The sequence below is a fragment of the Homalodisca vitripennis genome, chromosome 4, assembly GCF_021130785.1.
Source record: "Homalodisca vitripennis isolate AUS2020 chromosome 4, UT_GWSS_2.1, whole genome shotgun sequence".
Lineage (NCBI taxonomy): Eukaryota > Metazoa > Arthropoda > Insecta > Hemiptera > Cicadellidae > Homalodisca > Homalodisca vitripennis.
Window position 1 is genome coordinate 141,536,517 of NC_060210.1, and position 72,089 is coordinate 141,608,605.

Consider the following 72,089-nt stretch of genomic DNA (forward strand, 5'->3'; position numbering starts at 1 on the left):
TGGGTTTGTAATGCATTGCACGTGTTACGTTATCAGGAGTGACAATAATACCTAGTGGAACGGTTTATCAGGAATCAATATCACTCTAGAGACAGGGGTGTGGCATCTCATACCATTATCCCACATTATATATTACTGAACACCAACCAAACACATGACCTAATATTGTAGTTCTGTTTTTATCTCCAAAGTTATAAAGAGGAAAACGACATTTTACAGGGAAAAGTTCCAAAACCTTCTAACACATATGATATTTTAATTTTCTGTTACGGATATTGGCTCTTTTGCATTGGTCTTTTAAATTACTGATAATCGGAATGTGAAATTAACAAAATTCCTAGCTCTCTGTTAATTTTCACAATTTTAAAGTAGCATATTCTCCTTTTAAAAACATTCTGAATACTGTAGGTCTTGAAATATAGGATTTCATTTTTTATACTAATTGTAATGAATGATAAAAAACTGAAAACTAATAGTTAAGCAAAATAAAATCAATAATAAATTAATTTCGATTTGACGAAAAAGACATAGGAATCTATAGAATACTTTAAAAAGAATAATAAAACATATTTGAGAATTAATTAAAGATTTATATAAATATCTGCACTTGATTTGACAGTGGATATCAATTTGGGTGATTTTGATGCAAGAAATTCGGCTTCAATAACTTACTGGAATGTTCCAATGATTCTGAATTTTATCTAAAACTGCACAACTAATAATAACGACTCAAATTTGTATATCACTGAAATTACTAGTACATTATACTAAGAAAGATTCTTGATATATATATATATATATTGGTAAGTAATGTATACTAGTTCATCAACATGATTTCCCTTATTTTGATACTTTATATATACATATAATTATTTAATGTTTAGTGTCTGGTCCTGCAACTAAGTTAAAGAATAAGATAGAGATAAAGATAAGAGAATTTCAATACGTAAAATGAAGTTTGAGAGAAGGCCTGCTCTGTAGAGCCACACAGCACTAATTGTACATTTCGTTGGAAGAGAAAACCAACTGCTTTAAAAAATGTCGCTCTATCTCTGTTCGGATCATTCTGCCAAACTCCAGCTTGAATGTGCCTTGGCTATAACGTCAAGGTTTATCTGATATAACTAGCTGTATGTGATGTATCTGAGACACTTGTTAAGTACTTGAAGGAGAGAAACTGCAGTGGAGAGTTCATCATAGAAGGAGATGGCATTATTAGTATAATTCTACTTATGTAGTCCCACCAATCTAAATGGTCTGTAATATAACACCCAAGAAGATCTTCTGGCCATTCAAAGAGTGAAAGTTCATCTGCGGGAAGATTGTAATAGTACAGGAGGACAATTTCGTTATATCAAAGCCTCTAGAGCATCACCTGATAACCTAAAGTTGCTACAAAGAGTCACAAAGCTAAAGCTACTAAACAATATCTGTGGTTACATTACTGTTGGTATTGATGTGTGTTGTTTTGCAGCAAACAGCTCATGTTGTTGAAAGATCGAGAAAGGACACGAAAATCATCCATTCTCTGTAAAAAGTATTCTTTTTTCTCTACATCCATTATATCCAAAGTAATGGGGTAGCATAAGGGCAAAATCACCGACAGACCGTGTCGTTTTCCAGGCCATTTGCTTCGTATTGTCGTCCCATGATATGCCAGAAAATCCAATATATCAGTAGCGAAATATTATAGGAGTGACATAAACAATGGTTTTCAGTATAGTTAGTCAGAGAAGAAAAATAAAATATGTTTCAGAACCAAGAATAACACTCCTAGACCATGCATGTTAATTAGTGAAAATGTTCATCTCCATACTCTAGCATGCCTAAAAGTTACGTGACCATTTTTTTATACTACCTTCGTCAGAACGTTAATTGAAACATTATAATGAAAAGTCGAGTTTCGATATTTTAAAACTAAAAATAGACGTATAAAAAAGCCCCATTTCTGCAACTTGTGTCTTGTTACTTTCATACAGATTCCAACACTTCCAAGACAGTCAACTTGGAGCATTTTCGATTGCATCTCAATACAAATATTGATCATTAGGGGAAAACGGTAATTTCACATTTAACCTCGTCTTTAATCTCCACAATATTTAATACAGCCTCCAACATGAACGTAAATATCAATTACAAGGTTAACAGCAAACAACAAAGTCCTAATTATGCACTGCTTTTCCTGGTCGAATTTCACACAGTTTGAAAAATAGTTGTTACTTTTAATCCTAACATAAATATTTTGTTTAGCAGTACCAAAATCATGCTCTTTGTATAACACACACACACATTCTCAAGCTGTCCTGTGCATTATTTATTTACTACGACTGACGAATATTATTTCCAATGAAATAATTTGCTTACAACAATTAACTAACTACTCTTCTAAAACAGATTTTTGCGTTTTGGTTTCTAGAATACGGGTCATCTACAAAAGCCTCACGAATATCACCATGTCCCTAATGATCACTGAATTTAGTACTGATATATCCTTAATCCCAACATTTTCTTCTCGCTTGATTAGGATAGACATATATTTTAGTTACCATGCCATTCAGAATTATTATTATGGTAACCATGAATAGGTGGCATTTTATACTAATGCAACGTATAGTAAAAGTAGGAGAACATTAATATTTTTGAGACAAGTTCAGTTTTTCTGATTATTTTTCCAGTTTTAAGTTTTTACAGTACTTTCTTTAGATATGGCTGTGTCATATAACGTACTAATAAAAACAATACAGTATAAACTGACGATAAGAAAAATCCGTGTGTTTTAAGTCTGCTTGGTAAACAGAACCGAAGGTAGATTTTGTGAAAGTGTTATACTAAGTGTATCACATCCCTTAAAACATTACATGAAACTTCATTTATACACAGACTGAATGAGTTCTAGGAGTGTATGTTTATCCATAGGATTTGACAGAGTCAATGAAGGCCATAACTCAATAGGCTCACTATTACCTACCACTTAGGTACTTTGTTTTTACCATAGATAAGAAAAAAATTGTGTAACTGTTCTGTCCATATGACGTCTTGAGAATGAAATGAGCTATAATCTTGACATTTGACATGCAACTTCAGTGAGCATGTTACGCGGCACAAGTTACTTTTACCATTGAGTGTCTCTGAGTATGTGTATATATTAATATACATATATTTGTTTATTTATATGTAAATTATTCCTGCAGTTTTTCACCAATACAGCACGCAGTTCCCTTCAGTATTTTTATACTTTAAACAAAGGCACTAATTGTATTTGTTGTGATCAAACTATAATTTAATACAAATTGTTATGGGTGTTTGTTTTTTACTTTGCTATTTTTCATACTGTCCAAAGAAAGTATAGCGTGTGATGAGCTACCACAGTGTTAGTATAATTCCTTCTGTATAAAGGGATTATAACGTTGACCATGCGACATACAGAGTTGACGAGGGCAGTGCTAATGGCGGCAGAACATAAAAAACTGAAACAATAACCGACACTAAGCCGAGCTCAAGTAAATTATATGCTGGGGCTTTATGTGCTCCCCTTCAATTTAGAAGACTTATTGTCTTCTACCAAACTTTTAATTTTCTTTGCTTTGAAACTTCCGTATTAATGTAAACGTACCGTGATTGTTTACTGCTACCAGAACGGTTTCCTATTGTTTAAAATATTGTTTTGTGTATTAAGCCACTTAGTTATGTCAACTAACCGAGCGCTACAATTAATAGCCATTGTATTTTAATTACTAAGTTACACCGTGAATATAATTTACACTACGTAAACTGCCCTTGGGCATTTGTATTTAATAACATATAGCAAAAAATTCAAATTCCAAGCCTATTTCCTACAGTTGGGTGTAAAAAATGAAAACGTTTTTTATTGTAACTTTAAATTTTGATTAGATAATTGTAAGGTGCTTATATAATAATCAAACCAACCACTTTTATACAGAGGATAATCAGCTGGGTAATTATGTTCCTTTCGATATAGGTTAGATCATTTCCATTACTGAACGTACAAAGACTTTAATAAATTATATTCAGCAAGAAAACTATGATTGTGATATTTATGCCTCTTGGGAGAGCCAATAGCCGAACGTGGGATCTTGATCAGAACCTGTCTGTAACAGTAGCACTTTTTCATCTGTACCATCGACCTCGTACTGTATCGACTTTCTACTTATTATAAGTTTTATAAGATCTTCACAGGCGAGTGGCTCACAAGGTGGACAGTGCAGTGCTTGAATGGACTTCGACCTCTCCTTAAATAAATTTTGTTAGTGTAATAAGGCAGAAAAAATAATAAATAAACAATTTAATTTAATGTAACCAGGCAGTGATTATAAATTTCATAGCACTTTTGATTTAGCACAAATCATCCAGATTTAACGCACTCTATAAACTATACAAACAACCACTTTTATAGTAACTAGAAAAAATCACTTTCACTAACTTATGTCCAAACACAGTAGAGTAATTCTTCTTTATGCAGCGTAAATCTTTTGAAGAAGGCTTTTATGACCCTTATAAAAGTTATTTAATATCTTAAACGCCTTTTCTGAAGTAGCTCCCATTCCCCCATATTTGTATTTTCTCTGGATTTCAATTGTTTTTGAAATTATGAAACCATTTTTACTAAAACCAAATGAATGTTTTGCTTATGAACTATACGACCGTCTCTATAAAGAACACATAATTAAGTTTTATTTTAATATCGAAGTCTATAAACTCATATTGACGTATATTATATTCTTTCTCAAAACAATTATTGATCACTTCATTATGTATTTAATTTTGTATTTTTGTAAATTGTTATTCTTTTCTTTTGAAAAAAACGATTTTAAGGCAATATGATTTATTCAGTTTTTTATGTACCTGCAAGGTATGAGTTTGTAATAATTAATTGGATCTAATGATATATTAATAAAGTAAAGTAGGGTGACATTCATTAATAAATACAAAATTTTCCTAATTATATTATATTACTGTAACTGACAAAATTCAGTTTAAGATTATATATGAGTATATGTTTGGTTTACAATTTTAAACACTAATTACAGAAAATATTTATGTAATACAGATGATGAAAATAATTTAGTCCTACTGATCTCTAATGCTTAGAATATACAGATTTATGATACAATTACAATTACACTAATTTATACAATTTATTGAAGTAAAACATTGCGAGTAAATATTCAAGCAAAAACATTATTTATAGAAATATGACACAATCATTGACAACTACCTGACTTAAATACCTAACATAGCACGTGGCATCATTAATAAATACAATATTTTAATAACCTCAAATTATTACGATCAAGTTTTAACTTATAGCAATAGCTCTCTGTCTGTTTGTTTGGATATATCGAGAATAAAAAAATAAGCTATAGACATGAAATTGTGCATGCCAACTTCGACCAAGCCTGATATGTGTCATGTGTTGTCTGGCCGTACGCAATTATAATGCTGACCTGATCTAAAGCACATGGCAATTATCGAATAATTTCTAACTAAATAGTAATGTAACCTACAAATTATATTTATTTGATTAAGGCGGTTGGAAAATGCAATGAACCAAATATAATGTTACAAAACAATTTTATTGGTTTACATTTTAACACAAAAAAGATGCAATTAAAAAAACTCAACTTAATTGTTGATTTTGTATTTTGGAGACCCTGAAGACCATTATTTAACTACTATGCTAAGAAACACAAGTCTCGAATCTTTTGAAAAGTTTTAATGTTTGAAAGCCATGAATGCTTAAATCACATTTGAGTGACTAAGAAAATTAAAAAAAGTACAATTAAATTGAGATTTCACTTGTAAACAAACAAATTTCTAAATTTTGCGAGTAGGGCTCTTTTTTAATCCTCCTGGATGTTTAATCCACCCTCGAATGTTTTATAGCTACGCCACTGAATGTAACGTGGTTCCTTTTTTACATTAGACTTCCTTACGTCTTTTTGGGTCTTTCGATACTCCGTTGTATTGGTTTATTTGTATGTAGACAAGATTAATTGCCTGTCATTAATTACGTTGTAAAATCAAGGTTTAATGAAATAAATTTAATTGCGCCTGCATCCTGCAGCATCCAGCTTTGAAAATGTTAATATATATGTATGTTGTACCAAATTACTGAAAGGTGTTTAATTCAGAGTAGAAGCTAATAAACACAGTGGTACATTTTAAGAGGTTTGTCAGATTAATTGCCTGCAATTTAATTGTGCTGCATCCTGCAACATCCAGCTATTGAAAATGTAATTTAAATATACGTATGCTGTACTAAACTACGGAAAGGGGTTTTTGAAAATACAGTGATACATTTTAACAGGTTTGCCAGGTACTGAAACTAAATTAAAATTCAGAGGAGTACAGAGCGAGAACGCGCGGACTGCTTCATTCCACTATTCTAATACACGGGCTATCTGTAGTTGGCAGGAGGGGCCCCTCCATCCCCACTCTTTCTCTCCGCCGGGCCCCATGATCACTCCATTCTTCCACTGCATAAGGAGCTCGTGGGAGTTTCAGGTCAGGATTGCTTAGAGGTTATTCGAAACCAGCTACGATGTAAATTGACTGTTATTTTTGCTAATACCTAAAACACCTTCACCAATACTTGAAATGAATCTACGTTCGTAAATAATAATTTCATCGTCATAGAATAAATTCGTTTAAAACCTTGTTAATAATTTATATTACCAGTGATTGGACATTATCTAACTTGCCAAAATTAACTAAATGGAATTAAAATTTACAAAATGTCCGAAAATAAGATTACAATTGTACCGAAATTATGATGTTAAAACTACTTTTGCTACAGGTGAGATTTTCTTGACTTGATTCACACTATACGATTAAATATCTTATTCCCAAGACTTTTTTTGTGTACCTAAAAGAAATATAGAACAAAAATAATAAAAATATACATAAAACTCAATTGCAATTTTGTAATAGTATATAGAACATGAAAAACGAATATTCCTTATTTTACCTTTTTTATAGTCATATGATCACCCTATGATCTTTTCCCAAATATAATTGGATGTTTGACTTCTGACTTCTAGCCTACAGCAATTTAGGAGCTTCTTATCCTCTGAAAAACTTTAATCTAGCCTATTTGCAAAGGTTTCTGGCCTCTTAGAACTCATCCCTTTGCAAGCAGTTACTCACTGACAAAGACAGAATCTATGAGGTCATGGACTCTTGAATTTTCGTATCTGGATTTACGGCCACTAGAGCTAGAGTCTTACACAATTCAACAACTTTTAATTCTTGAATCTACAAGGTTGCTTCATGTTGAAACTCTCTGTCTGTGTAAGGTTTGTTATTGTTATTTATTCTTTCTCCCTCTTCCATTTTTTGTTATGACGGATTAGTCAGTGAGCATGTAAAGACTGGCCACACTGAAAATGGAAACAAAAAACATATGGGTGAAGTATATTAAGATAAAACATAAGGTTTCAATATTAAGTATCTTTATATTTTTTATCCGCGACACACTAGTTAATTTATAAATTTTAAATTAGGTTAGTAAAAAATAATAAGATTACATATATACATGTGTCAATGGATATTTATAAACAATATATAAGTCCATACCCCCCCCCCCCCCCACCCCCCCCCCCCCCCACCCCCCCCCCCCCCCACCCCCCCCCCCCCCCACCCCCCCCCCCCCCCCCCCCCCCCCCCCCCGACCCGACACTTAATATTGGTGGTAATCGGATTATTTCTAAAATTATCACAGGTTATTAGATGGACATCATTTTACGTTCCAACTCTAGATGGACATCATTTTATGACGTTCCTCGAGGAAAAAGTTGTGTATGGGTGTTTGAAGACAAGTCATTCCCACCATTATCAAAATACAATGATCGGTGAGGAAAAACACACGAGAGATCCTGTACGCTATTTTTTCTATTTCAGGAGTACAGCATTGATGAAGGCTATTAAGCTGGAAGAACAGAGGAGTATCATAGCAAGTTGGTACACTGAACAATGCTTGCCAAAAGTTTTTCAGGACTTGAATACAAAAGGGTTTAATTATGCACCATGACAAGTGTCTCTTCTCACACTGTTGCAAAAACTTTGGTGATTTCGGGTGAAAATGCGTCAAAACTGTGGGGCGCCTTCTCTTATTTACCTTATGTGTGACTTCTAAGCATTAAAAGCATCTTAAAAAACATTTTTTTGTTCAATTGAAAGTAAAAGTGTTAACAAATTTAAAATGTTTTTATGTAGTCATTTTTGGAATCTTTATATATTTTCCATATTTGTACTGCTTCTTTATATCATAGGCTCTAACTTAGCAATATTATTCTATTTGTTCATTGTTTTTGGGAGAAAAGAAATGTAAATGTACTTGCACACTGTTGTTGACTTTTCTCAGTTGTAAAAATTCCGTTACATTCATAATGAACTAAATAATAGCTCCTTTGGATACTGGGTTAGACTTTCATATTTGTCTAAATTCAAACGTTTCTATCTAACAATAAAATTATCCTTTTAGTAAAATACTAAATTTGTCCTACATCAAATTAAGCTGTCTGCAGAAAGAAACACTTTAGAAGAATGGAATCAGTCAATTCATTGGGACACACTGCATTGAAAGCTACCATCAGGTTTAAGTTTTTCTTAAAATATTAAAATGTGTATTTTTTCAGACCTGTTGACTTATCAACGATTAAGAAGAGGATAGAGACAGGCGAGCTACGTACTACAGTTGACTTCCAAAGAGATCTTCTTCTAATGTTCCAAAATGCAATCATGTATAATAACTGCAGGACACATGTTTATGAGATGGCCAGTATTATGCAAAATGAATGCATGCAGCATATAGAGGTAAATGAGACAACATGTAACACATTATATTGTAGAAACACTGTTGTGTAATGTAGGGTATACTGGTCATTGTGGCTCTAATCTTTATTCTCAATTCTTGATCCTTTTCATTTTTAACTTCATGCCTAAACATATAAAATCATTGTAAAAAATAAAATAATGAAAACAACTTACGATTTGTCAAACTAGTCTTTGTACTTCTTCTCCGAATTTATTTCAAATTCACCTAAAATAATTGAATTGTATCTTTTTCTTCTTTGTAAACTTTTTAAAATAATTATGACATTGTCAAGCTTACACAAACATATTAAGCAAAATAAAACGGGTGATGTTGAAGATAATGATAGATGGCAGTTTGTGAAACATAGTGTTCATATTTTTGTAACATATAACAATGGTACCTTTTTAAATCATCCATTGGCAATAATAACACACCACATTGTTACTAGACACAATGCTAGTGCAATTCCAAGATGTGCAGACAAAGTGAAATAATAAATCAGCCTAATGACAATGCATTTCTTTATAATGAAATAAATATTTTCAGTCAGCTTTACATATCTAGTAAAACATTATATTTGAAAAAAGTAATAAATATATGAACAGCAGTCGTGTTTTATGCAGTGATTATTTATAAGGATTGAAATTATTGGTGATGTTAAACCATGACTTTGTTAACAGAAAGGTTATTGTCCAATCAGTGATATACCCATTGTATTTTGTAGTGAGAATTTTTTGTATGTTTTAGTTAATGGTGGAAGCTATGGGTGAGGGTGTTCCGTGGCGAAGGGATCCTGTGAATGTTGACAAACTCCACACAAGAGGACGAGGAGAAGCCCCAAAACGAAAGAGAGGATCTATGGAAGATTCCAAATCTGTCGGTCAGAAACGGAGGAAGGAAGCATCCAATTAATGCAAGTATGTCACATGTTAGTGTTAGTACGTGTTGTTAAATTATCATAATCACCGTATTACCAATTTTATATTTAAAAAGTAATATTATTTTCATTTCGTAACCTTTTCGCTCCCCAAAAGTATTTATTTTAATACAGGTATCTCCCATGATCCCAGGGTCATATTCAATGAGTGTTTCAGTTAAAAATGTATATTTAATTTATTTTGATCGACACTTCTTTTTGCCAACTTGTTATAGATGATGAGATCTAGTTACATTTAACCATTATTCTTTGCTCCTTTTGGTTGAATTGCGTACATGGATCAAGAATATCCACAGTTAGATGACTACTACTTTTGTCACTCATTGTAGAAAGTATAAGGTGATTTTTTTATTGGTGCGGTTTTTTTAAAAACTAAATAAAAAAATGAAAAACAACCTGCATTGACATAAAAATGCATTTTATTTGAACTACAGTGTCATGACATTAACGTTTAAAAATGATTTCTGGCATATGGGCTCCATTTCGTTCGCGTAGAAAGCCCAATCGAGAAGTCCAATTTTCGAATACTCTTTCCAGCAGCTGTGGTTGAATTCCGCCAATAACTCGACGAATGTTAGCTTCCAAGTTATTTAAAGTTTGTGGCTTGTCAGCGTATACTTGAGACTTAACATATCCCTACAGAAAGTAGTCTGTTGGCGTGATATCACACGACCGTGGGGGGCCAGTTGACACTACCTCTAAATGAGATGATACGTTCACCAAATGTTTCTGCCAAGAGGCCAATTGTGTCGTTTGCCGTGTGGCACGTCGCACCGGCTTGTTGGAACCAGACATTTTCTAAATCCACTTCAAGTTCGTTTAGCTGAGGAAAGAAAAAGTCCCGTAACATTGCCCGATAGCGTTGACCATTTACCGTAACAGTCTGGCCAGCATTGTCTTTAAAAAAATAAGGGCCAATAACACCACCTGCCCAAATGGCGCACCAAACGGTATGTTTTTAGTGGATGAAGGGGCATACCAACAAATTCTTTTGGGTTTTCATCACTCCAAATCCGACAATTCTGTTTATTTACAAAGCCGCATAACCAGAAATGAGCCTTATCACTGAAAAAAATCTTGCCTGCGAAAGCTGGGTCATGTGTTATCTTATGTTGAGCCCATTCAACGAAATCAAGACGCTTGCGATAGTCTAATCGTTTCAGTTCTTGCACCAACTGAATCTTTTATGGATATAGGCGTAGATCCTTCCGTAAAATATTCCATAGAGTTGAGTAGCAGATCGCTAATTGCTGCGCACGATGACGAATCGACACACTTGGATCCTCTTCAACACTATGAGCAACAGCATCAACAGCCTCTTCGGTCCTTACTGTGCGGCGTCTCTGCCGACGCTTGTCAACAAGAGTGTGGGTATTACGAAACCAAAGCTCGAATACCTGACTCTGATGGACGATTATGAGGTCCGTAAATCGGACGAAGAGCTCAGTAAGTTGCCCGAACTGAACTGCGGTTTTTATTTTCATCTTTTATTTAAATTAAATAAATTTGCACTATTCGCAAACGCTCTTCTTTTGTAAGTCTGTTCATAGTTACTATACAATAATACGAACTAGACAATACAAATATCGAAATGACATAAGATGATAAACAAAGATCAGCTGTTTAATTCAAATTTAATTGTTGTGTTTAATAGTGGTGCCAACTTAAAAACCACACCAATAAAAAAATCACCCTATACTTTGATCTCTTCAGGTAGGCATAGACTTCAGATTTCAGAGGTAATCCTACGACAGCTTCAGTTTTCAACTTTGTTGGAAGAAGCACATAAGCGGAAGGTAAATTGAGCAGCAATTTCAAATTTTCACTGAAATGCTCTTCCCACCAATGCTTGGATATTCCATCCTTTTGGTATACTACTGTCGTACCAAAATTTAGATGCCAGGAACGAAAGGGTTAGTGACCCATTGCATCTTCTGTTTGCATCTTTTGTCCCACACCCATATAACATTGTAGATTACAATTCAAAACCCATTATTGATATATAAAATTCTGTGGAATTCAGACTTACAAAAATTGTGACATTATAATACAGAACTTTATAACCAGTTTAGACATACTACTTGGGTATTTCTTATTACATCTTATTAGGGCACTTTCAAATAAGAATAAAATTCCAACACCTGTTGTTATGGAAATTCAATGAAACCTAATCTATAAATTTTATTGAAGATTTACAGTCACCTTTAATCCAAAGCAGTGAAATTTTCTTATTTACACCTCCCTCTAAAAGTATTAAACAACACCTTTTGTTATTCTTAAACTAAATATCATGAAACTTGATTTTCGTAAGAAGTTTACAGGCTTAAAGAATTATCTTTTTCTTATAATCTTGTTGTTATTGTAAAAAGGATGTTACTATAGAGTGGTGTGAGGAGATGAGTTAAAAAAAATTAATTTCTCTCCTCAAGTGAGGATCTTAAATAATCAAGTTTGTTTTATGGCCAAAATAATTTCTGCAAATTAAACAACACTTCGATCTTAACCCTTAGAGCTTTGAAGAAAATATTTGTCTTTGGTTCAATTAGCGTGCATTTAAAGATTAAAAGTTTTGTTTTTACCAAAGTTAAATTTATTTTCTATTTCTTAGAAGAAAAAACACAACAAAAAACTGCTGAGTATGTGGTTTTTTTGCATAACACTCAATCCAATTTGCTTCCTGACAGTCATAAATCAATACATTTACCCATTTTCTTGAATTATAATGTACACAATAAACTAAAATAAGACAATATGGATGGACCGCGTTTAGTGCAATTGCGAGGGTGGGGACATATACATATTTCGCGATCTTGATTTTATTCACAGAGATATGGAAGTGTCTAATTTGAAAGATATCTAAATGCTTTTTAGATAATTTTTGGTTATCAAGAAAAAACCTCAATAATTTAAATACTTTGTATCTCAAGTACTAAAAAAATTATTAACTGTACGGGAAAAACTAAAAAAAGCAAATTAATGTGTACTAATCATATCTTGAAAGGAGACATCTTCCATAACTCTTAACCCTTTGGCTGCTTCACAACAATATATCTTTGTAGATAGTTTTACAGAAAACTGTTTCACAACAATATATCGTTGTTGGTAGTTTTTCTGAAAACTGTTTCAGAACGATATATCGTTGTTCTGCAATCAATTTGTTTTAATGTAATTTTTTTAAATAAATTAGCGTAACTATATATCAATCAGTAGAGGAATACATGCTATACAAGAAAATAAATGTTTATGCTCTTTTTACATATATCCGCTGTAATGAATCGAAGACCATTGCCGTGATTCAAGTGGCTTGGCGGGCGGGCTTGCACTGGCAGTGCCAACACGAGATCACTCGCTTGGCGCCTTTTATTGTTTTCTCGGCTGCCTGTCTGTTCTTTTGAGTGTATTGTGCGCTGTTTGCATTATCTCTGTGAAGTGTTATAATAATGGGTGGAAAACGTTCAAAATCTCCCATTAGTGAGAACACTCTGATGAACATTGTTCAAACTGCTGGTTTGAATTTCCGAAGTGACAGTGACTCCGAACATTCTTCTAATGTAGATAGCAGTGATTCTGATCAACAATCTAGCAATGATTTCATAGATGACACAGACGAGGATCCTAGTTATGATCCTTATCAACCATCAACCTCAACAGGACTTCAACGAGGTAACATACAATTACCAATTAGCAGCCGTAACCAGCCTGATGTGTCATCATCTGACTCTGAGGTAGATGAAACTCCGCCTAGAGCTAGACCAAATCTATCAGTTCCAAAGCGTCGTAGGCATTGTACAGTTAGTTTGGAAAGAACTGGGGCTAGTCAAAATGTCCCACAAAACGATACAACTGATAATCAAAATGTCCCACAAAATGATCCAGCTGACGATGATGATAGTAGTTGGGACGAAGTAGAGGAAGGCAATGATCCACCTTACAATCACCAATTTACATTTTCTGAAGTAAGTGGACCTAAACACTGCCCTCCATAAAACTCGAAACCTATAGAGTACATAAAACTGTTTTTTACAACTGCAATTTTGAATGTTTTTGTTACCGAGACAAACAGGTATGCTAGGAACTACATTGCTGACAATGAGCAGACCTTATCGCCTTTCAGTTGAGTCAAAAAGTGGGTAGATGTTACCCTAGCTGAGATGAAAGCTTTTTTTTTAAAAAAAAAAACACCACAAGTGGGGTATTAACCCATTGCGGATTGTATTGTTTTGGCGCGCAGGCACCAGCGGGCACGAATTAATTTACGGTCAGTGGCCGAACGAACAGCAATGGTGCGCCACATCGTATCGCTCGCTATTGTATACTAGAAAATTCAGCTGTGAAGGTATTCGTTCAGATGGAACATGGGCCTGCTGGGGTATCCGTAATGTAGGAACGATAACACGCGAGCAAGGTTCCGGGGTGGCAGGGATGATGTCTGAATCATAGTCTAAATAAAGCGGCTCGGGCGAAGCAATTACAACATCTGGGCCATTGTCTAGACTAAACCCGCCAACATGTACGTCTGCGTCGTTTAGTTCTTTGTCACTAACCTCAAAAGTATTATAATAACAACTTTGGAAAACCCCCAATCAGAAGCGCTAAAAAGCAGGTAGTAAACTCATATGAATGATTTTTCAACTTCGACATACAACTGCGATCTGTAGGATATTTATGAAACTTTTGAAAACTCTAAACGTAGACCGTTGTTAAACACTCTTAGTTGACAAGTGAAGACGATTGCCCGATCTATCAGACATTACTAGAACTATTTGGAGGGAAACTTAAAAACAGACCGCTTTTGCGACCTGAGCTCGTCATCGTGCCGTTAGGCCCGGCCGCTGCGTAACGAGCCCAGCTCGTCAGTGATCCGCAATGGGTTAAATTGTGGGTCCTTTGCGATTCAATAACACGCAACTGTGGCAACTGTGTATCTTTTTACTGTTATAAAGGAGCTCAAAGATCAGAAGAAAATGAAAGAGTTGTTGAGACGGGTTTGGGAGGCACAGTTGTAATGACCTTGCTAAGAATGGCAAATTGTTTGGGAAAAGGGCACCATATAATTCTTGACAACTTTTTTACTTCAATTGCACTTGCTAGAACTTTGTACAGTCACCAAACTTTTGTTATTGGAACTATTAGGAAAGACAGGAAAGGTATACCTAAACTGTTATTGGGAAAGTATGCTGTTGGTCAAAAGACCTATGTAAGGAAAGGCCCAATGCTCATTATGGCGCATAGGGAAGAAAAGAGCAACTCCTCTCAATTTTTAATCCTATCAACTGACTGCCAGGCTGCTTCTGAGGTATACTCTATTAGAAGAAGTGGTCGTCTCCTTATAAAGACTAAAACTAAAATTGCCCATCAATACAACCGTGGTATGGGTGGTATCGATTCCACTGACCAAATGTTGTATGTATATATGGATGAACGTAGAACTATGAAGCACGCAAAATAGGTTATATTTAATGTTTTTGGCCGCATGGTGCTAAACATATTGATTCTATACAAATTGAATACCACCAAACGGCGGCTACATAGAGCTGATTTCATGAAGGAAATTGTGGGAGAACTTGCCTCAGAATGGATGGCTGTCAAATCTGTACCCCATAATCTTCAAGGCGGTGGAGATGACCCTTCAGCCAATTTTGGACTTAGGAAGCTCCCAGAGAAGGAAAAACTCTGTATAATGTGTTCAGGTGACAACCATCCTGAAGGAAAAATCGTAGATCGCGCACAGTGTTCACGCAAAATGCCTCGTTAAAGCACGTGTGTCGGTAAAAAGTAAAAACGTGTAGATAATGTAAATAGTGTGAAACATTTGTTTGTCCTTTTAAAAATTTGCTTTCTATAAATATAATGAGCTTTTGTACACTTGCAGTAATGTACTTTATTTATTATTGACAAAGAGACTTCATAAGTAGTTGGTGAAAATTGCATCAAACTCACGTAAGTAACTACAGGGTGAGGCAAAATAACCTCCCTATTTTCATTGCTTTTTTGTGAGTAGAAGGAGGCGCTCAGAATGGTGGGGATAGCCGCAATCGCAATCGACGCAGGAGAGGGGGAAGTTTAAGTGATGCTCCGCCCGTAGGCACTAGTCGTCAGTCGCCATCATGGTGTGGACGAGTGCACAGAGAGCTTTTGCGGTCGAAGCGTTCATTCGTAACAATGAATCAGTTATGGCTCAACGCAAATTCCGAACGCGGTTTCAAATTCCTCCTCGTGATTCAGTACCGAACCGCAAGTCTATTGTGCTGTGGGTGAAAAACTTCAGAGAAATTGGTTCTGTTGTGAAAAAACGAGGTGGAAGACCTCGTAGTGCTCGTACACCAGAAAACATTAATGCGGTTAGGCAATCAGTTTTGCAGTCTCCTCAACGATCAGCTCGCAAACATGCAGCCGCCCTTTGAATGTCTGACCGTAGTGTTCGTCGAATTCTACACATGGATCTTAATTTCCATCCTTACAAGATGGTTGTTGTCCAAGAGCTGTCTCAACGTGATTGGCAGAGTCGTATGGAAGCGTGTCAAATAATCTTGGAAGGTCTCCCACCAGACGCTGTTGTTTTTTTCAGTGATGAAGCGCATTTCCATCTGTCTGGAAGAGTGAATAAACAGAATTTTCGCTATTGGAGTGAAAACAACCCGAAGGAAATCCATGAGAGGCCTCTTCATAGTGAACGTGTGACTGTTTGGTGCGCGTTATCACGATGTGGAATCATTGGCCCTCATTTTTTTGAAGAGGATGGCAATGTTGTTACTGTGAACTCAAACAGGTATGCCAACATGCTAGCAGAATTTTTTGAACCTGCCCTACAACAGAGGGCTTTCGAGAATGTGTGGTTCCAGCAGGACGGTGCCACAGCACATACTGCCCGAATAGCAATGAACATTTTGGCCAATTGATTTCTCGGGGAGGGGACATTGTGTGGCCAGAGCGATCACCCGATTTAACCCCATGTGACTTTTTTCTGTGGGGTTACTTAAAGGCTGAGGTGTTCAAACATCGCCCCAGAAACCTGCAAGATCTGAAGCAAGCTATATGGGAGGAAGTTCTGCACATACCTCAAGCCATGCTCGAGAGAGTCCACGACAGTTTCAGAATTCGCTTGCAACAATGTATTGATAACCACGGCCACCACTTATCTGATATTCTTTTTAAACGAAAGTAGAAAAAACCTCCCATGTCATAGAATAAGTTAAAGTGAATAAATTTGTTTTTTGGAAAAAACTGTGGTTTTTATTAGCATTTAAAAATAGGGAGGTTTTTTTCCGCACCCTGTATTTACTTATTTTTACGACAACTTGAACATTTTTTTCCAAATTACTTAACATTTTCATGGTCTATTCATAATTAAATGTACTTTTAGGATATTATACTGTCAATTCACCCTCCTTAAAACAAATATATGTTTTATAGTTCAAAACTAAAAAAATAAAATAAAATAACAAAATAATACATATTTAAAAAAATCTATTGAATTTAATTGACATGGAGTATTTTTTCTAAAGCACGGCCTTATGTTCTACAAAACTCAACAAGTTTCAAGCAAATATCTTGATTTTTAAAGAAGTTACACAATTTTAAGAAAATCCCTGCAAAATGTCCATTTTGAGCTGATCAGTTCTGGGTATGACCCATGCTAAAAACCTAACAGTTTTATGTCAAGATTTAAAAAAATGGCAAACAGCCAAAGGGTTAAGACCAAAACCACGGGAGTAAATATGCGAAGTTTAATATTGTTCATATGGGGTAAAACCCAAGGTAATTTCACTACAGACAAAAAAAGTTGTAATATGCGAGATCAATCAGTATGAATCAATATTTATAAAATATTTCACTCTAAGTGTAAAAAATAAATTTGAGTTCTAATAAAGGTGATACAAATTTGTTTGTTATAAACTAGATTTAACGTTATTAAATTAAGTTGAGAAACGATTTAGTATTTTGCATTTGTATGTGAATAGTGACTGAGCCTGCAAGCCAATATCATGGTGAGCCTAAGTTAGTTGTGTAAGCTCTAGTCTCCTGTTTTCTATGTAAATAGGTTTTGTATTGAAAGGTATACATTAAAATATTCCAAAAAAGTGCACTCTATTATCATTACAAATTTCCAGTTTAAGCTTTGAAATAGTAATAATGTATATTTATATTAATATTGTAATGTGATTTGTTGCAGTGTTTCAAGCAAGAAGAGGTTATGTACATATTTGTTATAATTTTTATAGATATTATTTATAAAAGTAAATTCTTATTTTACTTTGAAAGAATATTTCAAACTTTGAAGAATGTAGACAAAATAATTCTATGTACTTATCATAAGGATAAAATAAAATTTGCTCTTCTAATTTATATTTTTTAAGATTGATTTTTATATCACTCATATATTTATAAGATACTTATGCAAATACAGAATAATAAAAGAAAAAGCTTTGTTTTTCATGAATATTAACCTCCATTATTATGTCAGAAATTGCAGCTCAAACCAAATCAATACACTACTACTAATATTAAATTAACCTTATTTGTTTAAAGTTTTTTGACAATAGAAAGATTATAAAAATTTGTTTGTACATATGCCAATGTTCAGTTATACAAAAGTCAGTAACACTTTGTTCCGAGATCTGCAGTCTGACCTTTATCTCAGGTATCATAAATCATAAATTACAACTGTTGCATCTGAAATGAATGAAAGTGACAGTAAGCAGTATTTGTTTGAAGTTTGTTTTTGACAATGGGTGGATTGTGAAGGAAACAAGATTTTTCCGGACATTTGCCATCGTTCAGTGATCCAATGTCCGGAAAAATTCTGTTTCCTTCAGTAAACAGAGTCTACACATTCTGTAGCATTTGCAGCAGCTGAGACTGTAGGCATGGTATAAAAAAAAACTGAGAGCACAATAACCCAACTATTTCTTAAGTAAAAGGGATTTAGGTGCAAAAGAAACGACTACTGCAGTTTAAAAATGAATACGTTTGTTTACAGCTCAACATTATGTAATATATTTGTTAGCACCATTTTTACTTGTGCACTCAGATGTTTTTTATTGAAACAATGCTACAAGTTATTTCATGCTCTTTATAAATGACTCATCATTAACCCTCCATCTGATAAGATCGCATAGTGCGACTCAATTAGGACCCGCCTGTACTGATAGAGTCGCACTGTGCGATCGTTAGTTATCGTCTCAAAATACAACTATAACGAGATATGTGATAGTGTCGTACTTTATATAGTACGAAAGAGGAAGAAATTTCCTTCCTACCAGCATATCTGGAATCGATGTTTGGAAGTCTTTGGAAATGTAGAGGGGATGTTAACAATCAGCTGATCTGGACTGCGCCGCGCGCCGCACCGCTACTGCACTACGCCGCGCCGCCGCCCGCCACAGTTACTGTGCCGTTCAGCTGTAGTCGTTTTGGTTTGTTGTTATTGTTGTCGGTACATGTTTGTTTATTGTCTTGGCTGTTATTATCGTTTGTTATATTTAGTGTGTGTTTTATTATGAGTGAACTTAGCCGTTCTAGTGCGATTAGGCACTGTTTAGATGAAGAGATTAGTGACGCGAGTGATGGTGATGTAAGTAACGCATCAGGTGGGACATTGGAACAGACTTAGATGTCTGTCCCAGTGATAATTCTGTTCATGACTATTCTTCTGGAAGTGGAGAGGAATACAATCCTAATTTGGACACTAATGTTTATACAGATTCAGATGACAACACCACTATTCTGGTAAGACCTTCATGTTCTAATGTTTCATCTCCAGCTCAACATAGGCCCAAGCCTACTCATCCTCAGTCTGATGATTCTGATGATGAACCTAATAATGATCAATTACAGCCACCACAGCAATCTAGAAATTGGTTGCATATCTATCCACCTGAACCCCCAATGGACATTGAATCTAATTTTCAACAAAGACATACTGGACCGAGAAATTTACCACAAAGAAATAGCTTACCTCTCACTTATTTTTTTTTTATTTTTCACAGATACCATTTGGAATTTACTTGTAAAGGAAACAAACAATTATGCTCAGTTACAGTTGACTAACAAAAGAAATTCTGGTACCCTAACCCCACAAAGTAGATTTAGAAAATGGATTGATGTAACAAAAATTGAAATGAAGCGATACATCGCGTTGCTTATAAACATGGGTCTGTCTTTCAGAAATAACTATGCACATTACTGGTCAACCTCAAAATCCCAAAAAATGTCCTTTTTTTTCAGAAGTAATGCCTATCAATAGATTTGAATCCATCCGATCATGTTTTCATGTCAGTTCTATAATTTCCATACCTAAAGGACAGCCAGGCCACGATCCGTGGTATAAAAATTAGGCCATTGTACAATGCGATGAATGACAGCTTCAAAAGATACTTTATACCTTCTCAAAACATATGTTTTGGATGAGTCAATGGTCGGTATGGAAGAACCGTTGTTCATATATACAATATCTTCCCAATATAAACGCCACGCTAGATTTGGAATCAAGAAATTTGAACTCTGTGATAGCCGTTACAAACTATGTCTTGCACTCTGAGCTATACAGTGGTAAAGAGTTTTTGCAAGATGATTCTAATTCTGCCTTTTCTGAGAAAGTAGTACTACATATTATGAACAAATGTAACCTACTGGATAAAATACTACCACCTATACACCGACAGCTACTATACTAAAATACCTTTGGCTGAAAAAACTTTTGGAAAGACAAACTTACATAACTGGCACCATAAATAAAAGATCCAAAGACATATCCAAAAAACCTTATTCAAACTAAATTAGCACCTACAGAAACAATTTATTACAGACGGGACAAAACACTACTAGTTGGATACAAACAAAAAAAAGACAAGAAAGCCTGTATACTTGCTGTCAAACTGCACTTGTCGCAGAGAATGTATTGATCAAAAGCAAAAAAAGTGCTATTGAAGCAATCAAACCTAAACTCATAGGAGAATATAATTTGAATATGGGGGGAGTTGATGCAAAGGACAAGTCTATCTACCATTTATCTAGCTCAAGAACTACAAAAAAAATACTGGAAAAAGTTGTTTGATAATTTTCTTGACATGGCACTTTTGAACGCTTACATACTTTACAAGGAACAATACTGACAGACCTTTGACTCGACACAACTTCACGGTGAACATAATAGAATCACTTGTAGATGAGGAATTGCCACAACAACAAAATAATCCTCTTCCAATTGATATACTGCCTGGTCCAGCTGGTGATGTAGGGCACAATCTGGTGAGACTTACTGGGGTAAAACTCAGGAAATGTATTGTCTGTTCAACTCCTCAAAAATCATCCAGAAGTAGATACTGGTGTCCAGGATGTCAATGTGTGGAGTGCACCCAACATGTTATAGCGGCTTAGAACACCGTGTAAGACCTACAAGAAGTGGAAGGAAGAGGATGAGAAGAGCAGAGGAGTCAGGATCTGAGTCGGACTAAATGTATTTTGAGGTAATGTAGATATGTATATAAAGAGTTATATTTTTTTCTCATGGTTTAATTTTGTTATACATTAGATATTTTTATGCTTCTATTTCAACCAAAATAATAACAGTTATGAGTGGTTTATTGAGGAAAAACAATGAAAATTTGAAGTATTACAATAATAGTCCAAATTTCCCCATGTACTATTTTTTCAATTTTCAAGTTCTCAGTGTTAGTGTTTTTACTTTTATAGAAGTTATGTGATGTGTTTTCAACTCAGAATTAAATTAGGAACATTTTGTATATTTTGGAATTTAGATTGCAACAAGTTAGTGTACATATATATCACCTCAATGTTGAAGGTTTTTTTTTTTTAATCAATCTGCCCAGCTGAAAAGAAAAAATCTTTTTTTGAAAAATAAGGTAAGTTTTTGTTTTTGTTACTAGCTTGTAGAACATATTATTACAAACAATTTGATGTATAACACTTGGTATTTTCTCACTGTTTTATATTTTTTTATAATTTTTTTAGCAAACCATGTAAATGGCTTGAAAAACGCCCTATCATTTTAGAGTGAAATAGTCATCAGATGGAGGGTTAAGTACAATTCTGTGCTAAAATATTATTTTCCATAATAAAACAAATTAAGATTAGACTATATCAATAGCTTCATACACTCCACTTCCTATTAACCATTAGGAATGAATTACGGCTGATTTAAGAGAGGGTTTTATATTGAACATGTCTACGAGTATTTTATGATTTCATTTCAAAAATTTGAAATATCGACGGTCTACTTCAAAGAATTAAACAACAAGTGGAAAAATGTTTTATTGCTTTATGGTTGTATGCATCTGTAAAAAATTCATAAAATGGAGACTTATGTGATTTGTCAATACTCAGTGCTATTTTTTAGACTCAATGAAGCCAAAATGCCAGTTATTATGGCAATAATGTTTGTTCGTGCAGAGCTAAACCTTAGTAAAGTCACAAAATATCAATATGGAAAGCATATAATAACACTCATTTGATTGAAAATATATGTTTTACGGTATTATGAGCTTGAATAAGTTCAACGGCCCTTACTCCTGTTTCTTCATTTATTTGTGTTCCTACAAAATAGTTGTCGAGATACACAGTACAACTTGGAATGTTGAATTTGTTCTTGTTTTCAATTGTATGTGCTATAGAATGTTTTACTATCACTGAATCAAATACTAATGAAATAATTACAAACTATACATTCAGCTTCAGTGTCATTGTGTCCTCTTTTAATAAAGTTCCACTCTTTGAACAGTTAAAATTGTAACTTACACTCATGCATAGGGTTGTTACAAAATTATGATAGCCTATGTTGAATAGATAAAATAAGAGTTTAAATGCAGATTGAGAGATTGGGTTAAAGATTAAGATTAAAAACTAAAGTACAGATTGGGTACAGAGAAGTCAGCGACAACACTAGGAGAGGGAATAGTCAGTACTGCCAGTGAAGTTGTTCTAATTGTCCTGGTTTCATAAAATATCTTCAGAACAATGTGCAAGAGTGGTATTAGTGATATGTACAAGGGTGAGAACGACAGCCCAAAACAAAAAACTGTGATATTAAAAAATTTAAAAAGAATTTTTCGGGACACTTGATGGTGAATAAACAGGAAACTTCCATTTTTGGTTCCCATAATTATTGCTGATGTTAATGCAATCAAGATAGTAGCATCAGTGTACAGAATGGTTTTTAAATGTGTTGTAATAATAGATAATTTATAGAAAACAGGAATAGAAGAGGACCTAAGAAAGAGTCCTGTGTGATTCATTCTAATTTTACTTTTGACCATTTATTAAAATACATACAGTTAAATTATGGCGTTTAGATGTGCATTTAATGTTTTTTTTTATTTTATGGTGCACAGAAACCATAGTATTTTAATTTTACTAACAGAAATAAAAAGGTAAAGCCTTAGGTAAAAAAATTTGGCCTGAGGATAAGCTTTGCTTCAAAAGATGAATGAATCTGTTGAAATAGATTATATAAAGCATTAAACATTTATGTTTTTTAACTAAAGTCAAATTGTGATGGATTCAAGATGTTGTTACTTCCTAAAAATGTGGAAATTTTGCTCATATACTGATTATTCCATACATTTTCCAAGAACAGGAATTATTGTTTATTATTATTATTATTGATGGGTCTGTTGATATTATTTTGGTTTATTTTTTACTGGACAAATGCGAGAAATGGTGAGTTCACAGGTAAGATGCCATTATTAAGAACAGTAAGAAGATGACACACATACTGCTAGAGGTTTAGTTAAATCAGTACTGTTATGTATTTCTTTGTTTCTCCGTTCGTCGAATAGCCAACCATCACAGATCAAATTAACCCTTCAAGTGCCAAGTTTCATGTCAGGTCGTGGTTGATAAATTAAGTCTGTATTCCAATGGCCATAATTCTCAAAAAGTTACATTGCTGAATGCTTAACTCATAACAATGCATCTGAAAAATATAAAAGTGTACAACACTTATAACACATATAACACTTTGTTATTTTTATTACTAATTCCTGTCATACTGACTGACTAACTCAAAAAAAGTTCGGTTTTTAACGTCCAGGTAAAACTTCACCATGTACTAGTTCCTTAGTTGACACCAATCAGAGTGTAGTAGCAGTTAAGCAGTACTACTGTGGATTTTTAGTAGTTCAAATAAACACTAGTAGAGGCTAATGTGTATTATTTTACAGCTGTCAGGCATCGTGTAGCGAAGCAGTGGTTTGGAACGTGTTAACACGGGCGTGTTAGTCAAGGGATTAAAACAGATTATTGTTGCATGACGAATTAACTCACCAGTGACCGTTTTTAGGCATAAGTTAGCATAAATTATCCTGGCAAAAGCCAGTAAGAGGTTAAGGAATATAAAATTTGCAAGTATAAAATAAAAATTTGTTGTAAAATATATCCAAATGTGTCATTTTCAAGTTATGCTGGAAAATACTTCAAAAATTTGGACAAGATTTTGGCGATGAGATGGAAGGGAGAAGTCAGTGGCATGCCGGGTGCTGTAGGAATGGATGTTTTCACCTCTTGTATGTAAGTCCCGATCTCTTGTTTGAAGTATGACAGTTTGAATGTAGAGAGCCATAACTGTTAGTATTTCAAGAGATTTGAAAGCATTCCTGCAGCTGTCTAGTGGTTGCAAGTTCGACAAAACTCGAACGGCTTTTTTCTGCAATACTAAAATACTATTAAGATTGCTCTCAGAAGTCCCTCCCCAAACAGTTATACCATAGCAAATGTGTGATTCTATCATGGCATAGTAAGCAGTCTTTGCTGCATCCAGTCCTGCCGCCCAATATATTCTTCTGACCACATATACTCCAGTGCTGATTTTTTACAAAGGCTATTAATGTGGCTAGTCCAACTGAGGCCACTGTATCAAGGTTATCCAAATATATTGAATATTATGGCAATTATCGTGTTTACAAGCTCACATTATATGGCATAAGCCTACACATACATACATTTTGGATTGTGCTGGTTTAGGGTTCTAGGGCTCACGATTGGAGAGAATGTATAAAATCTCCTGAAAATTTGGCTGTTAGTGTAATTGCAAAGACCGATTTCTAAAAATTTCAAGAAATGCAATACTAAGGTTAAAAGTCAGCATGTTACTGATGTTGAATTCTGGTGGCATTCTGCTTTACGTTCATATTTCAAAATGCAGAAAGATAACTATTAACATGGAACTGGTGACAGAAAAGGATCTCAGCAACTGAGAAGATAAGTCAATATGTTGGGTAGGAAAGTGTTTGACTGTATGAGGGAGAGAATGTTACAAAGGGGTCATATTGAATTACAATATTATACTAATATAAATCTTGTATCATTGTTTTTGTACATTAGTAAGAATGAAGACTAGTTTTATTTTAATTTCAAATCAAATTTATCATTTTACAAGTTTTGTTATTTTCTATTTCCTACAGCTGCATTTCAAACTTCTATCGAAGAGTCAATTAAAGTTATTTTTAACATTTCAGAAAATATTTAGTTTTTATTCCAAAATATTTTGTACGGATAAAAACAGGTTTTTTGAAGTATGGGAATCAATCTTTTTCATCCTTATTGTGATTTCTAATATCAATTTACATTTAAAACTAAGTTTTGCTTTGTTATAAAATATACTATGCAAACATACTAACATATTATGGTATTCAATATTATTATACACATTTTATAAACTCTGTTAATACATGTAAGAATAAAGTAAGAAAGATGTTGTATAATTTTAATTCTTAAGTAAAACAGTTATTTTGAGATTATAAATAAGTGTTTTAGTGTTTGATAATCAATATGTTTCTATATAAGTTAAACTAAGAATGTTTACAATCAGTATAATTTTTTTTAAAGATTAGTTAATGATGAAAAAAGCAAAACAAAATCATGGTGATAATTTGTCACTGTTTCACAAATTTAAGCATTAATAATTTCTTGATAAAAGTACATTTACATGCTATGTATTACACTAAATTTAAATTTTAGCAGTTTACTCGTAAATAAATAAATATCTTCAAATATTGCATGGATAAAAAGGAGATAACTAAAAGTCAATTATTTTACCACCTAAAACCACTGGCTGCCTACTACTAACTCAAAATATATAAGTAACATAAAATAAAGAAATTAGTTGTTGCAATCAAGTATTACTGCAGTTAAGAAGTGACAAGCTTACTATTTTATCTTACAAGCATTGATTTATAAAACAAGATGAATATTTTCTGTAATGTTGGCAATGATAGATATTGGGTGCTGGTGATTGGGGCCATGTGGAAAATTATAAAAACGCACAGCTATAATTTAGTAACATGAAGTGCATATGTATAAGATGTTTGAAAGCAGTAGTGGATTTGATTGAAAATATATTGATATATTTAACTCCTTCTAGTTATTTGTGTTTGGTTAGTTTTAATACTATCAATGTGGGATGTACACAAGAGAATATAGAAAATAAAATAAACAAATAAAAAAAGTCAAGGATTAACTTTTTGGGTTGTTTTTTTTTTATTAATATTCTGAAACAAATACATTTTATATGAAGTATATTTAAAGAAAACAAAATTTAATTGTACCGTGAACATAAGTATAGATATCTCAGTTTAAAAAGTTAACCACAAACTACGTGATAGGCTACAATTGTGCTGTGTATTTTGCAAATTAAAATATATATATATTTAAAACGTTTGAATTTATATATATATATATATATATATATATATATATATATATATATATATATTATTATGATTGATTTCAAAATTCTGGAATATTTGTTCTTTTAAACCGAAAAAAACTATTAGTCAATTGATTATTTTGGAATCCAATGCTCTTGGTGCGGGGGGGGGGGGGAAGACCGGTCCCGCTCATCCCCCCAGTCGGAACGCCCCAGGGGTGCTGGCCTCTCCTTTATATATAAAAAATGTCATCAAGGAAATGAACATTCTATTAAATGAGTGGGATTCTCCATTTAAGTTTCTTAGGATTTGGTAGGGAGGTTTGATCTAGTGAATTAAAATAATAGTAAAGAACAAGTAAAATGCATAGATAGATATTAAAATATATTGTACATCTGGTATATATTTTAATACTTTATCTATGTATTGTGGATTACTGTGTAGTAATGTATAGATATTGTTAAATACCGTATTAATTTATAGTGTTTCTCAATTTCAATTAAGTGTACATCTCCTGGACATTTCATAATTGTATCAATGTAGACTGAATATCCATTGGAAATTCCATGATGGATCAATAGGTATATCTGTTTACAGTGGATAGATTGTAATACAGAAATAATAACTTGTGGGCAATTCTCATGTTTATGAAAAGTACATTGAACGAAAATTAAATATAACTTTGGTGGTTACTTACAGGAATCTAGACATTTAGCTATCCCTATATGGTGATCTAGACACAGTGTTGAAAGTTTTGTGTGTAATAGAACAACATAAATGTGACTTAAATACACAATTTAAAAATTGTATTCTACACAGTTACTTAAAGAAAAATAATTTGTATAGAAAATACATTTACCATAACATTTAGAACCTCTGGGATATTTTGATAGATTTCTCTTGAACTTTAACAATACCATTCATTTAAGGATAGATAGTTTTTGATGAACCTGAATCTGCATAATCATTAATTAAATTGATTAGCATTATAAAGTTATTATTTTATTAAATAGTGAAATAAATAGCTTATGCACACAATTCTTAAAACAATTTTAAAAGAATAGCTATCAAACTGCTTCAAAATCAAGTTTTCAGAAGGTAAAATACAATTTCTTCATTACCATTTAAGTACAGTTATGGAAGTTAGAATAGTGTAAAGCATGTTTAGAGTTAATAATTTAAGACTGGTCTAGACCAGTCTGTAAATCCATCTGATATCATGTGTAAACATGGTAGAAATCCAGTGTACATTATATTGGATTGTGCTTTTTAGTGGGTATGATAATAGTTGTTTCAAAGTTAGAACTCATCCTTCTGGATACTATGTTTAAACATTCGTATACATCTGTATAGTTCATAGGTGGTTTAGCAATTTCAGCATCAACCACCAACTGAACTGGCAAAGGTAGACCACTGGATCTCTATATTATACAGGAATATTTCCTCTCTCTCACTGCATGAGGATATGCGGTTTTCAGGTCAGATTAAAAAGGGTTATATATGTCCAGTATTATTATGATGTGGCCTACAGTGGTTTTGAACATGACACGTTACATTAATAATTTTACTGGTGAGTGTTTTACTCTGCCATTCTCACAACACTCAGGATGTCTGTCATCTGTTCTGCCTTTGAATGTAGAACTTTTAATGTACAGAACAAAATCAGCCAATAGCTTTCATAAAGGCAGCACCAAATTGATAAAGTAAAACAATTATTAGGAAAGGTATGAAATTAAAGAAACTGTTTCAGTAGACTTTTACGTTCTGGAAGGTTTCTTACTTTTTTTCAGATATTTGTATATGTTATTGAGAATATAATATTCGCTGGTAAAACTGTAAAATTCGCTGGTAAAACTGTAAAAGGTTAACATTGTGTTTATGGAGATAAAAATCAGAGTCATTTTACTATAGCTGGCTCTTAATGTGCTTACATATAATGTTTGTCACTGGGATTAAACGAGTTTATCCATGATATAGATCAAAGGCATATATTTTAATATACTAGAAATTTATTAATAGAACATAAAGAAACCTACTTCATCAACTTTAAAATGTTTATGTATTTATTTTATAAATCAAAATATTATTTTACTCTCTTTGTGCCCAATGAAATCAGAAATAAAGTATATTTGCTTAGACATACCCAGCTAAATTGAAATAAGTTAAAGTAAAAATTAATTCTTCTGAAATAAAAATAAAATTTGATCTTTTACATACTTTTTACAATTAGAACTAAAACAATTGTTTACATACAAATAAATGTTACAAAATTAATTATATTCTACCTACTGTTTCAATTATTATTCTTTTGTGTAAAAGTTAAAGTTTAAATCTAACAAACATCTAACAAGAGTTTAAAAATCAACAAAAGTAGTATTTTGTTCTCCAAAACCCAAGTAAGATAACATTTCTTGGTATGGAATAAAATATTAAATAATACATTCTCTTGCTTTATTAAATATTAAATATGCAGTTTTTATTGAAATCGTGGCCTTTTAATACCCATGAAGAATCTTCACAAACATTAAATCTCAATACATGCAGTACAAATGTAACATAAATGAATTTAAACTTGATATGAATTTAATGTAAAAGTCCCTGCAAAAGAAAGGATATTTTAAATATTTAAAACTAATGGTTTCTAAACATTCACTGTGTAATTTAAACCTCACTCAATACACCACAACATATAACACGAATAAGTCTATCAAGATAACAGACATGCTCCTCATAAAACACTAGCAAAAACAAACAAAGTGATATCAGAAATCCTAGCCTTATTTCCCCATTTCATCTGCTTCAGCTCTGTGGTAGCATTAGCTTACCCGCATGCATGTACTGTTTAAAAACCATATTTATTGTTAGCAGTATTGGTAGAGAGAATCTTAGATGTATAACATAGTAGAGCTGTTTCTCTACTACCTTATAACTGCTGCATGTGCACTCAGAATCACAGTTATTTTATTTCTTTTTAAACTTTATATTATTGTTTTTATTTATACAATTTTAAAATAATTTTTTTATACTAAATATTACTATTTGAGTACAAGTAATTTTTACTGTAATAACTTAAATCCTAAATCATGGAAAATGTTTTTGAGGATTAAAACTTTACAGAATCGTCTGGATTAGTAGAATGTGAAGCTCAATCTATAGCCTGAATATCTAATACTTATTTTCTGATATGAGTATAAAATAGCCTAAAGATAACTTAAATGGTTCTGTTTGGCCTTGCTGGGACTTTTCCAAAGCTGAACTGCTTCAAACCACAAGAACCTTGGTTTTGTTCCATATATCACATCTTCAATGGAGAAACATCGAGTTGGTGCTCTCCACCGAGCCCCAACAACAACAATTCACCTCAAAAATTTATCTTATTTGCTATCCATTGGTATAATTTAAAACTATCAATTAAAGACTAGCATTATAAAAGTGTCTATAATACATAATTAGATAATATGATATATCCTAAGCTTCTAGAAAATGCATAAAAGTGGATACTCTTTTACTGGTACCTTTTATTGAGACTTTTAAATACTATACCAGTTAATATTATTTTTTACAAACTAAACATTTGTAATAATAAGAAGCATACAGGGTGGAAAAAAAGTATGGAAACGCTTTCACTAATTTTGTATGGCTTCACTTATACAAATTAAATTTTGTACATCACCACTTGTATTAAGAACCTAGTTTTTGAGACCAGTGGGGACATATTTTATCTTTTCAGGGGGACGGCCCGTGAGGGAGTCGGACGAAAATCTTAAATGTAAGCATAGGCCGAGTTTGGTATCAAATTAAAGGTCTAGTAAAGAGAAACTCGTTACTGCAAACCGCACTTAAAAAGGTTGACCCTATCCAGAGTACGGGCCGTTTGAATTTCATAAGTAACGTTTGATTAATTATTATTTCTCCGCAATTTCACAGTCTCAAGTAAACTGTTCTGACTGAAAATGACACTTTATGGAACACAATTATCCAAAAGAATTAAATTAAAAATTATCTATGTATTACAAAAAATAACCATACCTTTTAAATGAGGTGCTCAAACTACTCTCCGAACACTTGTTGGCAATGAGCTAGTCTATTATAAAAACCTACTGCAGTCACATTTTGAAGCATCTCGGGTGTAATTCTTCTTGCTTCTTCTAATAAACGATTTGTCAGCTCCTCAATGTTGGCTGGTTTAGTTTTATACACATTATCTTTTAAGAAGCCCCACAAAAAGAAATCTAGTGGATTAAGATCCGGTGACCTAGCGGCCACTCAACGGTACCCCTGCGACCAATCCAACGGTTAGGAAACACTTCATCTAACAGATTGCGCACCCGCAAATAGTAATGGGGCGGTGCTCCATCTTGCTGAAACCATACTGCATTAGAAATTTGCCCCAAGAAGAGCACGCACTGCTGGCAAAATGTTATTTGTCAAACATATTTGAAATAAATTTCGCCTGTTAGATTTCCATCTATCACAAATGGTCCTACAATGTTATTGTTTATTATTCCAGCCCACATATTCACTTTTCTGAGGCCTTTGTGTGTGGCCTTCTATCATCCAGTGTGGATTATGGTCGGCCCAGTAACGGCAATTATGCCTATTAACTTGTCCATTAAACAAAGAATGTAGCTTCATCTGAAAACAATATCGAACTTAAAAAATTTTGAATTTCGTTACACTTTCTCATCATTATTTCGCAAAATTCACTCCTTCGATCAAAATCATCCTCTGCAAGTTCTTGGGTTAGGGTTACTTTAAAAGGGTGATACTTGTTTTTGTGTAAAACATTCAACACTGACGTATGGCTCATATCAAGATCTTCTGCAGCCACTCTGGCCGAGGTGCTGGGATTTTCAAACAAAATGTTTGGAGTACATCCAAATATTTTTGTTCATATGTTGCCGATTTAGGCCTGCCACTTCTTTCGCGATCTTTGGCTGTTCTAATTTCTTCAAATCTTTTTACTGTTTTAAACACTGTTGACTTACTAATTGGGGGTCTATCAAGAAAAAGTGTCATAAACAAATGCGCTGTTTCTTCATAGGGACGAACTAGATATCCATACCCACGCATCATAAGCAGCGTTGATTCTCTCAAACTCACTAAGTGACATTGCTTTTAAAACTAGTAGAATAAAATGTAAACACTTAAGTAAAAAAATGTATAACTATCGCAGTACCTTCTAGTGAAGACTTTCAACTTTATCTTACGTGGACGAAATTATAAACGTAGACTAAAAACCAAGCTGATATTAAAAATACAAAACTGTGGAGTTTTGCTGTGACAGTACTGTTTGTATTGCCTAAACCAGTTTATGTTTGCCTGAGATAAAAGGGCTGGAGGGACTGGACCTTGACCTCATGTTGATAAGGAGTTACAGTGGTATTATTGAATACTCTCAGTTTCTTGAAGACAAGACTGGAAAACCCCTATTTACTGTTATCCAACAAATTTAGAGGTAAAAAAAATAATTTTTTGTTGGAAATTGTTTTTCAAATTTACATAACCGACATAAAACATACTACTGAAAGTAAATTAGTTACTTCACAAGACAAAATTACTAAATTTCTTTGTCATGAAATTCATACGGCCCCGTACTCTGGATAGGGTCAACCTTTTTAAGTGCGGTTTGCGGTAAACGAGTTTTCTCTTTACTAGACCTTTAATTTGATACCAAACTCGGCCTATGCTTACATTTAAGATTTTCGTTTTTTGACTCCTCACGGGCCGTCCCCTGAAAAGATAAAATGTCCCCACTGGTCTCAAAAACTAGGTTCTTAATACAAGTGGTGATGTACAAAATTTAATTTGTATAAGTGAAGCCATACAAAATTAGTGAAAGCGTTTCCATACTTTTTTTTCCACCCTGTATATGTATTCTAGAGATATAAATTGATAATTATTTTTTTTAGTTTGACAGATACAAAAAAGTTCTCAATTAAAACCCACATATTACAGGAATACCATTATCTCTTGTAAATTCCACTTACAGTTTTGTAAAGTCAAATTTTGTGAATGGAACACTAATTAAATTATTTTTTATACCAAATTAAATTTTATTTTTAAATACAAAATGTGTGAGTAGAGAGACCCAAAATTATTTGTTTCTTAAAATAAGAAAAATATTGTAGTTTTTAAAATCTTAGATATTTGAATACTAAAATACAAATACAGACAAGAATGCTGTATATATGTATTTTTGTGTAATGTTAAATAAATCAATGTTAATGTTCAATGTATATCAATAAATTTATACAATACATTAGTTCTTAATTAAAACCCACATATTACAGGAATGCCATTATCTCTTGTAAATTGCACTTACAGTTTTTTAAAGTCAAAATTTTGTGAATGGGACACTAATTAAATTATTTTTTCTACCAAATTAAATTTTATTTTTAAATAAAAAATGTGTGAGTACAGAGACCCAAAATTATTTGTTTCTTAATATAAGAAAATATTGTAGTTTTTTTTTAAAAATCTTAGATATTTGAATACTAAAATACAAATACAGACAAGAATGCTGTATATGTATTTTTGTGTAATGTTAAATAAATTACTGTTAATGTTCAATGTATATCAATAAATTTATACAATACATTAGTGTACTAAAACCAACTTCTTAGTATAAAATGAAACAATACACATTTTATATTGTTCATATGATAATGATAAACTACAGTATTTATTTGCATTAACAATTTTATTGTTCAGTGTAAGTTGTGTTTCAAAAGTTACTTTTAACTGTTCCGCAGTCACAGATCAGTGATAAAATATGACCTGATAGAGCCAGTTTCTTTCTAATGTCCTCTCTCATGAAAAACGCATTAGCCTATTGACAGAAGGAAGATTTGGCGATACTACAATATTTTGTGTTGAATTTTGTTTATTTAGTAGGTAGCTTTTGACATTTTTCTTTTAGTATTCGATTGAATAGTGTATTAAATTTAAAATTGTCAGGGATGAAAAATAATCACTTTTTATACAAGCAATGTTTAAAATATTTATGTTTATAGAACAAAAATACAAAAGTGTGTACTTAATGTAAGTGTTAAAAATTATTTATATTTTGTAGCCGTTTCAGTAGCAAGAACACACAACTTCTCATTTAAAAATAGATTTTTATTTTGTAGTAGTCATTTTGGTGTAAAAATGTAACATATAAGTAATCTTTCTCAGAACTTTGTATTTCTTCATTGGTATTTCTAAAAAACAAATACTTTTAGGAAAAACTAACAAAGGTTCTAAAAAAGGTTGTTTAGTATATATTTCAAACTTTGTATTACTGTATACAAATATATTACTGTATTATTATTGTTTAGCATTCTAAAACTTCTTAAAAAAACACTTCAGAGGAATTGTAGAGAGATACATTTCAACATTTGTTCCAATTTTAATTAATTAATTGCAGTACTAAAATTATATGTAATTGAATGAAAAAAGTCTAAAACTAAGTGATGGTCATGAGTTAAAAAACATATATAATCTTTTTCTAAAGTTTTCATGAACAATTTTATTTGGTTCATTGATAGATTGAACTAAATTTAATACCACCTTTTAAACAATCAGAAGAAAATAAGATTTCATATTTGACTCTCATTTTGAAATATTGTCTTGAATTAATAGTGTTGGAGGTACTAGTATGTGTATTTTTTTCTGAAAATTTCTAAAGGGTGCCATATTAATATACGATTTAAAAAAATTAGAAGCTTCACAATGCTGAAACCTTGTAAAATATTGAAATGGTTGCAAACTTATATGTATTTTTAGAAATGAATATTTTTAAATGCTACTCTTTTTGTCTTTAGTCATATCCTGAAAAGTAATGTAAGGTTGTAATAACCGATTATTAAGATAATTTACTTCAATATGTAGCAGTTTTGAAAAACAAAATTTTGTAAATTAATATAATAAGCCGCCATACAGAAACTTTATTGAGTGTATATGGCTTACAAACTCTTAATAACACAATTAAACAAAACTATGCAGATTTTAATAACAGTTAGATATTGTGGTAGCAGTCATATTGATTCATATTGCTGCTAATTGTATTTTATGTCAATGCATACTTCTCAAAGCATTTTACAGAGTTCTCCTCTTGGAACAACTATATCGAAAATATAATATAAGAATGGAAGTTATAAAGCATCTCAGAATTCTACCATGGTTAATAACTCATATATAACTATTTCATTTGAAAGCCTTGATTAGCCCTATCAAGCAAATAGGGGTATAGCAAATTGTTTTAAATTGCTGAGGTTAAAAAGATTAATCTATTTTGTGGAATAGTGGAGATATATTTCTTGCACAAATTTGAAACAGCCGTCCACTTGATGCTATTTTAAATTAAGCTGGTTAATGAGCCGATGTAAGACATATAGAAGTATTCCAATGGCACAGTGTAGCGGGTACGGCGGTTATCGCAAGATAACCAGATCAAGCAACGTCGAGCGTGGCCGCTGCTTGTATAGGTGACCGCTGAGCGATCCTGTCCTTGCAAGCGGCCCGCCTGCCCGGCCATTGGTGGTGGTTCGGAAGTCACCTTTAAGCCGTTGGTCCCCAGGTTAAGTGTTAGAGAGGACTTCTTAGCCCTAACTTCGCCTGGTAAAAATAAAACATTCTTTAAATGTTGGAACCTTACAAGATAGAAAAACATATAAGATCAAAATTATTGTAAATGACCAGAGAATTCCAGAACAATTTTAGTTTTGTTCTTCAATGCTTGATAACTGAAACAAGTATAATGGAAAGTGGGGAAAAAATAACTTATGTATTTCCTTTATTTGCGTGTGATCTTGCAAACTAAGGTATACTGCTCATTAGTTCCCATCTTCTACGTAAGGATGTCCTCTTAGTTACTGAAGATATTCTGGTCTGTATATGGACTACTTTTTGATATCCCAAACATTCTAAGTCAAAGTAGTGTGTCCTAAGCTCCAGGTGTGAAATATCTTTTGTTTATCCAGGAGTTATGGCTAATCCAGTTATACCTGATATAGTGATATTTCTGACCTAGAAGTCTCTTTTCCAAGATTCCATTGAGAAAATGAAATCATAATAAAAACCAGAGTTAATAATAAAAACCACTCTGTATGCGATTGGTTCTGGCACATCCTCAAATGTTACTTACAGTGCTACAATAGGACAGTTTTTCGTACCAGTATGTAGTAGTTGCCCGGTACAAATGTGTTTTATGGAGCAAGTTAACTTGTCAGAGTAACTATTTCAAACAAGTACTTGGCATAAAACGGTTTAATGTACGTTAGAAATCTTTCTTGTTGCACATTGGCTACAACACGCAACACGGCTACGCATCCACAATCTCCAGAAAAATACATTTTGAAATTATAAATAGATTACAATGCTAGGATTCATCGCAAGGTCAAGATCAACAGCTCTGCTGTTTTCTCTGCTGATGAAAACTCTTTTCATCCTTTGTATGTCAGTTCCTGGAGTTGCTAACCCTGTTTGGTCTTCTTACAAGGTTGTTCCGATAACTTTGGTTGCTATCTAGAGGACGTTCTTAAGACTGGTGGGGATACGGGGATACACCTGGGACTTTTTTTTTAGGGAGGTGCCGCTTGTTGAACTTTAGGCTGAGCTTCTCTTTCCAGATCTTCAAGTCAGGCGTGAAATTGTCGATATCTTATTTTTTGCCAAATTGATGGACAGCCTGGTCGACTGTCAATGCTTCTCTCCCAAGTGGATTTCCGTACTACATCAAGTTCCGTACTCCGTCACTTGGTTATGACTTCCATGGTCTACTTGCCATAATGATGAGGTTGGGAAACAGTTTCTGCCATACCTTTGATTTCTTTAATGAAAGTACCTCGACAATTCAAAGAAGAGTACTGGCTGTCTCCCAGTATGCTTTTGCACAAACATTTTAATTCAGTTTACTGTATGAATATAATATTATTTTGATTGTTATACTAGATTGTTATTCATTGTTATGTATCAATTTGTGGTTTGTCCTATGTTATTTGTTATTTATAGTTTGTGTACCGTACTTAACTTTTGCTGTTGCAATGAAGCAAAGAATGAAAAATACAAATTATAATGCAACACTATAATTGTACATAATTATAATTTGGTTATATGAGGACATTCAAGCGAAGTTAATTTAACACAAACATAGCAGACATTGTTTAGTTCGCTTTATGAAAGGCGAGATGTAACACAATAATGTGTTCGTGAACAATTAGAGCTTGACTCCCTCAGATAATTCATTTCCTGCCCAATCTGACTCTACTCTGCACAGTACGGGGTTATGAGCAAGAGCAATTAAATCACGACCAACTTCGGCTTTCCTCTTAACGATAGAACAATGTTAAATTTCCTGTAACGTATTATGGAAAACAGGGACCAACTACGATTCTTTTGCACATTTTTCTGATAGGAAATGTTGGTTGCTGACCAAATTAAACTACTTGTTGATTTTAGAAGAAAGTCAATTATGATTTGAGCTAGATACGAGTATAATAAGAACATTGTTGGTGGCTATGAAGAAATTATGTTATATAATTTATACTTCTTGTATATTTTGTGACCAGGCATCTTTTGATTATTTTTGTAAATAGTAGTCTACACATTATACAATTCTCGTTTTATTGTTGTCTGATTAAAGGTTTTAAAAATTATATATAATAACTTTACAGGTTATGTTATCATAAATTGGCATGTTGGTTGCATAAATATTTGGATTACTCTGTTAATAATAACATTCTATAATGCTTATATAAATATTTTACAAGTTATTGGCTAAGCGTTAGCGAAGGCGCTGGAATATCTTTATTTCTGGTTTTTTTGTCTATCTGTCCGTCCGCGCGATATCCTGAGAACGAGTTGATCTAAATACTTGCAGTTATTCATAAAGCTTTACTTCTATATAGGCAAAATAGAATTCGATGATGGTTCATGTATCTTCATGAGATATCTTATTGCTCATGGTAATGTCTCGAGAATGAATTTGAGCTATAAACTTGATGTGTTCAAGCTCCACATTAGTTCCTCTCATATGTGTCTCCCTGTCTATCTGCCTGAGTGTCTGTTTTACGCTGGATACCTCAAGAACTACTTGAGTCATTGACTTTAAATTCCACAAGCAATTTTATTTCTGCTTTGGAAACGCCGTGTTTGACGATGGACGTGTCCGTCTATGGGATTTGACTGAGGTTTAACATAGTCTAACTACCCGTATGATATCTCGAGGATGATTTCATATGGATATTACATTTTACATGAAACTTCGTGTCTAAATGGACAAGAATTGTGCATGTCTATCCATGCGATTTGGATGATCACCATTGAGGCTGGTCACTCATTAGGCTGGCAAAATTTTCCTTCCCTCTACCAAGCGGTTGTAATAGTTCTATTCTGTCTTACTACCTGTCTGCCTTCTGTCCGCATGAGATTTCGTGAGTGATATAAACTAAATTGACATTTTGCATGCAACTTTAGCAAAAACTGTTACGCGACACCTTTGACGTGATCTGGCGTATTTGTAATATTATTAATAAATCAATGTATACAAATTTGTATTACGTTTGGCAATTCTTCCAGGAGTAAAAATATGTGGTGAGATAGAGTCACGCAAAATGGGTTTAAAATATACATCGTCCACCAACAATTAGCCACAAGTGTAACGAGGCCACTCTAAAATCATTAACGTCTTATCTGTTATTTCTACACTTTGTTCTATGACGGTTGGAAGTTAAAAAATATTATTGCACAACAGTGTTGACATTTTCTGAAAGCCGCTCAGATTAAAATTATCACAATAATAGCTATCGGTGAACACGTTAAATTATTAATTAACGAAAATGTTGCTCTAAAAAAGACAAAACATTAGTAATTGGTTTATTTAAATTGATTATGAAAATTATCACTTATGATTTTGTATTATTAATTCAAACATTGACTGCTGAACTAATTAGAAATATCGGCTTAATTACGTTTTACATTTGCATAGGATGATCAAGGCTATATAAGTTTGTGAACAATGGCACATATCCTGAAGTTCGGCACAGATGGGGAAAAATTGATGGCAGTTTTATTGACAGGTTGAAAACCATTAGAGCAGATAATTCGAAACGATTCATTTCACGGATTGGTTCGCGATGAACATTACACCCGCCACCCACATCTCTCGCACGTGACTCTGTAAAATTGCACTTCAATGGTACCTAATTATTGTTAAAACGCGTTGTTTGAAACCTAATTTCTCATAAAATTGTGCGTTAAAGTTTTATAAGGGTGAAATAAAAAAGTGAAGCTGTGTTTATTGTAGTTAGAAAATAATGGTTCTCTACTACATTCGTGAATTTTTAAGAAGTATTTAAATGATCAACAGTAGGTCTCGATATTTATACCATTTTCATATATAGTAGACTATGTATAACGTTCCATATTATTGTACTCTTAAAATATATGTTGTGTTATTTTTCCATAGCAATTATTTATAAATATACTATTTATAAATAAAAGTTTCTTAATTTAATTTTAATTTTGTAGAAACTATAATATAGGAACGTTGGTGTGGGAAAACCTTATTAGTATAGCTGCTGTTACAAATTTGAGATGCTGCTCCAAGATACACCTTTCACAAGATTAAGCGTGTGTCTCTAGGCCTATTGTTTATATTTTTGATACTAAGGATAAAAGTGTTTAAGAATAGATTTAAGTTAAAAAAATATATAGTCTAGAAGAGGAAATAAAATTTGCATAATGTGAGAATCCAGCACAGTTGTTCATGAAATCTATAGATTTTTCTCTAACGAAGAAAATGATGATCGTAAGTCGAGCTAATTCCAAACAGGTTGAATTGGGATGGTTGCACAAAAGTTAACAATCAATTGATACACTGTTTCACGGCTTTTTATTTTGGTTTTGTACAGTTAAAAGCCAACATTAAGACAAGTAAATAATACAATATGTCTATGACAGCCAACAAGATTGCCTAACCCACTATTTTGTTAGTTTAGATACATGTTTGACGATTGGTTGTAAGTATATTTCTGATGTATTTTTTACACTTATGCTACCCTCCCATTTCGACCTCCACCGAAACTGTTAATCTACGAACGATTATTTCTCACAGAAGTTTTACAACTCTTTGCACGAAAAGCTAGGCTGTGTGCTTATAAAATGAATGTAAATTGGCTCTTAAATCGCGGATTAACGATGTTAAAGTAGGCGTGTGTATTTCTTTAAATAAATTATTTATTTTTAAGTGTGTTGTCTTTGGTACGATAGCCACTTAACTAGCGCCGTGATGTTGGTTGGCGAGTTTACCGGGTTGGCTAATGTTAATCTTGAGGGTATAGCAACAAGTTTGTGTTATCTCAGGCTCATCGCATCGTCACTACCTCACTATCGCCTGAGTACACTCGGAGGGTGAGTTAACACGGTTTACTCAGTCGCAGCTGTAGGTATTACTTACACCTTGTGGAGTTGAGCACAACATTGCTGCCGCCCTCTACTGAATAATGTGTCGTGATCTTGCATACTAATTCCCGCATTCTTGTGATATCTCAGCAGCTATTCTTTCTATTGCTGATAGAGATAACATAATACACGATACAATTGTATTTTATTTTTACAACTTCGGTTTTTATGTTTAAGCCGTAATTATTAAGATCCCGACAGGTTCTTCTTAGCACTTTTGACCCTTTCGTTGTTCCGCTGTATCGATTCATTGCACTCTCTTGATCTTTCTCATTACTTCCAGGCCACATTTCGATGAAATCACTTACGATTAGTTTTTGTAACCAATGCATATCAAGTAACCTTGGTGTATGTAGTGTAAATCAATGTCCAATTGATATATCGAATAGTGTTTGGATACAAGTATGGAATTTGAACAACACAATATCAGTTATGTTTTTATAACTCATACAGCTTTAGAATATAATCATAAACACAAAGTGTCCTTTAGATAAGATATTCGTATTTAAAAGTTGAAAAAGTTTCATAATAGAAAATGACATCTTCATAATAGGTATGAAATGAAATAAAATGAAAAAATTTCTTTATTGAACACAAAGAAAAACACATTCAATTGGTGAGGTTAGGACTATTAAGTCCTCTCTTACACATAACCATACAGTTATAAATGATACTATTAGTGTAAAAAAAACTATTACTGTAAAACAAGAGCCACAGTATAGTCAACATTACTGTGTTACTGTATGAATCAATATTTTTGTTAATTATTAGCTTACTCCGAATTGTTGTTACAAAAACATTACTTTATCATAAGTTTTTCTTAAATGCTCGTAGTTTAAACATATCCGACATATTATAAGGATTACGACAGTGACACATATAAACAAAATGTATAAATGTGAAACCGTCCCATATAGAAATTGCATTGTACACGGCTGAGAAGCTTTTAATAACAACAATAATAAGTGTTTATATTTTGTATTAATACTTGCAAAAAAATTGTCGACGGTAACATATTTCACTAATGTTGCATTCTGAGCGTAAAAGTTTGAGTTTTCCTAGATATTTAGCTCCGAGATAATACGAGAAAGAATGCACATCACTGTATTGCACTATAATAGAATTCAAATGATTGCCATAGTGACATTTTGTCTCTGAATGAAAGGTGTATTTTAATCGAACAAGAAGCAGGTAGGGAAGGAAGAATTTGGGAATGATGTTATTCCAACATGCACAATAATTATTGCGCAGAGTAAATGATACATCATCATAACAAATACAGCCACATAACGGAATACATAAAAATGGGATTATTCGTTTAAAAGAATTCTACTCGTATACATTTATATTTAGTGCTTAAAATATTAAATTTAAAAAAAGTAAAATTTAAATAACCCCAGTTTTTGAGTAAAACAAATTAAGAGTGTAACGATAAGATACTTGTAATAAATTGCATTTTTGATAAGGATTATCATTTATTAAATATAACTCATTATTGAAGATCACTGCTTGTTTTATTAGTTGAGCTTTAGAGAAAGGCTATCACTCGAGAGGCTAGAAAAATTGCATTTCTGTCTGTCTATTCGCAAGGTATTTCGAAAACGAAATGACATATAGATTTGAATCTTGCACGCATCTTCATTTCTATATAAACAACACTGAGTATGATTATGTTGTATATCACTCCATGAGATTTCGCTGAGCGTTAAGTAATATTTTTATATTGGTCTGATGGTTAACTGTGAACATTGGAAAATGTGACGTTTTGTCTTAAAAGTAATACGTAAAAATAATACAGTGGCAGTCAATATTAAAGACAAGATTTGATTTCAGCGCATTCTTGCGTTGTCTCTAGCTTACTGGCATTTTTTTAAACTGTATACTGCTCTGAAACTTAAACTAATGAACAAAAATGTGAATGTAATCATCATGTGAAAAGATATCCCGAGAAAGATTTTATCCGTAGGCATTAAATGTTACATAGACTTCATGTTTTACCTAGACAGAATGGGTTATATGTTGATGCATGTCCAAACATGGGATTTGGTTGAGCGTAATTGTTGTTGATTGTTTATCTGTCGGCCCCCAGGTCATCTGAAGAATGAAATGAATTATTGATTGTGTTATATGAAATTTTGCGTGCAACCTTAGTGAAGCCTGTTATCTGATAGGTTTCGAGTACCTCTCCTTGGCCTGGCCTGCATTTGCTTGGACATCCAGTCCGAGTTATCGGACTCTTATCGGACTGGATGTTGTAATTCTGTCATTCTCAGTAATCTGCAGACATTTAAAGTTTAAAATGTTCCTCACTTCTTCCGTGCTCTCGATACTAGCAATCTGGCACGCTGTGTTTAGTCCATCGTTGTTAGTGGACCAAGTAACACGACCGGTTAAAACATCGACTATCATGCTGACAATGGCAGGTGTTTGTACAGCGGCTGATTACTGTTGTTCCAGCTCTCGATACTAGCAATCTGGCACGCTGTGTTTAGTCCATCGTTGTTAGTGGACCAAGTAAAACGACCGGTTTAAAACATCGACTATCATGCTGACAATGGCAGGTGTTTGTACAGCGGCTGATTACTGTTGTTCCAGCTCTCGATACTAGCAATCTGGCACGCTGTGTTTAGTCCATCGTTGTTAGTGGACCAAGTAAAACGACCGGTTAAAACATCGACTATCATGCTGACAATGGCAGGTGTTTGTACAGCGGCTGATTACTGTTGTTCCAGCTCTCGATACTAGCAATCTGGCACGCTGTGTTTAGTCCATCGTTGTTAGTGGACCAAGTAACATGACCGGTTAAAACATCGACTATCATGCTGAGAAAGGCAGGTGCTTGTACAACGGCTGATTACTGTTGTTCCAGCTCTCGATACTCGCAATCTAGCACGCTGTGTTTAGTCCATCGTTGTTAGTTGAACGGACTGATTCTGTGTCTACTGATTAACTGACATGGAATTACAGATTATTGATCAAACATTATAGTTCACTTCATAGCTATGAAGAAAATAATTAATGCTTAACAATTGCTGCTTTTTTCTACAGCAGAGCATAAAATTTCAACTTAGAGGTTACTATATTTGTACTAATGGACGCTTTGGTCAAAAATCAATCATTAATTCAAAGACATTAAATACGCGATTGTTATATTTAGCGTATTTAGTATCATCAAAGTCATTGTCATACTTTGGTTCAGTTACATTTTCATATTCTGCTGTTTTGTAATGTAACCAAGCTTTTTATAAAGATTAGCATTAAAATCGATGTATATTTACTAATCAAATTGACAAAAAATACGATATTTTGATGAGTAATTTTTACCTACAACACACTTACACCGAGATGTGATTTACCTCACGTCATAACCCCTTCTGGTTGATATAAAGATATTTATTTATAATATATATTATAGTCATCATACGTTACAGATCATCAATGATCTAAACCATATTATTTATTATATAATAATGACTTCGTTAAAACAAACTTTTTAAAACGATTGTGCAATGATACTTCAATAAACATAATGAAATTTAAACACAATATGTTTAACACTATCGGTATAGAGTGATTAATTGAGAGTTTAGTGTAATACCAAAGATCGTGGATATACAATTTTCCAGTTATCAGTATACTCGTATGAGCTATGATAGTAGCGACCGTTGAACGGGTTATTGATCCTGGTTCTGTGGAAAGGGTGTTACCAAAGTTTGTCCAATGTTTATCCCCGACCGTTAGAAGTTGGTTTATTTATAGTCAATAAGGTCGATATCGCCCTAAACATTGTTATACCGTCCCTAGAGGACAGTCTCTTGAAACAAACTCTATTGGAGAATACACGTCATATAGCGGCATAACCCACTTACATTTATATTTATTTATTTACCTCATTTAAAAATGTAGGGCCAACAGATTTCACGAGAAAGTTCCCACATGTGCAAAAGTCTGTATGTGAAGCTGAATTAATATACTGTATACGATTTAGAACAAAATTAATGTTGTATTATTTTATGTAAACTACAAATTACTAATAATAACATGCTCTGTTTGGAAGCATATTAACTAAATTCAAGCAGAATGTGGTAATAGTAATTATGATATACATGACAATGAAACCTACATGATAAAGATGTAAAAAAATCTATGATATGAAATTAGATGGCTATGAGATGTAGAACAAAGTACGGGATGAGATTAAAGAGTACGCAAGAAACATATTTTATAAGCAATGAAGAAAATAAAAATGGAAACAAAAAGAGAAAAAAGTGCTAGTTGATTTCTGAATCCTACAATATTACAAAATTAATGCATTTCCTTAGTTCTAATCCATCTAAGCAGAACTAAAACACACAATAAATCAATACAAAATATCATCACAATATTATATCCAAAGTTTACAAAAAAAAGCCATGAACGGATCACCCAGAGTAGACAGAAGTGAATATAGTGTTTGCAACACTTCTCCCCACTGCAATTAAACAGCTTATTAACTTCTTTTTGTACGCTTCCACTTTGATATTGCCATTTTCTCTCAGTTACAATTCCAAATTTGGATAGATTGCGTGTAGAACGTAGAAACAATGTTTTTATTTTTAGACTTAGTTTGACGTGGGGTGTGCCATTTTCTCTCAGTTCCAATTACAAATTTAGATAGATTGCGTGTAGAACGTAGAAACAATGTTTTTATTTTTAGACTTAGTTTGACGTGGGGTGTGCCATTTTCTCTCAGTTCCAATTCCAAATTTAGTTAGATTGCGTGTAGAACGTAGAAACAATGTTTTTATTTTTAGACTTAGTTTGACGTGGGGTGACGATACCAATATTTAGGCTAAGCTATGCCTTGTGTTGCGTGCGTCACTTTCTCAAAAAATTGAAAATTATGTTTGAAACCGAACAAAATCAAAAATTGTAGGAATAGTTGTCTAATGTCAAGAATATTAGAATAATCGAAACAAATGCTCTGATGGGAACCTGCTTGGAGTTTTAAGAGCAGCTTTCCTAATGGACTATTGTGTGATATGTAATGGTTTATTACTGCATTAAAAGTACATCTGATAAAATAGAAAAAAGGCGATGGTCGGAAGGAGGAGGGATAAATGGCATACGCCTCTGGTCTTACGTTTTGGACCTGGTGCTCTAAGTCTTGGCATGTGTACGATATTTATTGGCAGATGTTTGTTTCATTGTTAATTTGTTTGAACTCTTACTTGAATCTTAAATAAAAATTGTAATGGCCAAAGTGGCCTAACTTTAACAGAAGTTCTACTTTGTAGTTTATCTGGAAATTTTATGTGTGAAGCCTTAACAAATTTTACGTTAGAAAATATTCCCCTGGCGGTGTATTATATTTGTTCACACATGTAAATCCCTTACGTGTGTGTGAATTGTTCCTTGTTGTCGATTTTTGACTTTGGGTGTTTCCTATTATTTCTGTTGCATTTTTTTATAACAAATGTTAGCCAAATATAGCGTTATTTTCTATAACATATAGCGATAGCAGAAGTCAGAAATCGTAGTATGTTTACATTAGTTATAGGTTGTGTACTGTTGGCTATAAGATTTACTTTGAACAATAACATATATTTATTTAAAACGTGTAATATAGTATCGTTTAGATAATAGTTTTCATCACTGTAAACGGTCTGAAACATACACATTAAGACAAATTATAATCATTATTTTTAGCAATTAAAATAGTGGTAAATGTGATGGGAGAGAACGGATGAACAGATTGCGCTGTGTCACACAGGTGGCAGCATGTGAGCTGAATGTCTGTCACGCTGACGTCACACGCGATATTTTAAAACTTTTTTAATATTCTTCAACAAAGCGTGTAATGGAAACCTCGCTTCCGCTTCCGTAGTTTAGCTTTGAAACTCTACTGTTTCAATACTGAAATATATAGAAAATGTTAATTTATTTTTACAATTATAGAGAGCAGAAGGCTTTTAAATAAAAAAATTAGCAGTAATACAGATTTTAAATTATTTACATGTTGTAATTAAAGTTTTTTGTTGTATTCACATAACCTCTGAAATGAATTTGTAGTATAAAACTGATTAAACGATATTCAAGTGACCTTAAGGTGTGACTTTAATGGGGTTAGCATATGTTTAATCGGTTAAACAAAGATGAGGATTTAATGAAGTAAACTCAACCTTCAATGTATAGACCTCTTCAGTATATAAACTTTTCTTAAGAGCTTTATTTTATTACTGATATCAAAGACAGACGTTTAACATGTTAAATTTTATATGTAAAGAAAAAAGCGTATAAGATTAAGCAAAGAAGCAAAAAGTTTTAAACACATTTGTAGAATAACAAACGTCTATTCTTTAAATTAATTCTACATGTTGCCATCTTATTTACGGTAATAAATTATACATTCACAATACGATGAATTCTTAGCATTAGCTCCTATGGTTATTACACACATAAGGTTGTTTCACAGTTAACTCGTGATGATAAAGCAGTTAAATTATAGTTATAGAAAACAATTAGCCAGCACAGTTTTCTGAAGTCTCCTATTTATTATAGTATAAGTTTTTACAGTTTTTACATAGTCTTTTCGCTAACTGACTGAAACATTTTGGAACTTACGCACGAGTACTAACACGAGTTTAAGAAAATTCGGGTGAAACGTATGAAATTTGACATTTGTTCAGATTTTGAAGGAAAGGGAGACGAAACAGGCAAAATGAGAAAAAATGCAGTTAGTATAAAATACCCCCCTCACTCTATCTCTATCTCTCTCCACCCACCCTCCCACTGTCTCCATGTATACTAAGATTCACGGGGAAAACCTATTTACACATATCCACCTTGCAATATGAATGTATATATATATATATATATATATATATATATATATATATATATATATACTGATTCATGGATCAAATATTATTATTTAAAATAGTTTATGAAACTTTGTATATTTTGTTACTAAATCAAAATATAAGGACCTACTGACTTTTATAACGTATAATGCTTGCAGTATTTGTTAACGTACGTCATACCAAGCCGAATTAAAAGATTTTACAGCATTTTCTCTTAAGTAACAACTGGTATGTAGGCTATGTATAAAACGCTTGATAACACAATACACAAGCAGACATCAAGTAGACCCACTCTAACGCTCGCACTGTACTTCAGCACTTTTGTCGGTCTATTGTGGCTGTGGTGGACTTCCTCCTCTTGTCTTCACGGTTCCACTGCTAAGTGGGTTTTACACAATGGCACAACCCTTTATTGTCAATGTAAGCCAATTTATTCCGTAAATGTTAATGTCATTTACTCTTCCAACACTAACAATTGTTTTAAAGCGTGTCTCTAAATTGCTTCTAATAGTTTATAATTGCATCTTGAGTTTGAGATCTTAATTAGATTGCTGAATGTACAAAGTTTTTATATAAATTTCCTGAACAATAATCATTTGTATGATTATTGTTCAGGAAATTTATAATTACATTTGTATGTAATTATTTTTGTTTCTTGAACTGAATTAAATAACACTATGAGTAACAAAGACCCGCCACTACGTACATTTGTAATTGCTAAATCATACAGCCTAGAACGACATATCTCTTACAATATGAAGTAATCTATAATAAGCACCATAATCAGTCCGTAAAATGTAAGAATGTTTTTTTTTAACTTAGGACTAGTTTCATACGTCCCTTGTTTCTGGGAAGTTCCTTGTAATAGAACTTTAAATTGCGTAGGACATCATCATAAATAGTTCAAACTATTTACGCTTTTGATGTATAAGATATTTATTAAGAAATATGTTTATTTGTAATATTGAAAAATTAAATAATTGTAGACTATATTTTAAAAGTATATCACAACTTTAAAAATTTAGCACACAGTTGAGACTGAGATAATTGACGGAAATACATACATTTCTCTTCCATTACAGGAATTGCACAATCAGTGGTGCATTTACTTTTTATTTATTTGTAACTGTCAAGATGTTACTTTAATTTCTAATTAGTACGCAAAACTTATAAAATTAACTCGAAACATAATCTCAGTATTAGAAGCTACAATACAAATAATACATTTATAATTTAGTTTCACGATAAGCAAACATATTTTATGAAAGTGTACGTACAGTAACGTAATGAGATTAAGTAATGGGTTATGCAGTAAAATGTTAAAACAAATATACAAAAGAATATTATACATGGTAATTTAATGTTTCTTGAATGTACGTTCTACGTGCACGGAAATTTTAAACTTAACTAGAAATTACTAAGGTACTTGTGTGTTTTGTAATAACGCTTTGTCGCCACAGCGGTTTATAAATAATGCAGTTTTATAAATCAAATGGAAAAAGAAAATTGAATCGATAATTCATAACTGAAATCTAGTTTTAAATAAATAAATTTTTCCAGAGCGATAGTCATGCATGTCAGGATCACACTAAAATGTGTCTCAACTCGATGCCACACTGTGTCTGATACTTAATATAAACAAAAAGTTACTTATTGAAACTGAACTGAAGCAAAAATGTTATAATAGGTATGCACTGAAGGACCGACCACTAAAAAGTCATTTTACCATAACTTTAACCACACTTTTCCTTTACGAAACAGTTGTTTCAAAAATTTAAACACGTTTTTATATCAAAGAACAAAATGATAGTAGAAAACATTACATGAGGTTACTACTCAATAAAGGTTCCTGACTTGGTGTGTCACAACGCCTTGGTATGATTAGTTTATTGTAACCTAGATTGTAATTAAGTGTTAGATTAGTTATCCACCCACCTGAGGAAGGTATTAGATTGCAGATCTCGAAAAGTAGTGTTTGTAATGTCTTGTATCAATGAACGATGGCAAATATACAGAAAATCCTATTTCTTTACAATTCTATTTTTTTTTAACAAACTTAAAAAAACATAATATATAGAATAAAACTCGAAAAAACTTATGCTCATGTCAGTTTGTTGTTATGTAATTGATTTTTTATATAATCTCTATACTCAAAATGAATGTACATTTGGCCTAAAAGTGACAGCACTTTCATGAGTAGTAAACTCATGCAATGCTATCTAGTATAATTTGATTCTTTGATATAAAAACTTGTTTTAAGTTTTGGAAACAACTGTTTGATAATTGAAAAATGTCGTGGTTAAAATTTGGTTTTGTACTAAATAAGTATGCATACAGTTTGGAGATATGTTTAGTAATATGTAATTCATGTAATAATAAAGCATTCAGTATTATTTTATTTTGTAAAATAATTTCCACATATGCTGATAAAGAATGTTTATTCGTAAAAACTGAAGGGCGAATTTGTTGTTTAAGTTTCGGCTGTGGCAGGCCATTAAAAGAGAAGGATTTACTACCTTATTACAGGCAACGGTAATGAGTTCTTATTTTTTCCTCATAGTTTCTACTTTGTCGCTCATAAAATGGGTTTAAAAAACGTTACAGATAAGTAAAGATACATAAAGATAAGTAAGTAATGAGACAACATAATATTTTATGTGTCTGTTCACGTTATTTGTTGGTTCACGGGATTTTCTTATTTTTCTACAATAAGGATTTATGTATAACTATTTTCCAGTTGTAAATAAAGTATGAAACTTAAGACCTCTTGTTATGTGTTGTTATTACCAGATTCACTTTTAAAAATGATAATTGGTGACACTCGAAGCTTCATAAAAGCAAGGGAGTATCAAATGTGAAGTGATCCAAACGTTTATAACGCATTTTGATTACTTTTGCAAATACATAAATATATAAACACAGAAACCCACAAGCTGGATTTTTAAGCGTATTTCATGATTTTCAAACTTGGTATAGAGATTTTCTTTTCAATGAATGGATTCGTTAACTGGTAAACTACATTGAAAAAAAACATCAAATATATATTAATTGTATTTGTAAATGTTTTGTTATATTAATTTTTTATAATTTTAGATAAATTTCATATTCATAAAAGTCTGCCTGTTACAATAACCATGACGATTATTTTCCGGTCATAGCCTATAGACCTCATAAACGACATTTTTATAAATCACAATAAAATATTGTACTTCAAATAAAATTAAGTTTCCTTCACTTTAAACTGTTTTTGTGCACGATAAATGCCTCGATTGGTAACTGATTGAAACTAAACTGTACATATGCAGTATTTGCTTAGCTTGGGTGAGTTTGCTAGATAGCCCTATTCAATAAAAGTTTTAATATTGTGGCAGTATAAATTCTTTAAAAATTTTAATTCAATTAATTTCCGACTTGGACGCAGATTGATACTTTTTTAGACGGTTAGAAACTTTTATTCTTGCATCTTTTAAGGTTCCAAGATAAAGGTCTTACAAAGTTTGGAAAACAAGTGTTATATCTGAGTTATTATTTTAATATATATCTAATTTGTGTTTGACTTTAGGAAAATTGATCAATTTTCTTTGCAAACAAATAATATGCTTGCAAAGAGTTTTGTCTAGTAAGGTGTAAAGGTAAAGATAATGAAGTTTCTAAATATTTCAATGTGTCAAGAGTATATTATATGGGAGATGTGGAACAAATAACAGGTCTTGAAACTCTGTTATTGCATATTTACTAATGTTAATCATATAGTTACCTCGGAAACCCTACAGATAAATTGTTTAAGTATCCGAAATGTTAACAAAATAAACAAGAATTCCGTGCTTGAGACTAAACTTGCTGAGAACTATCGTATCAAACAATAATTGTAAATAAGTAAAACGATGTTGTGGATCTTGACGTTACACTTCTGAGAAAGCCATCCTCCATGAATTATTGTTCCATATCTGGCCACTTTCGTAACATTCAAATTGCTTAAAACAGAAACTCCAGTTACCGTCTAAGTCTCGATGGCACACGGTTGTTTCGGTTCTATAACAGACCTGATGAAACTTGCGGCGGTCACGTTCTTCTGTAGTGTAGGAGAGCTACCCCCTGAATTACAGTCCAAATTGAGTCAGAGCAAGACTTCCGCCAGGTATAATAGTAACTTAATTAAACCTAACTTAACCGCTTAACTTAACTTATTTAAATTGAATTTGCTATAAATGGTTGTAATGCCTTTAAAGAAAGATTGTATACGACACCCGTATTTCGGGGTATACCTGCGTATCCTCGGGTAACCAATAGTCACCGTGTTTGTTAAGAATTGTGTTCTATTTCACATCTACTGGTTTGTGAGTCAAATTGCTTTACTTGTATTTGTGTGATATGATACTTAAATACAGTACATTTTGATCAAATATAAATTCTTTGTCCACCATCAGGATCGTGTTAACTGCACTAAGAGATCAAACAATTAACGTCTTAGATACGTTAAGTGAAACTCAGGTGAAAACTTTGATAGTTACATAGAAGAAAGTTGTAATTTGTGCACACGTGTAATTCGTTACATGAACTTTGTGAAGGCAAGTTTGACAAGATGTGTAAGTTGACAAGCGACTAGACATATTTGTTAAACTTAAAGCTTGGTTAAGGCACTTATATACTGCTATACTGTATAACTTTAGCTAATGTAGTTTTATAAAGCACTGTAAGGGCTCCACAAATTTTAATGACAATAAATGCCTTACGCTTATTGATATAATTATAATTATTGACATAAGATTCAATCGAACAAAAACTCGAGGTAATAAATTGTAAAAATATAGTGTTAAACACGTAGCCATAACGTATTTTCACTAAATTGAAAAAATAGGAGTTTGTTTTAAGACACTAACTTATTATATTGTATTATTTCGTGCTAAATGTAACACGGGAGGGACAATCAAACAAACAATAAAGCACATTTTAGGTGAAATAAAATTTAGATATAAGGCATTATGAAATTTTATTTATTATTTTGTTATTGTCATTTAAACTTTGAGAAGATTCAGAATGTCTCATGATATTTTGTTTGAGTTTGATAGAGACTGCTGTAAACAATCGAAGTAAAACCAAAGCTTCTATCAAGCTGTCCCAACCTTTATCCACAGATGCTGTGAGAGAGCCGATCGTATATCTTTGTACTTTCGCTTTGAGAAGCCGTCCCTTACATCTTACAGTCTCTTTGAAACGATTATCAACTGTTTGCTGAAACTGTTCACGACAGTTGACGAGAATCCAATATTTCCCTCCAGCAGTTTGTTTAAATTTATTGGAGATTTACTTTACTTTTTCTCTATAAATAGTATAAAAAAGTTTAGAAACCCCGAATTGATAAAGTTAGTTTCATGAAACAGTTTGCATATGCGTTTACAGTGATATGATACACTTCTATCATAGACAAGGCAGGAGTATCGCCTAACAGACTTCGCTGAGGTTTAATGCAAAACTTTAAATTCTACTGCTCATTTCATTATTGACAGATAGAGCGACAGACAATCATAAGGTAAAGAAAGAAATAATTACCGGAAAACAAAAGAGATATTGTCAACTACTGACTAATAAGCTTCAGCGACGCTTAACCATATTCCACATATTGGACAGTTAAAGAAATTTAATTTAATTCTTTGTTTAAAGTTTATTTTTGTCAATGGAAGGATTGTGAGGGAAACAGGATTTTTCCGGACATTTACCATCGTTCAAAACAAAAAAATCACTAACAATACGTTTCGAGATCTGTAATCTAATCTAGCATGAACCAATATTAATAATAAAAAGGCCCATTCCTATCCCCCCTTCCTTTTTATTTCCGCCATCTTGTCTATTTCCGCCGTGACGATTGCCATTTGCTATTGGCTTCTGGTCAGTCGTAGGTGGTTGGTAGACGAATGCAGCCGTATTGTGACCTGCATTCTGTAGTTAAGTTTTAATGATTAGTGTTGTGTATAGTTTTTTATTAAGTCCATGTTTTAGAGTTAGTGAAGTTGACACACAACATGGTGGTTGTGACTCCTGACTTAGGCGTGCTACAACGCTTTCGTATGATTTGTTTATTTTAACCTAGTTTGTAGTTATGTATTAGGTTAGTTATTTACCTGAAGTAGAGATCAGATTGCAGCTCTCGAAAAGTAGTGTTACTGATTTTTTGTTTCACTGAACGATGGGAAATGTCCGGAAAAATTTAATTTATGATACATCACATTCGAGTTTTGGTCAGGTATATTCATATTTTTGTACAATTCATCGCGTTCTCAATAATACGTGGCATTTGCGAGCGAGTGAGGACGGTCTTGTTTTGTTGTCCAACTCTGAACAATAACCTGGTTACCTTTGTCTACCGGGCCGCTGTCATCCATTGTCCAATGATCACAGTTAGTTTCTTCTGATCGCTCTATCTATTGTTTCTTTACGAATGTAGTTGAACCTAAACGTGTAACTTTAAAGTTACTTCCTAGAGAATTTTAATTTTTAACTGCAATTTCAATCTATATTTACTATTAAAATTATCTTAGGTTGAGCAAACAGCGGGAAAATAGAGCTTTGTATTGAGTTCGTGAACTGAATCTGAAAGAGATTTTTATTTTTAATTTTTAATTGTGGAAACGAGCATCAGAAAGACAGTGCCCTAAAAGCATGCGAACATAAAGGAAATATGTGCAAACGTCAAATAACTTCCTTTTAATGAAAATGGAACAGATGACACCAATTAATTATTAGAGTATCTTTTATAAAATCGCCTGACGCTACGCTGAGAAGATAAACTGGTATACTGGCAACAACTTGTTAAGTTGGTTGTAACAGAAAAGACCAATCAATGACAAGAGGTGTTTGTTCTTGTAACTGCGTACGGAATAGTTAAAATATGTGTTGGCTATAACGTACTATATATTTATTAACGCACCCCAAGAAAAAGACCCATTGTAATAATTTCCTCAGTAATATCAAAGACATGGAAGGTAGCATGCTCGCCAAATGTTCCTCTTAAACACTTCTTGAACAATAAGAAAAAAAATATTTACATGTTATAATTTGCATAATTTTCAACAAATCTTCTTTATATTTGGTAATAAATTTCTTATGAAATTATATGTTTTTATTTACCTGGTTGAGTACGGATAGAAGAAGGGAACATTTATTTATATACATTAAAATTTTTTATTTGCCTATTATATATTGAAACTTTTTCCGATGCCTTAAAAAATATTATTCAATTTATTGGCCATTAAGAGCCTAACTTAAATACTGTAAAAAAGATTTGAATCCCTGGTTCAGGCACTGAAGTGTTTCAGTAAACACCAGTTATTCCACCACATTTGGGACGTTATACATAAACGGTTTAATTTTACGAATTCAGGGCACGAACTCGCTGGCTACTTTAATATTCAACGATTTGAGAGTAGCCCGGAGATAGATATGTCTTTAGTAACCTTCACTTATCTAAGGGCTATTCGGAAACTACAAAAAAGTTCCTTACACTACATCATATCGCGGGCAATGTGAAGACACGGCCGACAGCTATAAATGGGAATTTTTAATTGAAAATTCACTCCAATTATGTCAGTATTTATTAGGTGTGGGACAAATGATTTTATATGTTTTGTTAAAAGTTCATAAACAGGTAGGACCATGCATACAAGATAAAAATAAATTTGATACCTCATATCAAATTTTTGATTACTGTAACTAGAAAAACCAAACTCAGTAGACATCTGTAGGGTATAAAACTGGACGTTAAGTTAGTATCACAAGATTGCCACTGCTCCTAAAATAACAAATATTGGATCCAGGTTAAAATTTTCAATTTAAATCCTCGTCGAGTTACACGCTATTTTAAAGGTCTGTGTGAAAGAAAATTAACAGTGAATACTAGAGGCCGCTATCACAAGCCATTAAACATGGCGGCTAATCACATTAAATATTTTTAATAGATAAAGTTATGAACTTCAATATTTATTGCTTAACTGCTATAATAACCTACAATAACATTCCTAGCAAGTCTTGACCTTCCTTGACAAAAGAGTATCCAGCCTTATCAACTATTGTTTGGTTCAAGAGAACGTGCATTAGTTTGCTGATGGTGTTCACAAAATTAAGAAGTGGTTATTTACTAGTTTTACAGTAAGGAGCTCAATGAACTTGAACGTATAACGATTTTAATGATGCATGATTATGGAGATCGGATTAAATAATTCTAATAAGGAAACTTATTCTATGTATTTTTCTAATTTGCAACACTAATTCAAAATCAGGAGTGTAAGAAACTATACAGGTTTTTGAAGATACAGGGAGAGTCAAGGTATTTTATAGAACCGGAAGACTAAAGTCATCTACTAGCGATGAAATGTTTTGCAATGTGCTGTAGGTAATCCCAATGTCTTTCAATATTTCCAAATACTCGTTCACTTCAAATATTTTCCAAATGTCAGTAATCCTCTTAATCACGAGTAATCAACTTAGTTCACGAACTTTCTGAGGATCACTTAGATCGCCAAACAAAATTTTGCAAGTTAATGATGAGGAATATTGATAATACTACAGTAGTATTAAATAACATTGTTTTTACAGATGAAGCGTCTTTCATGCATAACGGTAATGTAAACCGTCACAACTGTCGGAATCAGTCTGATGTTGACCCTTACTGGATGATAGAGCAACATACGCAGTATCCAGAAAAGTTAAACGTTTTGCTGGGAGGTCAATTTGTTGGATCATATTTATTGAAGGAAACCTTACTTTCGCAATATACCTGGACATTTTCCAACAGCAGATTATTCCGACTGTTCGGTTGGCAATAAATAACTTCGATTTCTGATTACAGCAAGATTGAGCTCCTCGGGATGAAGCAGGGTGGAGATCGGGATGTCCGCACGTCAACACCTTTCCCAATCGCTGGGCAGGTAGAAGAACTATCGAGTGGCCTGAAAGGTCACCTGATCTATCTATCTATTTGTGTATTTTGGGGGTAGGGGGAATATTGTGATACGAAAGTGCAGTTTTTTTTACCCTACAGAGGTATACTGAGTTTGGTTTGAAATCATACCTTTTATTCTTCTATATAAATACGTTGATTCGACCGGGTGTAAATCATTGAAACGAATTTAATAACGAACCTAAACGGATACATATATACATTAAATAATTATTACGAATCTCTATGAAGGTTCTTACAAATCGAATAGTTTTCTGTCCTGCATATCTTAATACAAGGGTCCTAGAGACTTTAAATTTTTTGTATAGGTTTCTCTTGTAGTATTCTTTCTTGGTTTTCCTTAAAGACTATTGATTTTTGGGTGAAAATATCAAAGGCTGCAAAGTTACAATTAGAGAAAGTTACAAATCGAGGAAACTTTTACAGTGAGTACGGTAAAGGCTTTCGTTGGGTCCTCCAATAATGTGTTTATTTCGTTCTAAAGTAAGGCAGTCGTACACGCCATTAAGAAATATGCAAGTGAAGGCTGAAATTGAATTTCAAGAAATTAGCATATGGATAAAGAGCTTGTGTGAGAGGTACATCGTAATAATTACTATAACATAAATACTGTATCCAGAAACTGTGATTTTAAAAGCAAACACCGTAGTAGGAAAGTAAATGGAATAGGGAGGTGGCGGTTTTAACTGACGTCTTAAATCTTCGTTACACTCAAGGGAGGTGGGAGGTTTACTTGATTTAAGTACCGTACTATATTGTGACTTTGCTCTTAGAAGATTTACAGTTCAACATAGCGTTTTTCTACTCTTAATGTATTTTATATTCTTACTTTTTAAATGCTAATAATGATTGCGTTGGAACAAAGTACTTCTAATAAAGTTATTATCTATGCTTTAGCGATGGTTATCACTCCGGAGGCTGCAGATATTTCATTTATGTCTGTCTATTCGTACTATATCTAAAAAAGAACTGACTTATAGACTTGGAATTGTCCATAAAGTTCCATTTATATGTGAGGAATACTGAACTCGATATGGTGCATGCGACTCCATGAGATTTGGCTAACTGTAAGTGAATATTTTCACATTGGTCTTATGGGTAACAATGACGGCAACGAGGAGATATCAGAATAAATAATTATGTAAACAAACTCAGTTTTCTCATAGAATTTAACGTGTGATATATTGACACATATGGCCTGATTATTCTAAAACATCCAGCATTAAATGAACAAAAATTTGAAGATAACTCAAGAATTGAGTTATGTCTGCCAGGGGATGTACACACTCCTTTTTTGAACACTATAATACCGGTCTGTCTATCTGTCCACAGGACACCGTGAGAACTAAATGAGAAGTAGACTTGAAAGGTTGTATCTAACGTTAGCGAAGTCTGTTATCCGCCACGTGGAATGGCGTACTCGCACCTTGTTAAAGAGTTTATTGTACGTTACTAATTTTACATAAATCGTTAATTTTTCATTAATCATTTGGTATAAAGAAATAAACATTACCAATAACCGCTGCAATATAAGCTACAGGTGGGTATACGACATATATTGCGTAACGATATTGCAGTTTGAGTACAAAATGTCCGATTTGTATAAGAAACCATGTAATGAACAAAGTCAAATATCATCACCTGTGTTGCTAATGTATTGAAACTTGTTGCATGATTAACTTTATAGTATATTCAGTTTCCTTACTTATTTGTATATTCTGAGTTTTTCTATTTACGGTCAAGGTTTTGAGAAACCAATGTAAAATTGTTAGGATGTTACTCGTTACTTTGCTGCCTTTTGAACCGAAATTCATTAGCATTCCTCCATGAACCAAGAGAAACCTGTGTTCCAAGTTTCAAGTTTGAAGGAACGTTCTATCAAAAGCTGTCGCACAGACTGACAGACATACAGTCAACTGCACGATTTTAGGAGGGAACTGTTGAGACCTTAATAATATATCTTCATAACATGTATTAAAATATGTATATTATTTGTTATTCGGATATATTTATGGTAATTACAAACATTTGTAAAATATGTTAAGTATAACAAAACGATTCAATAAAATATTTAATTGTCAGTGTAATTCAAACCATTATTACTCCGTGAAAATAGCACTTGAGAAAATAGCAACGTCGGAATGGGTCCAGGACATTATGGACCTAAGTACACATAGTAACCAATCTGTGTGCGCTGCCTCACTCTAAGCTGTAGAGGACTGACCCTTTTGTTACTAACGGTTTGTGTCCTTAATATCGTTAAGTAGCAATCCTCTGTCTATAGATATTATTATTAAACTCAATACTCGTCGTTGTTTTCTTATGTATTCACTTAAGGATCTACAAAGAAAAATGTGGGTGTGTAAAAATTTGCTGATTGAGTATTAATAAACTAGTCAATGAAATTCATCAATAAAAGTGGGATAAAAATAAATGTGACAGTCTACCTACAAAATGGAAGAATATCTGTATTCTTGTAACATTCCATGTAGTGTTCTCAATTGCAACAAGTTCAATCGGTCCAAGTGAAGTTATGAATAAGGATTTTCAATTTCAACTTTTAAACTAACTTTTAGAATTTGTAATAACTTTAAATTTTGTGCTGTTAGCCTCTCTTAGTCTCAAAATGGTATCCAGTACATAATATGACGTGAAAGGCATAGGAATTTCACTAGCAAACTTTTTCCAAGTTTAAAATTGCTTCCAAATTGTCTTTCCAAACTAATTTTCAAACGTGAAAAGTAAAAAGAAAACATCTTGCAAAAAATGTTTAGAAAAGGATTTTTTGCTTTGAATAACAAAGTTAGAAAATGAAAAATTAATTAAATAGAGTAAAGCACTCTATCTTTAGACCACAGTATTCAATTCTTCGTATGTTTTCGTTGTTTTGGCGAAATCCGCTTAGTCACATAACACGTCAAAAACATAATTATCCATATCACACAGACGGATTGAAACTTAAAACCTGCATCTACCAGACACGACAGCAAACCGCAGCATGAACACAAACAGTTACATTACGTAATCTCCACCCCCGCACTGCACTCGGTGTTATCAGTTGTGGTATTAGAAGCAGCTGATCCTGGATTAATTTGACTGAGGATGGCGTTAAAGACGAAGTTTGAATTGAAATTTAATTTCTCATTTAAAATACTATTCTTTGTGTCTTTGTTATTAAATCTTATATATTTCGTACTCATATAATGTGATTTATAAGTTTCCCATCCCATACATGTGCAGCACTTGTATCTTGGTAATAAATTTTGGTTTATTACATGGATATAATGATTTATGTCATAAATATACTGTGCATTCTTCCCACAACGTGGGTGAGGCGGTATTCTTTATGAAGTGTTAATGCACGTCCCTTTTGTCCAATATATTTCTAGAATAACTGGCATATTACGTTAAATCTTTCCATTTTTTCTCCGTTGTTATTGTATTTTTTATCAGTAAGAATGATTCTAATTTTATTTGTAGTTTTAAAAATACAGTCTTGTTATTTCAATTGCTTAGTAATAACGTTTTGTGGTGTTGCTGTATTCAACGCAAATATATTTTATTCTCTAATTGGAGTTAATTGTTTTTAAATACATATATTTTTGAACTTAGTTACAAGCCATCATCTTAATTTGATAGCCATTCGAATTTTGTGTAGTGTTTTACATTTTTAAATCGTTATTATAATTCTTGGTATTTAATGGGACATTTCACGTTCTATACACTATAAAATTGTGTATTGTAACCTTTTGTTCGTAGAGGTGGCGTTAATTGTCTGATATGATAGTAGGCCTCTTATAAGTTGAATCCTTGTTGTTTTATTCTCTCAAGAAACTTTATCTTATAATTTTTCTTCAACTTAACGTGTAAATTTAAATTTAGCTATATTATATTACTTGAGCAATTAGATTTTAAAAATACAATTAATATAAAACCAAATGATTTAAAATATTTTATATTGTCATTATGAAAACATCTGAAATGTTTTTACTTCATTGTAAAAGGTACCTATTAAAAAGTATAAAAATTACATGAGCAACTCAAAAGCGAATGTATAGTCCTTAAATGAGCCATCTTCTAATCTTTCATTATGTTCACGAATAAAAAATTGTATATAATAAGAATAATAAGAAAGTTGAAGATTAGTGTGACTGTATCATAAAAAATTGAAAGTAGTTTTTGTGATATCATAAAACTTAAAAACATAAAGAAATAGCGTTTAAACACTACAGATTACATAGTACAAGTATATGCGAACAGATGAACAAAGTATTTATTAATCAACATAAAGGACAGCAGTGTGGCCGAGGAGAAACAGATTCAAATTAAATTACCGAGTGGAATGAGAAATGTCCGAGGGTGGGAGCGAACTAATAGGGTAGTATTAGAGCACACACAGCTCAGTGACAGAGCCAGTGTAGAGTGTAGAGTGCAGAGTCAGTGTGGGGTTAGCAAGCCTCGGCCGTCCGCCATCCAATTACCTGTACCTGGGGAAATATGATTAATACACTCGACATGGAGTGTTAAATTTAATTAGAAATGTTGGAACTGGAATAATTTTGGTAAGGTATTAAAAAGTAGTAAATTTACTACTAGGGATGCAACTAAGCTTTGTTGTTGCATAACCTACAGAATTCCAGGGGTTATAGATTTTAAACATTAACGGACTAGAAAAACCTCTGCAGTACAGCTCAAAAACATAAAAAAACATGGGTAAAAATATCTTAAAACGTTTTAAACGTGTAATGACCGCCTCCTTCGGATAAACACTACATCCATGAGGCGCGACATAACTGACCCGACACGACATGGAAGATGAGATAATACGGTTCTTGAATGTTTTGAATCTTCTTATTCTCCTAGTCTGTACTGGACGTTAACTATGGAGGCAAAGAGGCAGAGTGTAGTGGCAAAGAATAGAATATTTGGAACTTAAAAGTTAATATAGAAAGAATTTTCCATCTGGAACGCAGTTATTTTGTTATCTATGTTTACCTTATTATAAAACGTATAATGTAATGAAAAGATCATGACAATTTTGAGATTGCTTTTGAATTGGACGAAGCTTGGCCTTTATATAAATATTTTGGTCATCAAACGACTTATACGACTCCGCGGACTTTTCTGAGCTGTTACAAGATAATTTATTAAAACTTGTTTGCATTCGTTTCAGCTTTTGCAAGATTAACATTGTGTTTAGGTTTAGCATCTAACAATGGGTGGATTACATTTCTTGTAAATTCTTGTTTATGTCCTTTGGAGTGCATAGAGATGACAGTAAGGCATAAAAGAGCTATCTTCTGCACTATGTGACTTAGGCATAATGTACGTAATTTAATTAGCAATGTTGCATGAAAACTTGTTTTAGTTTCCATTAATTGACATTCTCTTCAGAAACTAACGCGCTAAGTAAGAAGAAACGTATTTAACCTCAAGGTGTCTGAAGGTAACAGGCAACACAACAAGCCAGACTACAGAAATGCTAGAGAAGTCTAAGATACTGTAGCCGGAGCTGAACTGACGTCATTGGCAGCTGTCAGGACGAGATAACCTCCACACAAAGCCGGCTGACATGTCGATATAGTCCGCTCTCTATTGTCAGCATGGATATACTGAAAATCGTTTAACCTTATCTAGATTGTATCACATACAATGTGCCTTATGCCGACGTAAATTATGTAGTTAGTAACAGTATTTATTTAAAGCAAATTATAAGCTAAAACTTGTCATATGTTATTAAACAACGATATCAGCAAGGTATTTGTAATGTACTGGTATGTTTAGAGATTGTGCAGACTTAAGGCGATCTGTCTGAATGTAATTCTTTCAAAATTATGACAGTAAATACTGATCGTATAGAATATAGATAACAGACTGACCAAAGAGGTAGTCTGACAAACAGATAGACTGAAGTAATGTAGCTAGACTTCTCTGGATAGCTTGTAACAGAAATGAAATCTAATCACGACTGTCATATTTACTCCTAAGAGTTTCAAGACACTCATAGTAGTTTAAAAATTAGAAATGCAATTTCTGTGGGAAATAGATAGGCAGGGTACAAAGAAAGTTAATTTTGTCCACATTCAATGGATACATTTGGATTACACGTGTGTATGTAATTGTGTATATGCTCCACAGAGGTTTACCGTCTGTTCGCTGAAATTTACTCTCCACAACGAGACCGAAATATTTTAAGGCATTAATTGTGAATTTCCGTTAGCTTATTTCTAAAATAAGATGACGATAATGATGTGTTTAATGTTGAAACGCGTTACTTAAAACTTATTACTGAAAGAACATCATATTCGAGGAAAGATTACCTTTGTTTGACATAAACAAATACTCGAGTTTGGCTCACGTCATGTAAATATTCGAGTGTACTGAAGTAAAGCACTTCATTTCCACTTGTTAAACATTAAGGAGTGCTAAAACTAATATTTAGTTTTAACCATATGCAGTTCTTTATAAACATGTATGTATATATATATATATATATATATATATATATATATATATATATATATATATATATATATAATATTCCACTCTACACAAAAATTTGTGTTCGTGATTCTCAATATTTTTAGTAATATATTTTCTAAACTGTGTGTTTTCTTAACACTTAAGGACTGTTTTAAGTATCGATGTGGGTAACCGCACAAACCTTTATTATATTATGAAATACCTGAGTCCACTACCTGTCTGGTGTATTCACACAATTACTGTAACGTAAAAGTAATTACTTAAAATATTTTTGCTGGCGATAAGTTTAACAGTATTCGAGAGGAACAGAGAAGTTACTACATCACAATCTGATAAAGCTGTCCAGATATATCTCAAGGTAATACAAACCACGGTTCTAGTTTAATTAGGTTTTTTGGTTGAGCGAAGATCGCGCGTCATTTTGTGAAGAGAATACTGATAGTTTATTCTTATTTTCCTATTAATTTATACCATCCTATTAAGACATACCATCTATCTATATATATAAAAATGAATGTTTGTATGTTTGTCCTTTATGGAATCGTGAACTATTGGACCGATCATGATGAAAATTTGTACGTATATGTATTTTTCCACGGAGAAGGTTTATAAGCTATGCCCATCCCTTTCCCGATTCAGGATTCCGCCCCACTGGTTACAGAAATACCCATAAGAAATGCATTGCAGCAAACATATGTTAACGTCTTTTCAAATTTTTAATCAGCTGTTCTTTGTAAACATATATTACACTTATAGTTTTAAAGCATAGAGTAAGCTTAAGAGAAACGACAAATTTTGTTTAAACTGTTTTTGCAATCACTGTTAAACATAGACTTTACTATCCAGATAATACAATTCAAATTTGACGTAAAAATTCACCTTTAACTGCAATATTTATTTAATATAAACCATGCTCATGCTTGATCAGAAGAGTAATGCAGATATCATAATTACTATCTTACGTTGGCTACAAATATAAAGAATGTTATAAAATCAACCTTAGTTGTTTTTTTTGACAGAAGTATGGTTCTCAAAACTCCGTGTGTACATATTCTCTCGATCGAGACAACAAAGCAAGCTCAATCGTGGCATCGGAGATATAACTAATTTAATCTAAAATTTATTATAGTAAAAAAAAAAATTACTAAGTAATATAAGGACTTCGGTTCTTAAGATTTGCGTGCGAAGCCGTGGGTAACAGCTAGATAGAGGCAGGAATATGGTACATACCTTCATAATACGCCCAAGAGGCTCACGATGGAACGACTATCAATTATCTCAGCAATGTTTAGAATGTGATAGAAAAAGAATAAGTGAATATAGTGTACTGTTTTCAACGGGAAATTGCGTGCGAAGCCGCGGGCAACTTTTGCAAAAAATTATTGAAATGCGCAGCAAAGCGCGCCGGGCCCGCTAGTAATTTATAAAACATCCTTTCCGCCTTAGTCGGAATAAAAGTATATTTTACAGAATGTTACCTATAAATGTCAAATTAAAGATGTATTGTATAAATTACTGACGAATTACTTCACGAAGTCAATCTATGTTGGAAGAAGGGAAAATTTAGACGTTTGAATACTGTGATTACTTATTCAGCATTACAACAAATACATACAGGACTGTCTTAATATTATAATTGTATAATGTTTAATGTACGAGGTTAAACTGTATACAATATATGGTATCCTAAATAATGTTTATCATAACAATAAAGTATACTAAAAATTTAGGCTTCTTAGTCCTAATTTTGTTTGGTAAAAATAATAAGACATTCTTTACTTATACGTCAATACAATTTTAACACTGTTTATATAATGAAGTATTCATTTGCTTAGTTTACTTGAGTCCGACACAGTTTAATGTACTAAGTTTGTGAAGTGAATGTATCTGTCCGCAGTCACAGATCAGTGAAAACATTCGACATGATAGAGACTGTTTCGTCATAATGTCTTTATTTACGAAAAACACATTAGCCTACTGACACAGGGAATATTTGGCGATAGTAGAATATTTTGTTGCGTTGATATTTGATCTACACCTCCAAGTTGTAAGAAGAATTTAATAAGATTGTAGTTTATTTGTACCGTACTTAATGTTCATAAAAACCACGAAATTAAAATAGAAGTAACAAGATTATAATTTGGCTAAATTAATAGTTATAAGCCATTAATATGGAAAAGGAAAGGAACAAGGGGCGCATTTTAGCAGTAAAGAACGAATTGCACAGCTAAATATTAATATTAGGAATATCTAGGAAACAATATTAACACAATCAACTTCTAATAGAATTTCACTATTTTGAAACAGCAATAAATATATCTATATTTTCAACTAATTTTTGTTATTTTGAAAAGTATTTAATTACATTTTTTGTTAAAATATAAAAGTTCTCGTTAAAAGATATAGCAGATAGTCATACTCGAATATGAATCATTTATTAAATCGTGTTTCTGTTATTGAAATGAAATGAGAAATATATTTATTTGTAGAGGCGAAGTTAGGACTATAACGTCCTCTCTTCCACTTAACCTCTATTAGGTCTAATTGAAGAGTAATTCTGCAGTCACGTACGAAAGATTTCGCTGGCGGATGTAATGGATGTGTTCATCGCGAACCAATCCGTTAAAAGCTTAAGTTCGAATTATTTAATCTAATAGTTTTCGAGCTATCAATAAAAAAACCATTTAATTTCTCCCCATTTGTGCCGAACTGCACGAGGTCTGCCATCGTTCACGTATTTATAGGTTTGACCAACTATGTACATTAAAAACGTGATTTAATCGATATATCTAATTAGTTTCAGAGTTAGTGTTGGGATTATAATTAGAAATAATAATTAATGATTTCCATAATCAATGGAAATAAAACAAGTACTATTATTTTGTTTCTTTCACAACATTACATTTACTACAAAAAGAGTTATAGAAAATGTTATATTTTCGAGCGGTTTGTATAATATTCATATTGATTAATACCTTCCAAAGTCAGACTATTACAATACTATACAAATAAAATTACATATACGACACTAAAAGGTTGGAAGAAATACATAGTCATGTTGGCTAAAATTTAAAATAATCGAATTGGACAATTAAAGAGTTTACAGTTCTTATGCAAACTTGTATTGTACCTACCACTAGAAAGACTATTTAAAGCTTTTTGTTTGTAACTGAATGGCCAATTTTTCAACTGGAATGAAATCCCAGCATTAAACATTAATTAGTGTAGTTAACACCAATTTGGGTGCATTGACTATTTTACAGTATTAAGAGCTATAAACTATTTATTTACCTAATTTCCAGCAAAGATTAATAAAAATGTATAGACAATCAAGATGAAATTTACTATTACAAAGTACTCTTTCCGTATGCAATGCTTAACCTTTAATTAAACTAGGGGTTAGTTTGAAGAAGGCCGTTTATGTACGAGGCTCGTATTATTAGAAAGATGTATAGTAACAAAAAAGTACAATAATGCATACACAAACCCACAAAAATTGCATGTTTATTATTCAATATACAGCAATTGTATTATAATAATTATTGTTACAGTTAAAATTATTTTTCTACAATTAAATAAATAGTTTACAGAGCCTGAGATCAACATTTCATATAAGAGAAACGTGGAAATAAACTATAATTGGTTTCTGTCTCCGATAATATGCTACGGGAAATTAAGCGATGCTTTATTGTTGAAAGAAGAGGCGGAGTTGGTCGTGGTTTAATTACTCTTGCTCATAACCCCGTACCCTACTCAGGAGAAGAATCATCTGAGGGAGTTAAGGTTTAATTGTTAACGGAAACATTATTGTGTTCCATCTCGCCTTTCCTATTGTCAACTAAACAATGTCTGCTATGTCTGTGTCAGTCTAGCGCCACTTTTAATGTTCAAATGATGTCATTGTTACAGGGATTTATTGCAGTGATGGATCATTCCAATGTCAAAACAGCGATAGTGAGCATGTTTCAGTCTTCGCTTTAAATGTCACAATATAAATGTATTTCACAACAGGACGCAAAGTTGTAGCTTATGGATTGTTTGATTTTCCTATTGTCAATTATTCCTTCCCTGCATACGGTATCATTATTTCGAAGGAGGTTATTGTACGCATACAAAGGATGTAAATGCATATATACGCTTTTTTACATCCTAGGAAGACAAGAGTATGTATTAGCCTTTTTTTCTGATGGAAGCCGTATGCAGGGTGCATACTTGTTGCCTGGTTAGTTATTTGTTGACACTGGGAGAGTCACAGTATCTGGTGTAGAAAGTGATACTCAGAAGAGAGAAGTCGCTATTCGAAACACCAGCTTAATTTTCTTAGGGTGAAGCTGGTAATAGGTAGGATATTTTAAATAAGGGGACTTGAACACTTTAAAATTTCAAAAAATTTCAATTCTTTGTGTGTTTTACTATAGTATATTTAATTGTGAACACGACAATATATAACACTAGCATAAAATACCATGACAAGTATTTGAAATAATTCTTTTAAAATCCGTTATCACGTATTGTGAGGTTGATTTTCAGGCTCCATTAGTTGACTGTTTGTTATAATGCTTACTATCTTGTTTACCTTGGAACAAGGTATTCCTAGGCCTATTTATGTGTAAAAGAAAGCAAGCCTATGATGTAGATGTTGAAAAATTAGTGTGTGTCGGTCATGTTGAAAAGCGGCTTGGAACTAGGCTCAGAAAATTGAAAGAAAAGCTAGCTGGGACAAAGCTTGCGGGTGGAAAATCGATAAAAGGCGCAGGACGACTAACCGACAAAGTAATAGATGAGCTACAATCCTATTATGGGAATGCCATTAGAGGTAACTCAGGACATTTGGAAAACATGCACAAGGCAGTGTGGGCTACAATTTCCACCGACTTTTCACGGATGAGAACCCAAGTCACGAGTTGTGTCCTCCTGCTCCAGATACCTGGTGCAAGTATAGAAAAGATCCAGCTGGCTATAGACACAAGAAGTCATTGCCAGAGGTCATCATGAATCAGGTTAAACCTATTTTCAGAGATCTAAGTAATAAAGAGCTCCGGAAAAAAGGTCTTCATGGGCGCACCCAAAATTGTAACGAGTCATATTGTTTGGAGCCGTCTGCCCAAAGCCAAATTCATTGGTGAAAAAACACTAGACCTAGGACTTTGGGATGCTGTGATATCATTAAATGATGGAAATGTAGGTAGAATTAAGGTGCTGGAAGAACTAGGTATTAAGGATTTAGGCCAATATACAATTGCAGCCCTGAAGAAGTTTGATGACACTTGTATAAAACAAGCTGACCTAGCAGCGGAAGACATGACCAAGGAGGCCAGAATAAAGAAAAGGAGACTGAACCTAGTTCAGGAAGAGAAAAATGAAGATGACTACTGCCCAGGAGGGTTTTAACTTAAATAAGTAAAAAATAGTGCCTTGTTTGTTATTAAAAATTTAATTTATTTACTTTTTCTACGTTTACCGAAAAACTATATTTTTTTAAACAAATGACCCGATATCTCAGGAACTACTAAGGTTACAGACTTGAAATTTTTACTCAGTGTCACACATGTCATTTTAAAAATGTGGTAGTAACTTAGTATCAATTTAATTATAAATACATTAACAAAAAAATATATTGTAAATGAAAACATGGGTTTTTTGGTCAATTTAAAAAAAGGTCATAACTTGAACTTTTTTTAGAAAATTAAATTATTTTACTACAGCACATTCCTTATATAACAATAAAAAAGGTCTGAAAATTTCATCTTCCTATTCCAAGTACTTCTGAGAAAACGGGTTACCAATATTGACAGTTTAACATTGGCGGAATACAAGTGTTCAAGTCCCCTTTTAAATTGTAAAATGTTGCATATTAGTTATATTAGCTATATTTTAGAGCTTAATATGTTTATTATTAGCCCTAATAACGGTTTAGAAACCACGTAATATGCGCATATAACCATTTCAATATACTATTTGAAGATTGTTAAGCTGGAAAATTGTTGAAAGTTATATATTAATAAACACACTAGGTATTAAAAGGCGAATAATGTTCACTAATACAAGTTTTACTTTAATCTTGGAGGAACAAGTACAAATAAGTCTGTGTTAACTCAGGCTCATCGCATCGCCACTACCGCACTACCGCCTGTGTACACTAGATGAGTGAGTTAAGGGGATTCCCTACTGAAAAATGACCAATTTTGACCAAAAATTGTAATTAACTTTTATATTTATTTTAATTCTATGGATTATAAGAAACCATAAAAACAAAACATTTACTGTAATATAACTTTTCATCACTGTGAAAAAAATATTTGAAGAGGAGCATGCACACCTACTTTTGGTCTAGTCAGCCAGTGCCAGAACCAGACTCCAGCCATCCTTTTTTTAGTGATAATATAGCAAATATAGCCTTTTCTCTTTCCTGTCAGTGGTTTATTAGGCCTACATATGTCTTCAATATATAAATATACCATTCACCGACTACAAGTACCAGTATGGTAAGTTACTCTCAAGTATAGCTACTAAATAGATTGTGTAAACTTCAAACGCTGATTCCCGCAGATTAAAATTTTTTATATTTTTCACACAAAAGTTCTTGTAAATAACTGTTTTAAATTACCCAAAGTCAACAAAGTTATTTTTCGTCACTCCTTTCAATATCTAGGTCCTAAATATTTCAATCAGTTGCCACTTCAAATCAAAATTATTAATAATTTCAAACACTTTTGCAAAGAAACAGTCACTTGGCTTTCTTCACGACAAGATGTGGAATATCTTAATTATGTCTTAGTATAATTAAGTAGTATAAATAATTGTTATTTTCTTGCTGGTAGTTTTCTAATATAAGATATAACTTTAACCCATTTATTAGGCATATTTATTACCTACTTAACTAATATATAGGATAACTATTTTCATATTCATTACAATTGATTCCATCTGTTTGCTTAACTTACATCATATTACTTATACATCCACTAATATTATTTTCTTCTTTCAAAATTATTGTAGTTGAACTCACAGATGTTACAGTTGGCGATTTTCTTTTATAAATATTCTAAATGCTAGACTATGATTTACTATGTTAATGTATTGTATATAGTTTCAACTGGTCACGCTACTGGATAAAGTGGCCGGATTAATTTCTCGCTTTTTTCCAATACTGTATTACTGTCTTGTACTTATGGGAAATAAATTCATTTATTCATTTATTCTTATAAATTTTTAACTATTAAAGCTAAAGCAGTGAAACTTTTACTACATATTATTTATAATGTTGTAAAACTTTATGTGCATGGATATTATTATATGTTAAACAAAAGTTTAAATAAAAAATAAATAAAAATACTATTTATAAAAAATGTTTTAAAATGTTTTTGTAAAGCCATAAATTTAAAACTATTTGAGAAATAAACTTGAGCATGCACAAAAACTTAGTACTTGTCATGTTGTTAAAAATGAGATAATAAACAATAATATTGGTTCATTAGTTACAAAGTTATAAGACATTCAATATCCCATGTATTTTTCTAAAAAACAACTCAAAAACTCCAAAAAGGAGGTAAATATATATTTTTTTATCTTAACAGTGGCAATCATTATTCTAGAACCAAAGGAACTCAAATATATACATATTATAATCATTAAACATGTTTTAAAGAAAATCACTAGTTTCAGTAGGGAATCCCCCTCGGTTTACACAGTCGCAGCTGGAGGTATTACTTACACCCTGTGGAGGTGAGTACAAACATTGCTGCCGCCCTCTACTGAATAATGTGTCGTATCTCGCATACTAAGTTCCACTTTCTTGTGATATCACAGCAACTATTCTTTCTATAACCGGTTAACATAGATACATACATAATTTAGTTTTAACCCCTCGCACAATATCTATGTTGTAAGTTATTGTATTCCTCGACAGATTTTCATTACAATAAGCTACATTTAGGATTTTAGTCGTTACTTCCTTGGCACATATCTATGAAGACACTTATGCCAAGGCTTTAGATGCATATGAAATGTAACCTGTGATTGTATTATTAAACATTTCTATTAGTTTGTTACTCATTACGTTAAATAATTCTAATAATACATATTTTACGGGGTTTTGGCTAAGCGTTAGAGAATCAAGAGTCTGGAAAAATCTAATTTGTTTTTGTCTGTCTGTCCGTCCGCACGAAATCCCGATAACGAATTGAGCTATAAACATATCTCGAGAATGAATTGAGCTATAAACTTGATATGTTCAAGCTCACATAGTTCTTCTCATATGTGTCTCCCTGTCTATCTATCTGCCTGAGTGTCTGTTTTACGCTGGATACCTCAATATCAACCCGAGTTATTGACTTCAAATTTCACATGTAACTTTAGTTCTGCTTTGGAAACGTCTTGTTTGAAGATGGGCATGTCTCTCTATGGGATTTGACTAAACGTTTACAAGCCTAACTATACGCAAGGTATCCCAAGGACGATTTTATAAAGATATTAAATACTGCATGAAACTTCATTTCTAAATGGACAAAAATGGTACATGTCTATCCACGGAATTCGACTGAGCATTATAGTAGCCTATCATTCAGTAGGCTGGCAAAGCTTCCTTCCTACTGCCAAGAGGCCGTAAAAGTTTATTTTCTGTCTTATCATCCGTCTGCCCGTGTATCCACAGGATATTTCAAGAGTGAAATAAGCATATTGAAATTGAACTTAAGTAAATCCTGTTACGCGACATATTTAACGTGATCTGGCATACTTATAATATTGTTAATGAATCAATGTACATAAATTTGTATGTATGTGAATTCTTCTAGCAGTAAAAGCATAGCACGAGGTAGAGTCACAAATTATGGGTTTAAAATACATATCCTCTACCAACAATAATCTACAAGTATATCAAGGCTCCTCTAATACTTAAGATTGCCTTAAATCTGTTATTTAATTTTTGCCCTATAACCATATTGGAGAGTAAATTTAATTTATTTCAAAGTTATTAACGGCTGCAAGTTAAAAAATAGTATTGCACAACAGAGCATGCTCTGATTAAAATTATTACAATAATACCCATCTGTAAACGCGCTAAATTATTATGAAGTTAACTCATATGAACTAAAATAATATAGGAGTGAATTATACGCTTATATTTCTCTAAAAGAGACAAAACATTAGTAATTAATTTATACTAATTGATTATAGAAATTATCAGTTATAATCTTTTTACTATTAATTCAAACAATGACTGCTGAACTAATTAGAAATATCGTTTTAATTATGTTTTACATTTGCATAGGTTAATTAAACCTATAAATATGAGAACGATAAAAGATTTACTGCAGTTTGGAATAGATAGGGAACAAATTTATTGATTTTTTATTGTCAGGTCGAAAATCATTAGACAAGATAATCGGAACCGATTCATTTCACGGATTGGTTTCCTTATGCAATAGGTCCATAATTACACCCGCCACCCTTGTCTCTGTCACATGACTCTGCAATATTATTCTTCAATTGGATCTAATTATTGTTACAACGATTTGTTTGAAACATTAAACTTGTCACAAAGTTATACTGTAAAGTATTTCAAAGGTGGAATAAAAAGATGAAGCTTTATTAGTGTTGATTCTAAATAACAGTAGTACTCTGCTACATTAATGGATTTAAAAAAAGTATTTGAACGATCAATTAAAAAAAGAAAATAATTATATCTGATAAATTAAATCCAACCAAATTTTATACATGTATGAATGACTATGTATTAAATTTAATATTATATTACTCTTAAAACATGAATTAATTTTCCAGAGTAATTAGTATGCTAGCTGACCCAGACACGTTTCGATGTGAGACTTGAAGTATATAATAAAAGTTGGACCGTAACTTTATCTTTTATATCAACATTACAGTACTAACCAAGCACTGCACGCTTAAAATTTGGTTACATATACAG

The 72,089-nt window shown here is 32.6% G+C and overlaps 1 long non-coding RNA gene across 1 annotated transcript; it reads left to right on the forward strand.

Annotated features, from left to right (window-relative positions):
• The first annotated feature begins 8,637 nt into the window (after positions 1-8,637).
• Positions 8,638-18,179, forward strand: LOC124360252. The gene is made up of 3 exons (XR_006922226.1): positions 8,638-8,835; positions 9,584-9,753; positions 17,947-18,179. It is a non-coding gene; the product is annotated as an uncharacterized LOC124360252 (long non-coding RNA).
• The last annotated feature ends 53,910 nt before the right edge of the window (positions 18,180-72,089 follow it).